We start from the raw sequence: 72,089 nt of genomic DNA on the forward strand, positions 1-72,089 counted from the left end.
TGGGATATTTATATAATCTCTAGAATAGCCATGATCATTATTACTGAGACCGATTCTTAAAATACAACATGGTTTTACAAAAGGTAGATCGTGCCAAACCAACCTAATCTCCTTTTTTGAAAAAGTAACAGATTTTTTAGATAAAGGAAATGCAGTGGATCTAATTTACCTAGATTTCAGTAAGGCATTTGATACCATGCCACATGGGGAATTATTAGTTAAATTGGAGAAGATGGGGATCAATATGAGCATCAAAAGGTGGATAAGGAATTGGTTAAAGGGGAGACTGCAACGGGTCCTACTGAAAGGCGAACTGTCAGGTTGGAGGGAGGTTACCAGTGGAATTCCTCAGGGATCGGTTTTGGGACCAATCTTATTTAATCTTTTTATTACTGACCTTGGCACAAAAAGTGGGAGTGTGCTAATAAAGTTTGCAGATGATACAAAGCTGGGAGTATTGCCAATTCGGAAAAGGATCGGGATATTATACAGGAGGATCTGGATGACCTTGTAAACTGGAGTAATAGTAATAGGATGAAATTTAATAGTGAGAAGTGTAAGGTTATGCATTTAGGGATTAATAACAAGAATTTTAGTTATAAATTGGGGATGCATCAATTAGAAGTAACGGAAGAGGAGAAGGACCTTGGAGTATTGGTTGATCATAGGATGACTATGAACTGCCAATGTGATATGGCTGTGAAAAAAGCTAATGTGGTTTTGGGATGCATCAGGAGAGGCATTTCCAGTTGGGATAAGGAGGTTTTAGTACCATTATACAAGGCACTGGTGAGACCTCACCTAGAATACTGTGTGCAGTTCTGGTCTCCCATGTTTAAAAAGGATGAATTCAAGCTAGAGCAGGTACAGAAAAGGGCTACTAGGATGATCCGAGGAATGGAAAACTTGTCTTATGAAAGGAGACTTAAGGAGCTTGGCTTGTTTAGCCTAACTAAAAGAAGGTTGAGGAGAGATATGATTGCTCTCTATAAATATATCAGAGGGATAAATACAGGAGAGGGAGAGGAATTATTTCAGCTCAGCACCAATGTGGACACAAGAACAAATGGGTATAAACTGGCCACCAGGAAGTTTAGACTTGAAATCAGATGAAGGTTTTTAACCATCAGAGGAGTGAAGTTTTGGAATAGCCTTCCAAGGGAAGCAGTGGGGGCAAAAGATCTATCTGGTTTTAAGATTCTACTTGATAAGTTTATGGAGGAGATGGTATGATGGATAATGGGATTTTGGTAAGTAATTGATCTTTAAATATTCAGGGTAAATAGGCCAAATCCCCTGACATGGGATATTAGATGGATGGGATTTGAGTTACCGAGGAAAGAATTTTCTGTAGTATCTGGCTGGTGAATCTTGCCCATATGCTCAGGGTTTAGCTGATTGCCATATTTGGGGTCGGGAAGGAATTTTCCTCCAGGGCAGATTGGAGAGGCCCTAGAGGTTTTTCGCCTTCCTCTGTAGCATGGGGCAAGGTTGACTTGAGGGAGGCTTCTCTGCTCCTTGAAGTCTTTAAACCATGATTTAAGGGCTTCAATAGCTCAGACATGGGTGAGGTTTTTCATAGGAGTGGGTGGGTGAGATTCTGTGGCCTGCGCTGTGCAGGAGGTCAGACTAGATGATCAGAATGGTCCCTTCTGACCTTAGTATCTATGAATCTATGAATCTTAACTACTTGTATTTACAGGAAAGCTCTCATAGATTTCAAAAGAAATCATGAAAGAGTTAAATACATATACTAGATGAAACATCCCAACTCCAACGAGAGACTGCGGAATTGGAATTAATTTGCAAACTGGATACAATTAACTTAGGCTTGAATAGAGACTGGGAATGGATGAGTCATTACACAAAGTAAAACTATTTCCCCATGTTATTTCTCCCCCCCACCCCACCCCCCACTGTTCCTTAGAGGTTCTTGTTAACTGCTGGAAATAGCCTACCTTGCTTGTCACCATGAAAGGTTTTCCTTCCCCTGCTGCTGGTGATGGCTCATCTTAAGTGATCACTTTCCTTACAGTGTGTATGATAAAACCCATTGTTTCATGTTCTCTGTGTGTGTATATCAATCTCCCCTCTGTATTTTCCACCAAATGCATCCGATGAAGTGAGCTGTAGCTCACGAAAGCTTATGCTCAAATAAATTTGTTAGTCTCTAAGGTGCCACAAGTACTCCTTTTCTTTTTGCAAATACAGACTAACACGGCTGCTACTCTGAAACCTGTCAAATATTGATACTCTTTCTCACCCTCAACACATACACCCTCATCAGCAATCCCTCAATTCGAGGATGATCTCTACCACAGATTTATATATGGGTCCTTCTGTGACGACTCAGGAGTCTGATCCTGGAACCACAGATCTGCCCACAGTCAGCACAGACATTTCCTGGCAGGTCATCTGCCTGCTGGGATAAAGTTCTTTTTTTCTCCTTCCTTTTTGTCTCTCTTTTCAGCTCTGAGGGCAAGGCGCTTCTCCTCTAATTGAGCCACTGCCTGATGGAGGATGTGGAGCCATTGAGGTTGGTGGTGGCTTGCTCCTCCCAGCTTGTGATGTCCACATCAGTTGTCTTGATATATGCTTTCAGTACGTCTTTGTAGCATTACATCCTAAAATGTATTCAAAGACCTATAATAAGGCCTGAAAGAATTCTATTTTTTTTGACAGATAATAGATGTTTATTTTAAGCATTTATTAAACTTTTTTATCAATTTAAGTTTGTACAATTGTGTGAAATTAAGGGTTTTAAGCATTTTTATTATTATTATATTATTATTATCAATTTAAATGTCCACAGTTGCAGGAAATTATGGAGAGGGGGTGGTGTCAAACAATATTAAATGACAGAAGTTGAGATTCCAAAATTGAAGGCTTTATAGCCATTAAAACACAAACTGTCAACATCACATGCCAAAATATATAAAGCAAATATCCTTAAATCAAACTTTAACATGTTCTCAAACACATTTTTCTTACCCTGCCTAGCTGCAAATTTCTATTATTGTCAATGGAACTATTTTTCTTTGGTTGGGATGTGTATGGTGAAATCAAAGTTTACCAACATTTACTGATAAAAATCAAATCCTTACAATCCTATATATGATTACATTTTAAGGATGTGGAACCTGATTCTGATCTCATTTACATTTTTTTTCTCAGTGATGTAACTCCAACTGACTTCACTGGAGTTCTTTCTGATTTACTTTCATGTAAATGAAAGCAGAATTATTTCCATGAGGAGCATGTGGTATCCAGGACTAACATAAGTGTAAACATACTTGTTTCTGAGTGAGAATGACTTCAACATTATGGAAGGGTCTCACTGTGAGCTGAATTATGACTCAGAGCAGGAATATTACTGAAACTGAGAGAATCATAATTCCTGAGTATGAAAGATGAAGGGAATCGATGATGTCAGAAACAGTTGGTCTCAGATTTATCTCATGTAATTCAGGCCGATGATAGTAAATTACTGTGTATTTTTCCAGCCAGTCTAGGGATAGTACTGTGTAGAGACAAAGCATGTGAAATCTATGTTCATTAGGAATGGAATTTTAGCATCATTAGCCATGGGCAAGTGTTCCACAATCTCCCAGCAAAGAAAGTAAAAACAAACAACCAAAAAAAAAATTCCTATCAATTGATGGTATTATATGAATTCAGATATAATGTCCACTCATGCACGTCATCTGTAAGCAATGGCTAGATAGAGAAAGGAGCACGTGCTTTTCAAAAGACTGCTGGAATATAAGCATATCTCATAGGCATATTTGGCTTTATTGGTTTAACATGCAGCTCTTTAAGAATGCAGATTATCCCCAGCAGACATTTTAATGGGGATACAAATTGCATGCAGGTTTCTCAGCATCAATAAAGTCAAGCCCAACAATGAAGTCTTTGCATGAAAATAGACAGTTAAAAGTACAGCAAAAGAAATACCTTTAAAGATCAATGAAACATCTTGTAACACTCAGGGGAAAAAGATGTAGTGTATTCTGGTGTTCCAATCCTGGAAGAACTATGCTCTAGTTATGAAGCAATTTAAAATGCCATAGTCAGCAGCACTCACTTGCATTGTGTGGTGTATCAAATCCTGAACACAAAGTGGACCAATCTATAGAAAATGTTGGAAAATAAATGAGACATTTCTATTTCAACCAGAATTGTATATAATCACATGACTCTCAACTGTTAAGACCTAACAGGGAAGGAACCCAAGGCTAGAGATTAAGCAGTTAAAATAGGAACTGGAGAATTTGTAGACTAATATGTATAACAAAGTGACGAGAGGCACTATGGTATAATCTTGGCCCCATTAAATTCAATACCAAAATACCCTAACTTCAGGATTTTAACCTATGTTACAAAGATATATTTCTTACAGAGAAATCTTCCCCTGTGATTTCGCAGTGGTGCAAACTGTATTACCAGCTGGAAGGAGCTTGATCAATTAGCAACATGCATCTATATATGTATCTTCCCCTTTGTAAAGTGCCTAGCAAACTGCCAGTAATAATATATATTAGCTATATTACCCTGGAACCTAGAAGCCCCATTTGAGATCAGGGTCTCATTCTGTTAGGTTATGTATATAGGAAGAAAGATTCTGCCCTGAAAAATTTACCATTTAAATACACAAGATAGACAAAGGGTGGGGAACTCAGGCACAGCAAAATTAAACAATTTGCTGAAGGTGACAGTGTCTGTGGCAGAACCATACATCAAACAATGATATCCTGAGTTCTAGTCCAATTCCTTAGCTGCACAACCATCCTCCCAACCAAAAAGTAATAAGAATAAGAATTTTGCAGATTAACACAGCTGAGATTCTAACTCGGATCCTGTGGTTTGCTTAGTAAGCTACAACGGTATCTATCCCTGGTTAAGTCAGTAGGCGTTATGAAGCATCTAGATGCCATTACAATGTCTCTGCTGGATTTTGCTGTTGGGATGTATTACAATATACTATGTTATCATTTGGAAAATCCTGAAAGATTACTGTCACTGAAGATTTTGGAACTGTGATGACTTAATTGTTCTCTCTGTAAAATCTATGATTCTATGAAAGGCAATTTTCACAGACAAAGAACTGTAAACAGTAAGCCTTCATGCTGTGAAGATCTGCATTCACTGGAAAAACTTGGCAAAGTTTCATATTCATGAAGATATCTATGGTGAAACTGTGACCCCATTAGAGTCAATGGCAAAACTCCCATTGCTTTAAGGAGGTTAGGATTTCACCCCAGGTTTAACAATGAAAGGAAAATGTGGTAGATTGGCAGAGAAGTATCTTTTCTGGTTGCAACTTCACTGTCAACATTTCATTACTGAACTCTTTGGGGCAGGGACCAAATTTTGTATTACATGTTTGCATAGTGTCTAGCATAACTGGGCCTCAATTCTGATTGTGCCACTATGCATTATTGCAACACAAATAATTATTATTGCTAGAGATGGGCATGACCCATGGAGTTCTAGGTCAAGGTCCAAGGTCTAGGTCTAGGTCAAGGTCCAAACTTACCCAAAGTTCATAGAGCTTGGTTCCAGTTTGGAATCAGGTTATTTTCCTAGTTTGTAAAGAAGGGCCGGTCTTACTACCTGGTCCAATGTCCAGCAAAATTAGTAGGAATCTTTCTATTTACTTCAACCAGCACTGGATGAGGCCCTTAGCTACTATTTGGGGAAAAAAATTCTCATGATAGTTTAACAGCTTTTCAATAGCAGTTTTGGTTTAGACTTTTCTTTAACTGAAATAGCCCAGAGTGCCCCACATTTACATTAATTTTAACCTGGACAGATGTTAGACATTTACACCAAAGTAATTTAATCTTACAAGCACTGTATGAAATTATATAAATCTCTCAGAATACAAAATCGCTTATAGTTTGTTTCTAACCAGTATGATTGCTTCCAGATGGTAACTCAGATCATGACAATAACATTGATAATACATGGAACATATCATAAAACTATAGTATGGCTTGGAAACTGGGCTAGTTAAATAGGCTTTGTATCAAGTCTTTCAAGAGTCAAGCGTTCTTAAATGAAGATAAAGTTATTCACGCCTCAGTAATGTAAGGAGTTATTTTCCCATGATGTTTTAAAAATGTCATGGACTATCCTGATGGGGGGTGATTTCAGGGAAAATCAAGCGAATATATTATTGAGCTCCTTTGTCTGTTTTTATTTAGTCATAGGTGCAACATCACCTTTCAATTATTCTTAAAGTGAATTAAAGATGGCAAATTGAGAGCCACAGCAATGGACATTCTTTGTTTCTAGAGAACATAGTATTGGCAATGTCAGCACAACTGTCCCCTATTCAACATCAGTCCTGAACTGGAAGAACCACCACAAGGTTTAGAAGAGTATCTAGGTTCTGCAGTCTGTTCTGTCCTTGGCTTCCCTATGAATGAGGGAGCCAACTGTGGTGGTGGGTTTTGTAATGTTGAAAAGTGTTCAGTAGCAATGAATTTGAGATCACCAGCTCTTTCACATTGGTCTCTGAGCTATCTTAAATGGGAACAACTTTCAGTAGCTCCTGGTTTGAGCTGGATTTAAAGGTGCAGCCTTACAGGGAAGGACACTTGTTTTTTGTGGTTTTGTCATTTCACATTCCAGCCAATATGAGACCAGCTGCTCCTTTGCAGCCCCGCAATACTTGCCTGGCTCAGTGATGAGCTGGTCTCCCAATTCAGATTAAAGCCACCTAATGGGGCTCTAAACTATGCTGACATAAGAATTGTCATAGTTGGTCAGACCAGTGTGCCATCTACCCCAGAATCCTAGTCACTCTCCTCCAATGGAGAGAATCGAATGGTTCAAAGGAAAGTGTATGAATCTTGCAATAGGCACATGTGGAGTAATCTACCCCCAGCATTAGGTATCATCCTGATCTCTCACATTTACGGGCTGGCTTAAAAACACAAGCCCCCTAAATTTTTATTGTAATTAATTATTATAAAATTGAGGAAAGTCTTGATATCCATGTAAATAGCAAATCCTTTTAAAAATCAGATTAAATTCTGAGTCTCAACAACTTCTAGTGGTGATGAGTGCCACCGGCTAATTACACATTGTGTGAAATAGTATTTCCTTTTAACAGTTTTGAATTTCCCACCCTTTAATTAGATTGACTATTCCCTTGTTCTTCTTGTGTCAGGATGAGACAGGGAGAACAGAAGGTCCTGATCTACCTTCTCTAGACCATTGTTTTATATACATCTGTCATGTCCCCTCTTATTCATCTCATTTCCAAGGGCGGCTATACCAATCTTTTCAATCTCTTTTCATATATGAGGGGGTGTTTTGTTTTGTTTTTAGGGGGGTTGCCAACAACCACTTGAAGACATTCTAGCAACCAATAATACTGTGATGCAGGAACACTCTGGCCACGCTCCCTTTTCCTGGAAACACCTCTTACACTATGGATCAGGAGTAGGGATGGTAATCATTAAGGTAGTTGTACATCACTACAGGATTTCCTGGAGGAAATCCTTTGGTTGCTGGATCTAGGGGCAGATTTTGGCTGGGAAATCACCAAAAGAGTATCCTAAAGAAATAAAAAGTCTGACCCCTGGTACACAGCTCTGTCAATGGCAGAATGATGTATCAGGTAAAGCTGGTGGCATTTACACTCTATGTAAAGCTCATCCTATTGCCTTAGCTTTGAGAAGGATTATATTTCAAAGCACTGGTGCCATAATCTCTTCCTGATTTTGCAATGGGGAACACACTTATAAAGCTTTTATTAATTTTTTAATATATTTCCTTTCCACATGTATAAAATATTTCTTTGGAAATTAGAATCATTTAAGAGCTAATTACAGAAAGTGAAGATTGCATATTTCTCAGCTCAGTGGCTTTCAGATGCTGAACAAAACACCAAAATAAGAGTTTCAATAAAACTCAGCAAGGCAAGAAATTGTAAATAACATCTGTGAAAAAGGCTTGAAATGTCAATATGTTTGGATGTGAGTTTTCCAATTCATCCCTTCGGTTATAAGTGAATTATAATGAGAATCAAGAGGATGCCAAGCCTTTGAGGAGCTTGTTGAAAAATTGATTTACCTTTCAGGATTATCCCACCTGTTGTATGAAAGGACAGACGTGGAACATAGAGGTGTAAAGTCACCTAAAATGCTTCTTAAATATTTTGAATCTTTGTATGTATGTGCAGTGGCAACCACTTTCCAAAACAAAGAAAGCCAATAAATTCCATGTCTAACAGCCAACTGGTGCCCATTAGGTACTGGCCCATGCTGGAAGTGATGCACAGCTGCACTGCCATGATATAAGAGACATTGTGCTTGTGGGAGCCAAAACAAACAGGACAGCATATTTGCCTCACTTCTCTTTAACCTTTTGGAGAAGTCCTGTGGCCTGTGTTCTACAAGAGGTCAAACTAGATGAACACAATGGTCCCTTCTAGCCTACAAATACATGAATCTACCACACTGCAGTATGTGCTCGGCTCCACACAACTGGCTAGCTTCACGTGCTGCTACAGTGGGGGGCACGTTAGGCCAATGATTTCTCTTTTCACCCCATCCATATCCTTTTTGGGGTGGCTAGCACCAAAGGCGACCTTGCCCAACCTTCTCCGTGTGCACATCATGTGTACCTTAGACTTTCCTTCTCCGTGCCTCAGCCACCTCATCTTTAAAATGGAAAAAATGATGCTTACATCCTTTGTACAATGCTTTGAGACCTGAAACGGATCTTACTTATACTTGTAATAATCAGGACTAAATGAATTGAAAGTTAATGGTTTTATACTAATGTTACAGAGAGGAGAAGCATGTCTTTATTTGTTGTTAGCAAAAAAGACCCTACCTTCTCTGCATCCCATATTGCTTGGATAATCTGTGCAATGTAATATAGGAATGAAATATATCTATTAACTGACCTGAAAAAATTAGCAAAATTGATCAGGTAGGAAATAGTCGACCTTTTAAGCAGTTGTTACGTTCTGCTGATCTTATATGGCCTGCATTAAGTCATGACTTTGCTGTAAAATTGTTTATGCCAGATACTTGAAAGCAAATCTTCTGCAGGGCATGCCAACAAATGACACCGAATATTATTCTGTATGATATAAAGATATTGCTGATAATCCTAGAGTTTTCAGGAATGGCACTGATTTTTCATCCCTTACTGTGAACTATCAAGTGCCTTATTCTGTCTCCACAGCCACAAATTAGTCCAATGAAAGTAACCCACACCTATCTGGATATGGGTGGGTATTGGAAAGTGAGATGAATAAAATATTTTTTCTCCCCTGTCTCTACTACTCACATTTCAAGGGGAACCTTTCGTTGATCCTCTGAGCAACTATCTGGGGCTTGCTCCTCTAATAGAAACATAGGAATTGTCACAGTGAATCACTCCAGAGATCCACCTAGTCCAGTGTCTTGTCTTTGATAGGGGCCAGTACCAGCTGATTCAGAGGAAGGCAGAAGAAACCCGGCTGTAGGCAGTTATGGAATAGCCTGACAGCAGGACATGAGTAATTCTCATTGACTTCACTGCAAGTTACCCATTTCCAAATGGGGAATGGGTCCCTAGAATCTCATGGAAGGGTCCTCAAAGGAGCTGTGAATTATAGCAGCAAAGTTATGTTGGCAGCATGTATGACAAGATTTCAGCTTTAACTTCATTGTACCAGGAGAGTCACCACCCAAGTCTCTTCATGATATCACAAAATATGACGTGCAGCACTGTAACTCTATTGTCCTCAATATACTCAATGGAGTTACTGTGTGGCGTGTCATCCTATATTTCTAGACATCTAGGAAGTTAGCAAGGTAGTGCTGACATGCTGAGATTTTCTGAAAAGAACATTGTATGTTTCTCCTGGCAGAATCGAATGCTATTTGCACAACATTTAATTAAAACCCAGGACTAGTTAACATAAAGGCCTAATGATGTAACAGCACTTAATTTGTTAGAAAATACATTTATAGTTTCCGCTTTGGTTAGACGTGTAGAAGAAGAAAAGGTCAACAGGAGGATTTTTTGAGCAATTTCTAAATTATTGCCATTTCAATATAAATAGCCGTTCGCCCTTCTAAAATGGAATGCATCAAAAACCACGGGCATGAGGGTATGTTGATTACTTTTGTGCAAGTTGGTAGCACATTAGTATTCTGAAGGGGGAGAAAAACCTAACTTGGGTTTGGGGAGCCAGGAGATTGATAGCCACCAGGAAAATGGTTTCTTTAATTCATTTTTTTCCAAAAATTATCCAGACCATTAAAACTGCTTTAATACTTGCTTGCAGTGAGAATCAATTCTGACTTATGAAATGCCGCTAAAACATAGCACACAAGTATGTAGGGGAAAATGCTTAAAAAGAAATCTAATTAAACTCATTTTAATACCTTTCATATTAACTAATAAGCATTTTTTCTGTCACCTGTGCTGAAAATATACATCTGGATATATATCTTCAGGTTCACATTTATTCATTCTTTTCCTGGTATAGCATTTTAATCTGCTATAACAGTGTCTAGCAAATGTGCAAGGGAAAAAAAGCATGTAAATACTGATGGACTAGCCTACAGAAGTGAGAATTTTATGACCAGTAACGACATTTGTAGTTACACAAGCTAAGATAAGGGTAAACAATATCTAGCTGCAGGGTACAAGCTGATCACTGTAGGGTACAAAGGATATTATTCAACTAGTTTGATGCACTGGGTCTGCACAGGGTGAGTGGGAGCAGTAATCTTTCTCCGAAGCATCATTTACTGGCCATTACCAGACACAGCAGCACCATACTTGAAACTGCCTAAGTCAGAGAGCCGAGAATTTCTTCCATGGAGGGGAATGCTTGATGGCTATGGACCAGGTCAGATAAGGAGTGTGACAGGGTCAGGAGGAGTTAGAGCTGAAGCAGTAATTACTCGGGTGATACTGGGGTAGAGGAAGAAATAAGGGAGACTTCCACCTGGCGTAAGTTACAGAGCTGCTGTAATTTGTGCCGGAGCCAATTCAGACTTTGTCTGCCCAATAGGGCCAGGAGAGATGGCAATGTTACTTTGGGGTATGTCTACACTGCAATCAGAACAGCACACAGAGGCATACTCGAGCAAGCTTTGATCGAGGCAGCTCACTAAACATAGCAGAATAGCGTTGGCAGCACAGGCAGCAGCATGGGCTAGCCACTCAAGTACACACCTAGAGTCTGAAACAGGAATGTAGTCAAGTAGTTAACCCATCCCACTATCTGTCCACCATGGCACCACAGCTATTTTTAGCATGCTAGCCTACCTCAGCTGGAAATTATGTCTCTTGTTCCAGTGTAGACATGGTCCTTTTCTCCCCTCCCTTCTGTGCATCGAGGTAACACTGGATGCAGCCCAGGATACAAACCAATATGTTGTGCATGATGTGCCAAAGGTCTAACATAGTTTAGTCATTTCTATGGGCCCGATAGCCCCCTCTGCAGAAAAATCCCATATACAGAGCTGGAAAATCTTTGTGTATCAATTCATGGATTTTCCTTTTAATCACTACTTTGGACAGGCAGAAGGTTTGGTGGGCCAAATACAGATTTCTCCTAATCCCTGCAGATCTTGGCACACTTCCTGATGATAGGGGACATCTGTACATAGGCCTAATTCCATAGCTTCTTGCTCCTCCTTCCCCCACCTGTGCTCCTGCTGCCTCAGTCCACTTTGGAGGAATTTCATTGAGAAGAGGAGCAACCAGCAGAAGATAAATATGAAAATACTGGCCCAGTCTTGCATTATCATTTATATAGAAGTCAAACTGTCTTAGGTGCTTTGCAGACAAATGAAAGATACACTTCCTGCCCTGGAGAGAGGGTGGTCCACTGGTGTGGGTGCTATGCTAGAAAGTGGGGGGCTAGGGTTCAATTCTTTCATTCACCCTGACTTAGTTCCTCAACAATAAAATAGATAACTCTCTCCTGCGTCAAACAGCTGTTGTGAGGCTAAATCAATTAAAGTCTGAAGTGCATAGACAGTATGGTAATGGAGGTGCGGGGGCCTCTATAACTACCTAAAAGTAAATAGCTAGCCTCATGATTCTCCTATGAATAAGCATTACTATACCAATTTCACAGATGGGTGAATCAAAGCACAGAGGTTAGTGTGACAAGGCCACATATAGTACCTAAGAGTTCTGAATCTCACTTCGTAAACCTAACTATTAAGCCACATTTGCTCCAATCATCTAATATAGAGTTCAATCCATTATACAGGTTGGATAACACTCAGGCCTTGACTCTCAACTGCTTTGCACCTTCTGTTGTCACTCTCACTTGTGCAGAGCAAGTGTAAAATACTTCAGAGTCAAACAGAAGCATTTTACAATCACATTGTTCAGGTACAAAAGACTCCACAGGCACCATGGCCTTGGAGATATAGACCCAATGGATTAATTACTGGTTTTGTTACATGGGTGAACTGGTGTTGATTAAAACAAGAACCAGTACGAACCTGAACTGGAAATTCAGCCTGAAACCAAACTTATCTGGAGGTTCCAAAAGTGTAAGTAACTTCATATGATTATCATTTTAGCATTTTCTTGCACCTCAAAATGCAAGACTTTTCCAAAAGTCATTTTCCTGATTCATGCTCTACTTAAAAATCGCTCATGTGTCCGAATTCTCCCATCTCCATCTGACAGTTACTTCTAAAGCATCACAATCTTCAGCAGTACTGTCAAGAAAAAGCATAAAACCCTGGAAAGACCAGTTAAAATGTCTATGATGCATAGAATCTTGCAAATTACAGAAGGAAAAACCTGTTTGATCCACTTCATCTTCCAGACTGTCCAAAACTGTTCCCTTTGGTATAGGTCAGGGATCAGCAACCTTTGGCGCCCAGCCCATCAGGGAAATCCGCTGGTGGGCTGAGACAGTTTGTTTACCTGCAGCATTCACAGGTTCGGCCGATCGCAGTTCCCACTGGCCGTGGTTTACCATTCCAGGTCAATGGGGGCTGTGGGAAGTAGTATGGGCTGAGGGATGTGCTGGCCGCCGCTTCTCGCAGCCCCCATTGGCCTGGAACGGTGAGCCGCGGCCAGTGGTAACTGTGATTGGCCAAACCTGCGGACGCTGCCGGTAAACAAACTGTCCCAGCCCACCAGCGGCTTTCCCTGATGGGCCACGTGCCAAAGGCTGCTGATCCCTGTATGGTATAGTTTCTACTTTTGTTCCCAGTCTTTTTTTATATGTCCCACAAAAGAAACTTCCAACACAACCCTTGGGAAACTGTTCTGAAACTTAAGGCATCAGATATTTTGTGAATTCATCAGATATTTTCTTAACAAGACTTTATGAATTAGTACAGAAAACAGGTATTCTACATAAGAAGAGGGAACATTGGGGTATCTCTGCTTTTGGTAGGAAGTTCATTCCTGGCACACAGATCTTATTCCAACTAAAACAAAAAATCTGTGCAGCACTCTCCTGGATTGAAGGCAGTCATTTGGAACTGTTACTGGCTCTGCGGGATTTAGCCAGGGGGAGCTCTGCACATTCTCTCTAATAAAGCAGAACCAAAACTTTTAAATGTATTAAGCTTCAATGATGCTAGACTGTGGATGACCTCTTTTTCAAAAATAACACTACAGTGGATTCGCCTATTTGCTAGTGTCTGAATGCTATAGTTGGCCTAGTTCAAAGACATTAGAGAAAATCTCTCATTCCCTTCCAGAGTCAACTTAGACATTTACTTTGCAACAGGTATTGTGCTACCGAACATTACCATTTTTGAAATACAGAGTACAGAGGACTAGCTGAACAATGTGAGTGAGGAGAAGTTTGCAACTGGGTAAAGTACAGTGATGCTAATCTTTTGTACTCCAATACAGTTTAGTCTCCAGGTCAGGGTAAAAAGCAAGAATATATATTCAAAAAAGTATATTCAATATTCTAATATTGAATATATATTCAAAAAAGCTTTGCCCTCATGAAAAAAAATCAGTGGTTCAGTGCTGTATCAATTCAAAATTCCTTTATTTCATACAATGACAAAATGTTGGCAGTTGGCTAGCTACCTGCCAGGTATAAATCAGAAGCTGTATGATTCAGCCTGAAGTCTTCACCAGGGCCAGAAGAGCACATCTTTATACATCAAAAAGAAAAGGAGTACTTGTGGCACCTTAGAGACTAACAAATTTATTTGAGCATAAGCTTTCCTGAGCTACAGCTCACTTCATCGGATGCATTTGATTGCATTGGATCAGCTGTAGCTCATGAAAGCTTATGCTCAAATAAATTTGTTAGTCTCTAAGGTGCCACAAGTACTCCTTTTCTTTTTGCGAATACAGACTAACACGGCTGCTACTCTGAAACCTGTCTTTATACATCTACTCCTTTAAAGAGACGGCACTTTCAAACAATTGCATTTACACCATTGAATATATTTTCATTATATGAATCCAGCTTTATTTGGTTTTCTTTTATTAATATGAAGAAATGAATAAAGGAATATATAGACATAGGAATATATAGACATTGATTTATACTCTAATAGGTGAGGTCAGTTGATCTCATGATCAAAGTACAATGGTGGGAGTCAGGATTTCTGGCTCTCTCAAAGACTTCCTGTGTGACATTGGGCAAGCCAAAATTTTCAAACATGGCTACTTATTTTGAGTGTCTCAATTCTGGAATATACAAAGTTGGATGTTTTTAAGACACCGAGACATGCAACAGTGACTAGTACCAAATGATGCATGGAGAAGTGGCTGCCACATGGAATCACAGAACCTGACCCAACAAGGTGCTGAGCATCTCTGCACTTTTTGGGCACCATGCCCTTAATGAGGAGAGGGCAATGATTCACCATGCTCTGTGTCTAAACAGGATTTTGAAAAAAAAAGTCTGTACGCACTCAGTAGGACCATATAGACAGTTGTGAAGCACTATGTCAGAGATTTACAGATGTTTTAACACTGCAAGCCCCATCCTTATAGGTGGCACCATTAACAAAATGCATAGCTAGGGATACCTAACATTTTCCATGTTAAACCCCATTTGGGCTGAAATGTTCTAAGTTTGCTCTTTAGCTCAATCTAATTATTATTATTTTAATTATAATTATTCACTATTTATTCTTACAGGAGAAACTTGAGCAGGAGTAAAGAAGTTATTTTAGCTCTGCATTTGGCATTGGTGCAAGCATTATTGCAATACTACATCCAGTTCTGGGGCCTACAATTCAAGAAGGATGTTAATAAATTGGAGAGGGTTCAAAGAAGAGCCACAAGAGTGACTGAAGGATTAGAAAACATGGCTGATAGTGATAGACTCAAGGAGCTCAATCTATTTAGTTTAAAGAGAAGATTAAGGGATGACTCATAGACTTTAGATCAGAAGGGGTCATCATATCATCTAGTCTGACCTCCAGCACATTATAGGCCACAGAACCTCACTCACCCATTCCTTTAATAGGCCCCAAACCTCTTGCTGAGTTACTGAAGTCCTCAAACCATGGTTTAAAGACTTCAAGTTACAGAGAATTCACCATTTACACTAGTCCTGGTCCAATCTCATTGTCACTACCCTGGGTTTTTACCCAGTGTCTTTGCCCTGAGCAGTCACGGTATTTCACCTGCACCCTGGTTCCTCATCAGATCTATCTTTCCATACATCCTCGCCTCCTTGTCTCCTTCCCCTTGGTCCACTGGTTTTCATCGCCAGTCCCCTTGCCCAGCCCGTCCTAATTTCCTCCACTGGCTTTTCATTGATCATAGATATCTCCCTCCCTCCTGACATTTTTTCCTCCCGGCTCCCAGTCCCAGTTTCCCTCTTCACCCCCTCCGCCACTTCTCCCATTCCCACTAGACTCCAGAGCCAAACAAGACTACCTGGCTTCTTGTCCCAATCTATTTCCTTCATACCCTCCATATGTCCAGTTCTACTCCTATCTGCATTTGAATCAGGCAGCTTCCTCCTCTAGGCTGCCTGGGCCCAGCAGGGAGGGTCACTGAGAACACAGGGGAGACAGGTTCTCTGCTCTCAGTTTAGGTATCTGAACTTGGCACAGCTTGCAGAAGCCCAGAGCTGCAACTGAAGGGAAAGTCCTGCTCAGCCCCAGGCTGGAGCATGCTCAGTGCAGACAGAATGTTTGGGAATTTAGCTGCTAAAATCTAAGTCTCTACTGAGCATATGTGAAATGTGATTTTTCAAAGTCTTATCACTTGGCCAGATGTGGGTGGATTTTCAGAGGGACAGCAAAAAATGCATCCCTGACACAAATGCCATTTTCAAATCCCTGCACCAAAGTTTGGGGTTGCTGGGATTTTTAAAGAAAATGTCACCGGATTTTTTTATCTTGGACAACACAAAGTGTTTTTCCCCAGTCTCGTTCTAGTTTCCATAAAAATTCAACTAAGGCAGATGCCTGGCATACAGAGAAGAGCCACAGGAATGATTAAAGGTTTAGAAAACATGATAGACTCAAAGGGTGTAATCTATTTTGCTTCATAAAGAGAAGGTTAAGAGGTGACTGATTACAGTCAATAAGTACCTATGTGGGGAACAAATATTTAATAATGGGCTCTATAACATGATCCAAAGATTGGAAGCAGAAGCTAGACAAATTCAAACTAAAAATAAAGCATACATTTTTAACAGGTTTCAGTGGAAAAAAATGCATCCGATGAAGTGATCTGTAGCTCATGAAAGCTTATGCTCAAATAAATTTGTTAGTCTCTAAGAAAAGGAATACTTGTGGCACCTTAGAGACTAACAAATTTATTTGAGCATAAGTGTTCGTGAGTTATAGCTCACTTCATCTAACACGGCTGCTACTCTGAAATTAGTCACTAAGGTGCCACAAGTACTCCTTTTCTTTTTGCACATTTTTAACAGTGAGAGTGATTAACCATTGGAGCAATTTACTAATTGTCATGGGGGATTCTCGATCACTGACAATTTTTAAATCAAGTTTGGATGTTTTTTCTAAAAGCTACACTCTAGGAATTATTTTGGGGAAGTTCTCTGGCCTGTTTACAGGAGGTCAGGCCAGATGATCACAATGGTTCCTTCTGGCCTTGAAATCTATTAATCTATGGAAAATATAAACTACTGAAAACAGGGTCTTGTAACTGGAATTGTTGGGAAAATTTAAAAATAATCAGTGCTACCAGTCCCACCTATATTATCTATTTATAAATTATATTTTAGATAGATAGATAGATAGATAAATAGATGAAAAGGCAATACATAGGCTTTCTACTGAATTTATCTGTACAAAATTCAGGATACAAAAGTTACAATGAATTTGAATACTGGCCTTTGCAATATATTGAATACATAGCATTCTTTTAACAATGTCTGCTTTTCTACTGTGCCCTGGAGATGACAAACATTGTCTACCACAAGGATGCAGTAACCCAAGAAGGAGGCACTACAAAGCATGAATTACTATTAATGAAATATTTTTTGCTCCAAAATGTATTTTTTAAAAAAATGCACTGGTTTTCTGCCCACATGACAGTTTCTAAATTAAATCTATCCTTGAAGGCAAATCTAACTCCTGCCACTCATTGACATTGTGTTCACTTAACAATGTTCATGTAACTGTTTTGCTGTTAAAATACATATATATTAGGTTCGTAGCAGTCCATTATAGCACAGAACCCATGCTGTCTCAGAGATACAAAAACACATTCAGTGATATATGTGCTGTGAACTTGACAAAAGTGACTTTCTTTGGGACACACACAAAAAGAGAAGAGGTACATCTCCGTGCCCCAATTTCCTCTTTGTTGAATATCTGGGTGTGTTTATTTCACTTGCATGTCACCAGGTAAACAGGGGATGTTTAAGTTAATTGCAGAAGATTTGAGTCATTAGGTCTCAGACTCTGGATAATACACAGCAGGGAACAATCCTGCACTGGCTCCATGAATGGACTGGATGCTTTAATAGGTCTTATGTGTCTCTAACATACTGTGAATGTGCTTAATGGAAGTTTGAGTTATGGAGACTCCTAGGAAGGATGTGAAAACAATCCCTGAAAAGATGGTCCATAGCCCAGGGATGGGGGCTATTGACTCAGCAGCCTGTTGTTCACTCCTGCTGAACAGGCTGGTTAAACTGCGGTGATTTTGAGAGGGGACTGCATGGAACACACACACAGGGACAAAAAAAATATCCAGTGACAGTAGTCACTGGGGAGGTTCTGATGAAAAAGGGTTGGGGAAGTGGCAATTTGCCCCATCCTGTGTCATGGGGACTGATTGCAATCCATTCCCTTTAAGGAGAAACAGGGAGGCCAAGGGGGAAGAAGCCTCAATGAGGAATAAGGAAAAGAGGGGCTGAGGTTAACCCAGAGCCCACAAGGGAAGATACGAGAAAAGACATTCTGTGCCAAAAAAAAAATAAAAATTCTGCACACAGTATTTTAAAATTCTGCAAGCTTTATTTGTCAATAAATAAATTCAGCAGCTCCAGCATAGCAGTAGGGAGTACAGGTCACTGGCTGTACGAAGGTGGGAGATCACCCTGAAGACTCCCCACCCTTCACCCCAGGACATGGATTCAGTGGTGAGGCTGCACCTGACCCTGACACAGCACAAAGCCTGGACTTTCCCCAGAAACACCCTGGAGCCCTGCCCCTCTGCGCCAGGAGCACCAGGTGTGGGGCAGGCAGGCTCAACCAGGCAGGATCCAAGGGTGGAGGGGCTCAGTGTGGGGGGATCCAGGTGTGGGGTGAAAGGATTTTGTGTGAGACAATCTAGGTGCAGGCAGTTCAGTGGGGGGATCTGGGTGTGGGGGGATCTGGATGTACAGAGGCTCGTTGGGAACGTTCCAGGTGCAGGGACAATGGGACTCAGCAGGGGCTTCCAGGTGAAAGTGGTTGGGGCTCAGCAGAGCAGTCTGGGTGTGGGGGGGTCTCAGCAGGGGGTTCTGGGTGCTGGGAGAGTGGGGCTTGATGGGGGTCAGTGGTGTGGGGGTCTGGGTGGGGGGCTCAGGGTGGTGCAGGGGACAGGGCTCAGGAGGATGGGGTTTGATTGCAGGGACCTCAGTGGGGGGGTGGTCTGGGTGCAGGCGTGGGGGTCCGGAGGCAGGGGGCCTGGGTGCAGGGAGCTCCAAATGCAGGGGTTGAGGTTCAGTGGGGTGGGGTTTGGGTATGGAGGGATGGGGGGGTTGTGTGTGTAAAAGGTGAGGCTTGGTCGGGGTATCTAGGTATGGGAGGTCCAGATGCACGGGGGTTGGGCGGATGGGGGAGCAGCTCCCCATACAGTGACCCCTTCCTCAGCAGTTAAGGAGCGATGGGGGCAAGAAGCAGGGGAGGATGCTGAACTTCCTGCAGCTTGGGGAAGTTTCTGGGGGTGGGTCTGACACAGCCACAGCCACTCCTTGCAGGGGAAGAGGAAGTTCTGGCCTCTCCTACTTCCAGCCCAGCCTGGGTAGGAGCCACTGGCTGGGGTGTCCCCAACCCTGAGGTGATTTACCTCTCCACCATTTCCTCCGGGTTCCTGGAACAATGTACCTGCACAGCCAGGGAGGGGTGTGTAACTGCTCTTACATCTTCCCTTTGCTTCCCTGTCAGAAAGTCATTTTCCTGTGGGGAAGCAAAGAAATCTGCATGTGTGCAGAATTTCACCAGGAGTAATCTGTTTGTTTAGATACATAGCGCCAGAACAAGACTTATTTGAATATGCCTGACTGAAGTATTGATACAAAAAAGTAGTCAGCGTAGAGAATACATGCATAACTCCAAAGGCACTGTCTCATCTACACTGATACTGCGTTGTAGCTGGTGTAAATGACTTAAATATTGGGAGGGATGGGAGGGAACTCTCTCCCTGTGGAGGTGCAATACACAATAAACAGGTAAGAACAGATAAGCTGGTGCTCTTTCATATCTAAAAGGGAAGCACAGAGGTCAAAGCACATTAATAAATTCATGGCTTATCAAGCCAAAAGGGACCACTGTGATCACCTAGTCTGACCTCCAGTATAACACAGGCCAGAGATCTTCCTAAAATTAATTCCTATTTGAACTGGAGCACTTTTTTAAAAAAAAATCCAATCTTAATTTGAAAAGTGCCAGGGATGGAGAATCCACCACGATCCTTGATAAATTCTTCCAGTGGTTAATGTTTTCAGTCTGAATTTGTCTAGCTTCAATTTCCAGCCATTGGATTCTATTATACCTTTGTCTGATGGACTGAAATTATAAAATGTATGTTCCACATCTAAATGCTGATATACTGTGATCAAGTCACCCCTTAACATGCTCTTTGTTAAACTAATTAGATTGAAGTCTTTCAGTCTCTCACTATAAAGCATGCTTTCCAATCCTTCAACCATTGTCTTGGTTCTTCTCCAAACCCTCTCCAATTTACCAACATCCTTCTTGACCTATAGACACCAGAAGTGGACACAGTATTCCAGCAGTGGTCACACCAGTGCCAAATACAAAGGTAATACAATCATTGTACTTCCACTCAATATTTCCATTCATGCATCCAAGAGTTGCATTACTTCTTTGGGCCATAGAATTGCACTGGGATCTCATGTTTTTACTATCTATCATCATCCCCAAGTCCTTTTCAGAGTCACTTCTTCCCAGTATAGCCTCCCATCCTATAAGTATAGCCAATTTTCTTTGTTCCTAAATGTATGACTGTACATTTGGCCTTCTTAAAATGAATATTGTTTACTTTCACTCAACTTACCAAATGATCCAGATCTCTTTGTATCAGGGACATGTCCTTTTCATTATTTATCACCCCCTCAATCTTTGTGTCATCTGCAAACTTTATCAGTAGGTATTTTACATTTTCTTCCAGGTCATTGATAAAATTGTTAGATTGTATACAGCCAACAACCAATCCCTATGAGACCCCACTAGTAATGTACGCAGTCAATGATTCTCCATTTAGAATTACAGTTGAGGCCTATCAGTTAGCCAGTTTTCAATCTATTTAATGTGACATGTTGAATTTGTATAGATTTAGTTTCTTAATCAAAACATCATTTGGTACCAAGTCAAATGCCTTGCAAAATTCAAAGTATATTACATCAACACTATTACCTTTATCAACCAAACTTGCAATCTCTTTAAAACGTTACCAAGTTAGTTTGACAAGATGAATTTCATAACCCACGTTGATTGACATTAATTATATTATTCTCCTTTAATCCTTTATTAATTGAGTACCATATCAGCCATTCTATTTTACCTGGGATCGATGTCAGACTGAGTGGAATTACTTGAGTTGTCTTGTTACCCTTTTAAAATATTGGCACATAAGCTTTCTTTCAATCCTTTGAAACTTTCCCATTCTTCCAAGACTTTTTCTTAATCAGCATTAATGATACAACAAGCTCCTTGGTCACCTCTTTTACAACTCTTGGATGCAAGTTCTCTGGACCTACTGATTTAAAAATGTCTATGTTGAGTAGCTGTTGTTTAACATCCTCCTGAGTTACTGCTGGAATGGAAATGTCATGATCATATGATATGAATACATCATGTGGTGTTTACCCAAATACAAAACAAATGTTTATTGAATATTTCTGCCCTTTCTTCATTATTATTGACATTTCTGTGCATTTTTGAATATTACCTGAAAACTGTGAGAGAGTAAAGTGGGTAAGAGGCAGTGAGAGAGCTGCCTGCAGGAAACCTTAAGTCTGGAGCAGGATTGCTAAATAAGTAAACCAGAGACACCTCGCACAGGAAGGATGCCTCAAGCAGCTAGTTCCTTATTAGCAATTGGGTGGTGGAGAGGGATGAAGATGGGGAGGGACTGACTCTGAGAAGCCTCAGGGGAGTCAGTTTGGGTAGGGCATCTGCAAGCTGGTAAAACAGGCTCTGTGAAGGAACTTTTCCTTTTCCCCAGGCTCCTAAGTAAGAGCCATACCCTGGAACAGATTCTGGGGGATTCTGTGAATGAATGGGGAAATTCCTCTTTTGTTTGTGCTTGCTTTTTTTGGAAGTTTGTAAATAAAGAAACCAGACCCCAAGAAGTGCTTTGATTGATGGAGAAAGACCACGTGGGGTTTGCTTACAGAGCCCTGAAGAAGCGGTACTGCAGAGGCACTCCTGGCCACCAGGTAGCTGCAGGTGGTGGCCACCCAGTGGCAAAAGCCTGGAAGAAAATTCTGACTATCAACAAAGAAAAGAAAAGAAAAGAAAAGAAAAGAAAAGAAAAGAAAAGAAAAGAAACTAGCAAAAAGTAGAATTACAGATCAGTAAACCCAATTTCAGAATGGGCTGAAACTATAGTAAAGAACAGAATTACCAGACACATACATGAACACGATTTGTTGGAGAAGACTCAACACAACTTTTGTAAAGGGAAATCATGTCTCACCAATCTATTAGAATTCCTTGAGGGCATCAACAAATATGTGGACAAGGATGATCAAATGGATCTACTGTACTTGGACTTTCCGAAAATTCCATTAGATGCCTATCTGCATCTTTAGGCACATAAATACCTTTACAACTCTGGCCCTTAGTCACTTTTGAAAATTGTACTCTTCATCTTTAAATGGTCTTTTCATTCATCCCTTAAAGACAAGCCCCACACCATTTTGCTTCCTCTCTTTACTGCCATTTAATTGCATTGACTTCTCTTTGGTTGAAGCACAATCTGATTGATACCATTTAGGGATTACATATGGAAGTTACTACTGTCACCTGATGCGACATCACTCTAATACCTTAGTGCCCAACACTTCAGGAATGAGGTATGGACAGACAGACTAGGCAACACCTGCAATGTGCTGAGGGCTTTCGAATTGCATTGACTTCATTGGGATTTAGAAAAAAACTCAGAATTTCAAAGGGGAGCTCAGCACCTTACAGGATCTGACTCTTTATGGAGAATTCAAAACTCAGAATTGGTTGGGTCACTTTAGTTATTAGGGAAGGAATGTCAGTACTGTGGTATCTTCTTAAAGTCTTCATTTTTTTTTTTACACCTGATTCACCATAAAGAATCCTGAGTCAGGGCGAATGGAGAAGGACCATCTGCAAAGGTGACAGGGGAGGATATATTTCAATTTCCCAGAGCCTGAAGTAAAATACAGCTCTGGGTAGGGGATTGAGCCACAGTTTCTTTTATTTTATAAAAGGACCCTTAGATTGAATCCAGCCCTTATTGCTGCCTTGGGCACTTGGTAGAAGGGTTACATGAATGCAATAATATGGGCCAAATTCTGCCTGGTGCTATAGAGAGGTGGCTGTTAGAAAATTCACAAGCAGCAAAGAGATCACAAATGAGCCTTGCCAATCTCTTTCCTGTTCCCTGAGAAAGGGACAAGGAGAGGGGAAAGTAGGGTTGCCAGATGTCCAGTTTTTGACTGGAGCACCACCACTGGGAGGCCATTAAAAGTCTGGTTGGCAGTGCAGTGGGGTTGGCAGGCTCCCTGTCCGTCTCCATGCAGCTCCAAGTAAGCGGTCGGCATGTCCTTCTGGTTCCTAGGCAAAGGGCAGCCAAGGGGGCTCCACGCACTGCCCCCACCACAAGCACCGGCTCCACAGCTCCCATTGGCCGGGTGCTCGCACACCGCATCCTGAACTCCAATCCCTCGCCCCAGCCCAGAGCTACCTCCCACACTCTGAACCCCTTGGCCCTAGCCCAGAACCCCCTCCTGCACCCTGGAGCCCATACCCCCAGAACCCCCTCCTATATTTCAAACCCCTTATCCCCAGCCCGGAGCCCCCTCCTACACCCAAACCCCTCATCCCTGTCCCCATCCTAGAACACTCCTCCCTTCCCAGCCAGAGCCCACAATCCCTTCCCCATCCTGGAACTCCCTCCCACACTCCAAACTCCTTGACCCCACCCCCCATTCTGGAGCCCCCTCCTGCACCCCAAAGCCCTCACCCCTTTGCGAACCCCAACGCCCTTCCCCAGCCTGGTGAAAATGAGCAAGTGAGCAAAGGTGGGGGATAGCAAGTGATGGAGGGAGGGAGTGATGGTTTGAGGTGGGGTGGGGCCTCAGAGAAGGGCAGGGCAGGGGCAGGGCCTTGGGAAAGGGTATTTGGATGTCTGCAATTAGAAAGTTGGCAAACCTAGGGGAAAGTCACGGTCCTGGCCTGGGAGTGCAGAGAGCCCTGGGCCAGGACTGTGAGGAGGAGTCATTGTCATCCCTAACTGAGGAGGAGGTCGCCAGCTGCTGAATGGCTCCATCGCTGGGCAGGAGCCATTCGGTAGCAGGGAGACCTCCCCCACGGCCAGGCTTTCATCCTCCTCTTCGCAGCCCTGGCCAGGGGTCTCTGCTCTGCCCCACCAGGACCTCAGCCCTCCCCACACCTTGCACCTGCAGGGATCTGGTGTCACCACTCCTGCAGCCAGGAAGGGAGCTCTCCTCTGCAACTCCGCTGTCATGGCCCCACTCACTCATTCACCATACAGAAATATGTGAGTTATCCCCAGGCAGGAACTGTTCAGCAGTGGGGTGGCCTCCCCTGCAGCCAGCTGTTCTTCCTTGGCCTTGGGTCTCTCTGCTGTGCCAGGCCAGGATGACCGCAGTCTCCCCCACACTTGTGCCCTGGCATTTGGTCCCTGGGCCTCACATGAAGCCCACTGCAGCCCTACTATAAGCACTGCCTGAACCCTATCCCCAACTGTAAAAATAAGTCAATAAAAAAACCAGAAAACAATCTTTAAAATAAATATCAATATTAACATTGCTGAAATTAGAAAAGAAATTAATTCTGTGAAGCCTAAGTATGAGTGTGCTGAGTTCCGTGGTCATTCCTCCCCCCATAGAGTTTGAAAATGTGTCCCTACATTTATGAAGGAGTTCAGTGCTTATGCAACTGCGAGGCTGATCACTGATGCACCAGGCTTAAGCTGGGCAAACAATTTGCATCTCCCATCCACCCCGTCTGCCAACGCACCTCAATCCAGATTTGCAAAACCCCTCCCAGCCCAAATCTGAGCCTTTTTTTGATAGGAGAGCTAATTTTGTGATGTATAGCAGCTGATGCTGTGATGTTATTCATTTTCACTTGGGATGCTGAGATCTGAAATCATTTCTCCAGAGATAAAATATGAATAAAATATCCCCAACCTCTTCCTTCCATCAACACAATTAATTAAAATAAATATAGAGAGATCTGCTGACATTTAGGTTGTGAATTCATAATTAATAGGACAGCTGCAGTCTAATAAATGACAATCATTTAAATCATTAAGAAAGGATAATGGTGGACTAATCAAACCCCCCTCCGCATCAAGGATTTACTCAAGTCTGTAGTGACAAGGCCTGCAGACTGTAACGTAAGGGTCCAATTCATCAACAGGATAAGAGGGAGATGGGATTTCCCCCTCTTCACATTGTAATGATGAATAAGGGGCATTTACATACATAAAAATGTGAAAGCACATCATAGTGCCCATCATTACCATACCCCCACATTTATAGAAAACCATTACCAAATTTTTATATTTATAGAAAACTGGCAAATCCTGTATGGAGCGGAGAGCATAATTTGAAATTTATGAAGCACCGATATTCCACAAATAGAAATTAGGTAATTTTTATCTATACAACTTTTTTGTTTCTCTGCATTTGAAATGATTTGGGATGAGGGTGTGAGAAGGAAATGGAGCAGCTGAACACAGCTAGGATATAAGAACAGAGAAAGAAAGAGAGAAAACCCATTTGCTTCAAGAGAAAGGAATTGGGAGCTAGGAGGCTGATGATGTTCCTTGAAGCAGGGAGCATATATGTGTAGAGATGGTGCAGCAAGTGAGGAAAGAAAGGCCTGACAATGGAGGAGGAGCTGGCAGCAGAGAAAGAAAGAGATTGAACCATTGCCTTGGTTTTCATAAGGTAAAAACAAATTGTAGAGGAAGAAATAAACAGAGTTATTTAGGGTCAAGGATCTAAATATTCCAAAGTTACTAGTGATTTTGGCTGCTTTAGTTTTTTAATGCCTAAGACAGCACACACCTAAAATGGGCCTGATTTTCAGAGGGTGGACACTCAATACTTTCTTAAAATCAGGCTCCTCTTGGGCAAAGCACTCAAGAACTAAAGCATCCCAAATAATTAATATTTTTTGAAAATATAGGCCAGGCTTTTGTATTCTTTTCTGACTCTTTTTAAACTTTAAACAAGTCACTTAATTCATCTATAAAATTGAGACAGTAATGCCTTACACCCTCCCTCAAAAGGGGCGTTGTGAGGGTTAATTTAATTAATGCTTGTAAAAGGCAGTGAGATCTTTGGATGAAAGATGCTACATAAGTGCAGAGTCAAATTACATTGGCACTAGTAGATAATGGGATGGAGAAGATGCCTAGGAAATAATGGAAATATCCAAGAGAATTTACCCTTTATTAAGATTCTCATTATACATTTACATAGAGTAGCATCTGCAATTTTAAACTAGGATAAAATTAAAGCATTCTATTAGTTATCATATCTCAGGCCATAAGCTACCTGCTTGAAGTCAAAGGAATATCTCCCTGTCTCACACACATACATACACAAACACAATGGAACACTTGCAAAATCAGGGGCACTATGAGGAGTTTAGATCTTCCTCTGACTTGAGGTATTGGTGTCTTTTGGAGACAGGATGCTGGACTAGATGGTCCATTGGTCTGTTTAACTGTAGCATTACCTATGTTCCTATGCTTCAAAGCCTAAATAAAGATAATTGCATTTTGCTGCTATGCAGACTAACTGTGACATTTGACTCAGACAATATTTTCCTGGTTGGGGTAAAGGAATTAAGAACATGAATGGTTGCATTTAATTACAACTGTCTGAACACTGAGTATTTTTCTCTGCTCTTTCAAACTTGGTACCAGTTCATCAACTAGTAACTCAATCCTGTTTCCATGGCAAAAATGGAAAGGTCAGTTGTAAGGTGGATTGGGTACGTGAGACTTCATTTAGGAACTCTGAAAACTGCTGCAGATGACACTAATGGAGATTTAAAATAGCTATGAAAATAGAAAACCAATGTAAAAAAAATTCATTCAGTTGACGAGCCACAATCCTTCATTTAACAAAATCAATGTTGAGTTCATTACCTTTTATAAAACCTTAGTTTCTCTTGCACTTCGAAAATTATGTGCAAAATGTACTCTCAATTAGCAACGTGGTATCCTTTGTGTTTTGTATATAATGGTTTTATTTTTCTTAAATTAAACCTTTGTACCTTTATTCTGCATGATAAATGCAAAATGAATGCTTTTCTTTCTCTGAAGGTAAATTCTGGGGGCATGCGAGCAATAGACATGCAGTGAAGAGGTGTCAGTTGTTAATGTGTTATCTGTGATAGTACTGCCAACCCAAATATGCATACAGGTGCACAAGTAACTCGGGATATAAACATCAAACTTGTCAGCATGCCCCAATTCCTAAAACTATAGTCCACATAACAATTAAACCATAGCTAACAATTATGTAGCATCTTTCATCTTTACATTCTAAAAATGCTTGGAAATAAGGACCTAATCTTGAAGTCCTTTCTCATTCCTGATTCAGGCAAGGCTCTCCGTGAGCTCAATAGGGGTTTCACCCAAATGAAGATTTCAGGACTGTGCCAGTTTTAAAGGGATGACTGGATGGATAGGTGGAATATTATCGTTTCCCAACCAAAGAAGGAAGAGAAGATAGAAGGAGGATGTGGCGGCTTATTCACACTTTCGGGTTGCCCGTGAATCTGCATTTTTGTGGATAATGAGGCATCATGATAGTGCATACCTCCTAAAACTGGAGTTGTGTTACAAACTAATTGAAACAATGGAGTATCCAATGGGGGGGAGGTGTGGGGGAGGGGAGAATAATACACCATCTCTGTAGATTACTGTAAAGAAGAGTGGGGAAGGAAGCACATTTCCTCTCCTCTCCCTGGCCTGGTAAAGCAGCACTCCCTTATTGCTCTCCCCCTCCAACTTGGCTGGTGCAGTGAGAGCTCCCCACTTCAATGTACTTAAACCATGTACATTGTCCTCCAGCAAGGCAGCTGTATGGGGGACTGTGCAGATGCAGTCAGACTTTTCTAAGACTGCAAGTGCTTTGAAGGGACTAATTGCAAAGACTGTAATCTCTTTGGGCAGGGACTGTTTTAACAGTTACAGTGCTTAACACAATGGAATGTGGGTCAATGACTAGGACTTCTAGGTGCTACCACAATACAACTAATGAAGAATAATCAGCCAGCTGCTGCCATGTTTGTGTTGATTGACTCACATTCTGCATCTCTTTCTATACCCAGCCTTGGGAAATGGATCTATCTGAGACTTACAATTTCTCACACAAAGATATTTCCATTTTCCTGGGCCCAGAGAAAGAGATATGTTCAGAGGTGAACACTTGCAAAGAAGACACATTTCCTACCAATAAATCTAAATTGGTTTGTATTTTGCTCCTGTGTTGTGGAAACCTCTCTAATGTTCTGAGTATTGATTCTAAGGCATACATCCTCCTCTACTGGCTTTCATGGCCCCAGTAGTGTTATGAGTCTGGTGCAGAGTCTGTCAGAGCTCTTTAAATATTTCATCAGGACTTAAAAAATGCAGAGTTCCTGGATGATCCAGATAGCTACTTACATAAAAGTCTGAATCACCAATTTAGCACTGTTCTAAACAAGCAGAAAACACTTACATGCCATTGAATAAACAAATATGAGGGAACTTATCTTTGCAAGCATTTTAGTGAGACCTTTCATGAAACAAGTCAAATACACATTAGCAGGTATGCTCTGAGTGCTTAAGCTCTCTATCAAAAACCAAAGTGTCTAATTAGCAGGAGGTTAAGAAGTGAAGTGGAGAGGATAAAACTAACACAGCGTGAGATCCTTCACAAAATACATTTGAAAATAAACAAGAGAAAATTCAAAGGGATATCTGTTCAGCCTATCTGTTTAAATAGTACTTTTAGTAATGCACTGAATTGTGTTTGCATCCTAAAAAGGCATTTATTGTAAGTTAATTGAATTTCATGCAACTGTCACAAGGGCACTTATTGAAAAGTAACAGGTAAATCTGTATAAAATATTGCATTTGTGTCTGTCTTCCCACAATTGCACTGTACGTGTACATTGCATTCTGTGGATGGGATACATAATGTCTGCTCATGGGTGCATGGTCAGGTCACCCTGTATATTGGCTAAACACAGCGACACAACACAAACTTAGTAAGGTGATGTGATCCAGTAGATAGAGCACCCGAATGGGGATTACAAGACCTAGGTTTAACTGCCCTAGAAGTACTCCTTTTCTTTTTGCCCTAGCATTGAATTTTTCTGTGACCTTAGGCAATTTGTCACCTCTTGGTGCCTCAGTTTCTCCACCTGTAAAATGGGGATAATTAAGAGCACTATTTAAATGTTTGATGTTACATTATAAGATACAACGTTGACATCCTTCTGGTAGCTGCATGCTATGGAAGAAAAGTCCTAATACTACTATATACTGTTTGGAATATGCACATGTGGGTGTTGACTGACTAAATAAAGATTCTGGTTTATAATCAGTGCATTCTTATAAAAATAAAAAATAATGTATAAGTGCCCCCAAACTCCGTCTCCTGGATTGTTCAAAGTAGAGTACATTTTTAAAAATACTATTAAAATGCCCTCATTAAAATTCAAACAAATTAAAACTAATTGGCGATGGAAGGTAAAAGGGTCCAGTAGAAAAGTGAGGAATGAAAGGAGGATGGCATAGAAGGAAATAATCAGAGGGCCAAGTGCAGTGGTACTAAAAATACCTTTAAGATACAGAAGTCTTGAAGTGTCTTTGTTTGGCAGGTGGGGAGAAATGACTTGAGATGATTGCCAAGGATTGAGAGAGAGACCTTTACACCTGAGGGTGCATCACAGCAGAGTCATGATGACTAACAATCTAAACCAAGATGGAGAGATCCCTGAAAGGTAGAGAGCAATCTTTCCTCTGACACTCTCAGGACAAGGCTCAATGAAATAGTCTCAAATATAGCTGCTTTTTAACTACTCATTCCAGAGATGGGATGAACACAATGCCCAGTTGTAGGTACTTTTGACCACTGGGGACGGTCTCTTCAGAGGGCCATAGGTCTACAGTATATAACCCATACTTTCAAAGCTATTACCAGTCAACACTGTGAATATCCATTTTGAATTATGGACAATAACATCTGAGATTCAATATTTTTGTCCTATATTTAGAATAGAAACTAAGTGGTTATCTCAGATATCACCATGTGTCTACTCAGGTTTAAGGCTGAATTTTTAAGGGTACCCACTGCACCTCCAGGATGACATTAGACTCCAAAAGTTTGGCCTTATTCCCAACATCTCCATTTCTTTTAGAGATGATGCTCCCACAGGTGGTGTAAAGAGATGATAAACCTGGCAGCAGAGTAGTTCAATGTCCACTCCACTATTAATTGATTTGTCTTCTACTAGGAGAGAATGTTAGGCCATTTAATTAGTATATAACAAGTTAGATGTATCGAGTCAGATGTCAATTAACATATTTAGAGAGCAGCCGCATATTATCTAAGCTAACTGATATCTGATTAAATTGCTGAGATTATTCATTAAGTAATAGCAAAACTCCCTATACTTTTATTGCTCTATAATTTGGAGTTAATTACATAACAGCTAGGTTTGCCACCTACTCCTACTGTGAACTCTCACTTACTGTTTCTCCTAGCAACCAATTTGTATTTAATAATGTAACAAACTTGACTCATTAGGCCTAAGTGAAAGGGCTATATTTGATACATGCAGTAGCAGGTAATAACAACAGTTTCTGATTAAATTAGTCAGCTTGGTACAAGAGAGACTTGAGTCATCGAGTCTCGCACATTAGAGAAAGAAAAGACATTATTTCATCATTTACCCTAAGGTAAATTTTGTAGGTTTGTAGGTTTTTTTGTCCAGACTAATTTTAAATGTCTCTAATGATGAGACTTCTACTGCTTTCCTTGGAAGGCTACTGCACAGATTAGTAGATCTCACTAATAGGAAGTTTATTCCTAGTTGCTCTTCCTTGAACTAACTTAAGGAATTCTCTATCCTTCTTATTAATAACCTTTAAGTATTGGAAGACAGCAATGTTCATCATTCTCTTTTATAACCAGGTTACCTTCTGCTTTCTCATCCTCCCACATGCATACATATTGTGTATCTTTTTAAGAAAGACAAAGTGATATGTCAGACATGTAGTATTTGAAGATCATGACGTTGCCACCATAACAGAATCTGAATTGGAACTAAACTCGATTCACTTGGCTTGGTATATCCCAACAGGACCATAATTTAAAGATATAAGCTCAGATGATGGGAAAAGTACTTATAATAAATAGGGCACTTTGGCAATGTTATTCCAAGTAAATTATATTAAAATAAAAGTAAAGGAAATGAAAATTAAACAAGGAAGACTGGGATACAGGACTAATTCTCCCACATGGCAGAAGTGCTGAAAGACTGCTCCACTCCCAGAATATCTCATTCTGACATGCATTTCTACTTTGAAAAAGCAACTGTGCAAAAACAACACCTTTTAACTTGGCTCCTTGTGTGCATTCCAAGATATGCTTGCTGACTTCAGTGACAAAAGCCTTAACTACTTTTTATTCCAGTTAGCCTCGAAGACTCGCCATAGCTAACAGCTAAGGGACAATGAATTAGAGTCTCTTATGGCTCACATATCATTAGCAGAATTGTTAATTAATTTCCCAATGCAGACTTAAATTTCTGCTCTTAGTTACAGCCTGTTTAGAGACACATATTAATTTGAATAACATTTGAGGATGACAGATCAAGGGCAGGGTTTGTCTGGAAGAGTCTCTATTATTACTGATCATGATGTGCAAGGCAGTAATAAAACAGCTCACATTGCAGATCACCAGTTCGGTGCGCAGGAATGAAATTAAAAACAAAACAAAACAATGACTTGTAACTAAGAGTATTAAAGCTGACAGACAATAAACCTGAAATACGTAAAGGTAGACCCATTTATAACGAAAAAAGAAAAGGAGTATTTGTGGCACCTTAGAGACTAACAAATTTATTTGAGCATAAGCTCAATGAAGTGAGCTGTAGCTCATGAAAGCTTATGCTCAAATAAATTTGTTAGTCTCTAAGGTGCCACAAATACTCATTTTCTTTTTGCGAATACAGACTAACACGGCTGCTACTCTGAAACCTGACATTTATAACGAGTCGCTTTTCAGAGTAGAATGGCACTTTAAAAAACAGGCTCTTTAACCTGATGAAGGACTTTCATGGTGGAAATAGCTGGGTGAGAAACCAGATTTAAGATTTAAGTGGCAATCATGAGATCAAAGCCAAAACTAATACAAAATTATTTTCTTTTATAACCACAGCCCGTACTAAATGAGTTTGTTGGGCTGTCTCAGGTGGTCATTTGTCCACATTACAGAACTAGCAGTCATGCCTAAAATAAACAAACAGTTTCCTTACAAACTGTGCAAGCTGGTTCATAATCACATACGTCACTATTCACATTGCAAATACGTAGAACAAGCTATTGGAACTGATTGACAATTTGCTCTAAAATGATAGTAAATTGGTGGCTAGTGACCCAGGCTTGGCATTTTATTGTTTCTGTTACATTGCTCTGAAACATGCTGAAATAGAAGAAAAAACTATGTAAAAAAGACAGACAATAAACCTGAAACACAGTGAACATGCATACTTATTCATTCTGATTTTTTTGCAGAAACTATTGAAAAATTCATCAAAAGGTTTAAGTTTTATATTTTGCATTCTGTTGTTGTCGTAGTTGTTGTTTCTGATGTTGTTGTTTTGTGGGTTTTGGTATTTTGGTTATTTTTTTCCCTCCAGGATAAAAACAACCCAAATATCTATTATAAAAGGTGGCTCTTTATAGCAAAAGCACAAAAAGCTTGCACTAGAAGCAGCAGCAACAGCTGTGAAGGAGAGTATGACAATCAGGAATATTAAGATGAAGCATCATTTGTTTTTATAAAGCGATGTTTATTTTGTGATAATGATACAATTAATAGCAAATATGCTAGTGGGTTCATAGCAGAAGTAATTAATGTAGCATTAATTTCAATGGTTTTTTTAAAAATGTAATAAATTTGAAAAGCTACAGAGTTTCTACATTGCTATGAAAAATAAACCAGTTCTGTTTGATAAATCAGCAGCAGCAGTCATATTTTGGTATAACACGAATGTTCCAGGTACTTCAGCTAAAGCCTGATTTTATTAATAATAACAATAATAATGGGACAAAGGGCTTTGTCCTCCTAAATGAATAGTTTAGGCACTTAGAATGTTGATCATAGGGAGAGAGTGGTAATTATTCAAGTTAAAAACAGCTGTGAACTGACATTATTAATGTTCATCTACCTTAATTTATGCTCATGGCAATATGGCTGTTTTGAGCAAAATTTAAATTAAAGAAAACTAGATTTAAATATGAAAATAAAGATCATTGCATAAAAAACGATACTGTAGTGAGCCATAGACAACAGGTCCTCATTGGAATAGTTGGCACTTTAAAAGTTTAACTCTACAGCTCTCAGGCAGCAAGAGAGAGTGTAACTTGTGGCCATCATTTAATTCTTCTTTTTAGTTTAACAATAATTAATACTTTGTCCTTCTATACCATATCCATCTGATGGTCTCAATGCTCTTTACAAATATTGATGATCATCACACATCTGTGAAGTACAGGAGGTATAATTAGTCTCCATGCTACTGATGAGAAAACTGAGGCACAAAATGGTAAATTACAAGTCAAGTACAGAATCTGAAAATGAATATACTGGTAAGTGGTTGCAAGAGGCAAAGTATTATAACTTGCATTGATTTGGCATTCAGTGGGTGTGCAAAACAAGTGTATCTCACATGAATTTTGTATTCTGTGGGAATCAAAATCAGACCGTAGCAGAAGCAAAGCAATTGTCAGTGAGTTACACTTGCATATACCAAAGCTGAACTTGATGACGGCAAATGGTGTAGCATAAATTAAAGTGTATAGCTGTTGGAGGATCCGTCTTTTATGTCTTGAGTTTTCTACTACAAGTCCCAAAGCTCCTTCTGGTGCCATCTTGTATGTTAGTTATATTCATACGAAATGAATAACATAACATATGAAATACCCTATAAAATATCAACTTGGTGCAGGGAAGCAGCAGACATAGATGATGATGCTTTTTTTCTCAGCAAGACATTTTTATCACGGAAAAGTTGTTTTTAAAAATTTCTTAAAGGTGATCTGAGCTTCTGATTCAGAAGTTTCAGTGGCACAGGAAGTAAGCCAGAGGAATTCTTTTCACATCTGACACAAATTAAATGTATGTTCTGGATTGTTTTGTGGGGAGGAGAGTGATCATTTATGAAATTTCATTGTAACATGCATGAATTCAAATGAAGAACCAGATCTCTAATTACATAACTGCTACCAAAAGCCAAGCTAGCTCAGAAATAATTCATATAGCCAGCATATAGTGATATGAATGGTTTGCTGGTTGCTCTATTTTGCACCTCTCACAATTTTGTAGACCTCTTATCTGAGCTTTTAGTGATATCAGCAAGAACCTGTGTGCTTGGCATACTGATCCTAAGTGCAACCTAGCCCCAGGAGTGGTTTTACCATGAAACAAAGCATGCAGTGGCATGGGGTCCCCAACAACAGGGGGCTCCCAAAATGCAGGACAAATATCTGACAACCTGCCCCTGAGTCCCCGCCGGTGGTGCAGCAGGGCTCAGGTAGGCAGGCTGCCTGCATGCCATGGCTGGTGGCCCCATGCCGCTCCAGAAAATGGCCAGCTGCTGGCACATATCTGTGCACCCCTGGTGTGTGGGGGAGGCAGCTCCAGGCACTGCTCCTGCCCCAGGCAGCGCATGGAGACCCACTGCCTGCCTCCCAACAAGGGGCGTGCAGAGACGAGCCAGCAGCAGAGCTAAGGCGGCTCCCTGCCTGCTCTGCCTCCCTCCCTCCATGCCACTTTCCTCCTGGAAGCAGCCGGCATGTACCTGCAGCCCCTGGAGATGGGGGAGGTGTCTCCATGCACTGCCCCCACCCTGAGCACTGATTCCACAGCTCCCATTGGGCGGAAACCTAGGAGCCGCTACCAGAGGAGTGTGTGTGCTGGTCACTTTGGGAGCTGCGCCATCTGAGGTAAGTGCTGCCCTGCTACGTCCTCCTGCATCCCGAGCCCCTGCCCCAGCCCAAAGCCTGCACCCCGCACCCAAACTTCCTCCCAGAGACTGCACCCCTCACCCCCTCCCACACCCGAACCCTCTGCCTCAACCAAGGTACCTAACTTTATTTTCATTTACTTCCCATTACTTATAATATAGGAGAAGGATGAAGAAAAATTGAATGAAAAACAGGGGGGAGATAAGAGAGAATGTTCTTTTTCTTGGCTGGGTCTCCAGAGGAGGGTGGGGCCTGAAAATGAAGCTGTACACAGGGCCCCACTAACTCTAAATCCGCCACTGCCTAGCCCCAAATTTTGGTAGTGGAATAGTTTGTAGTCTTTTGATTTTGGTTTTTATTGTTGTCAGCATGGGAGCAGGGAAAGTTGTTCAGTACAATTAAATGAGGAGAGAAAATCCCATTGAAAATATGATTGCATGATTATTAAATTATACATATTTTTATTGGTGGTGGATCCTTCATTTAATTTGATTGTATACTTTTCCACCTTTGTACCACTCTCATTCTATAATATGAGGCAATATAAAATCCATGTTGCAAATTAAATGGCATCGTAGTATTTCAAAATTAAATTACAGCCAGTCGGAGCCACGACCGGCCGAACCTGTGGACGCGGCATGTAAACAAACCAGCCTGGCCTGCCAGAGGGCTTACCCTGGTGGGCCACATGCCAAACATTGCCGATCCCTGGTGTATCATTTAATGTGGGTGGGTGGGGGCAGGAATGTAAGGTAGATCTGGGGAAATCCACCCCAGAAAATTATTTGAAAATACTTATCATTTGGTGCAATTTGGTCCATTACAAAGGCAATCCCATTGCTCTTCAGAAGTTTTTTATAAGCCCCAAGGATAGCTCATCTCTGGCAGGGATGATTTAGCAGTATGCAGAAAAGGGGTGCATTTAATTAAAGGCAAAGAAATCTCCCAAATCTCTCTTCTGTTTGATGACGGAATTTTAACAAGGGGCTTTCAGGGACCCAAAAGAGACCTGACCAGACTATTTCTTTATGTGCATTTCACATTATGCTGTGCTACAGCCATTTAGGATGACCAGATAGCAAGTGTAAAAAATTGGGACAGGTAGTGGGGGGTAGTAGGTGCCTATATAAGAAAAAGCCCCCAAAATTGGGACTGTCCCTATAAAATTTGGATATCTGGTCACCTTACGGCCAGTTTCTCTCCATGGAACAATGCTACTAGTATATAACATGACAGTGGGGTGCCCACAAATGTACTCAAAAGACTGTTCTTTGAGATCTGATACTCACTGATTTTAAGAGATAGAAGTGGATTCATTCAAGTTCCCTGCATACATTCCAAATCTGCATTTAATTCAATAGGTCATAACAATAATGGTTATTAGTTTGTTCATATATTCTGGGGAATACTAATAAGCAGAAAAATAGCCTGCTAGGAATTGTATGGAATGATCTGCATCATTTGTTATCTTAAATTGAAGGAGGAAAAAACTGTATATGTTCGAATAATGCAGGATAATAAAAAAATATACAGAAAGACTATGAAGGGAATTTTTCATGAGGGTTTTTCCAGTGTATAAATGAATCAATAAGCCACAATAGATCATGCATTAGTTTGCTAGTGGTGCAACTATTTAAGTATTTGTTTCTACTATATTATCCTGTACTGTGTAGTCTATTTACTGTAGTAAATACATGGTTGACTAGAGACAGATACTTAAATATCCCAACTCTTGAACTGAGGCCTGTGAGTTCCCAGAAAGGCATTGCATCCTGACCTCCACTCATCATCTGCTGAAACCTGGTGGGCTAACAGGTTAGTAGGATTATAGCCTCAGCCAAGGCACTGCCCAAAGGAGCCCTGATTGGAGGATTGTCCAGGTCCGATTGGTTCAGCCATGTTATTTAAACCAGAAGGAAGCACCAGAAGTCAACTGAGAAACTCTGTGATTTCCTTTTGTGGCTGTATTGGACCTTGCTTGTGCCTGCCTCCTGCACCCATCCCTGTTCCTGACTCCTGTTTGGTTCCTCCCTCATTCCTGCCTTCACTTCTAGTCTCATAGTGCCCCTGCTTCATGTTTGATCCTTGCCTCTCCTTCCTGGGTTATTTCTTGTGTGTGAAGAAATAATCAGCAGCTTCCCTGTTAATTATGCCTTCCTCATCTCAAAGTAGCCTCTGAAATCATCTTGCAAAAGAGGACCAATACTACACTGAGTGGAAAGCTTTTATGAAATGGCTAAAATTCAGAAATATTTGGCTCCTCAGTTGGGAATTACTTCTTTCAGCTAGAAAGTGTTTCTAGTTAATGGCCTAATAAATGGATCAAGGAGACTCAACAGTATGGAAACGACTTGATTCCCTGGTGATGATACTTTGATTCTATACCTGGGATTGAATCTATCAATGTTTCTTATCCATGATGTGTGTTTGATAATTTCACTATAACTTGATAATAATGGGAAGGAAGGATGTTCTTGTGGATGTTTATGCACTGTCCTGGCAGATAGGAGATTGATCCTAATGTCACCCTGAGAGGACAGCATGTGCTCTCTTTCATAACAGTGTTTCACAGGTCACATGCAGATTCTATAGAAGCCTTTCTAGCATCTACCAGGACATTGATTGGCCAGTCAATGCAATAACTCAGTCCCCAAGGCTAGTAAACATAGATGCATGGACCAGTGAAAAGTTGTCTCATTCCCCTCCAACACCAGCTCCACTGCCACCATGACCCATGATTGAGGCCAAAATCCAAATGGAACAGATCGTTTTGACACCCATCATCCTCCATCAAATGACTTTTCTCTTTCCCAGTGCTATTCCTTAATTGACAGCTAGCATTCTGCCATGAAACCTGACTCCTGTATTGCCATCTCATTCAGCGCTATCACCTCAGAACAGCACTGTCTGTAGAAAAGAAAGTGTGTTGTATTACCCTCCTCACCATGTCATCAAGAAAGCCTTGAGAGAGCTGATTGTCCTTTGCCATGGATGTTCTTTAGAGTCTTCTGAAAAAGCCTGGTGACTAGCATGTCCCAGGAGATAAGCCAGGGTTGTATTGCTCAAATGCACCACCTTACTCAGGTCATCTCTAAGTTCATCACATAGGTGAGTGATGTCCCCTGCTCTCCCTGGCAGTTGACCAGGATGAGGGTGGTCTAGCCTAGTGGCTGGAGTGGGCAGCAAGCCCAGGACTGGGATCAGAGCCATAGTCAGTTATCAGGAGCCAAAGCAACAGGTACAACCCAGAGGCAGAAAATGGGTACCAGAGACAAGGATCAAGGTGTAGTCTGTAGTTAGGAGCCAGAGTCAAGGGTTAAACCAGAGGTCAGGAACTGGAGCGAGCAGGCAGGCAAGGAGTGGTTTAAGGCAGGGGCAGGACAGAAGCAAGGCTGGGTGTAAGGCAGGAGCAGCAGAAACAAGGTAAGGCAGGAACAGACAGAGCAGTAGGCATGAGTGTTGAGAAGCCAGTGGGCTGCTGCTGCTGCTGACTTAAGAGCCAGCCTGCTGGCCTCTGTAGCCAATCAGGTTGTGTGGCTGATCAGGCAGCCTGCTGCAGGCCAGCTGTACTGATTAGGCTGTCTGGAGACTAGCACTGCTGCAGACCCTGACACTCCTTCCAGACCTTAGCAAAATGCTTTTTCTGCATCTCCCTCTACCAGACTCATTTTATCTCCTTCCGTCTCCCTCTCATCAAACTCTTTTGTGTTTTGGGGGAGTTTTCAGCCTTTGAGAGTAGTGTTTCCAGTAGTGTGGTACTCAGAGCAACTAATGAATATCTGGTGTGTTGGTGGCTTAAACTGCATCTCCTGGGCTACCCACATCCCACCATGATGACATCAGAAGTGTTTATTTGACCATTAGGGACCTCTGAGAACTATTGCAAATCTTCATTGAGCAGCCAGTGTCTGGAAGCTTGGCCAGGACCCAACTTTTGGGGAACCTGATCCAAAACCCAGTGAAGTCAATAGAAAGATTCCAACTGACTTCAGGAAGCTTTAGATCAGGCTCTGGCTACATTCAGCCAACAGAGCACTCAGGAGACTTGGGTGTGAATAAGGAATTGTTCTGAAAATCCACTGAGCCCCTAAATATGCCTGAAGCCCCCATTTAAATCAAGCAACAGGCCCACTTGGGTTTTTTTGAAAATGCTGTCTCCATCACCCTCTCTCTCTCTCTCTCACCCACACACACTTTTTGTGGGGGGAGAGGTAAGTGAAATAAGGGGTGTTTCTAATAAATTGTATTCATATCATCTTTAATAGTGGCAAATCTTCCACTTCTTCAAAGGGAGTATTTTCTCATCAGTTTAATTTTCACATACACCCACTCTAGACCTCTTCTTTTATGAAGATTAGTCCATTATTGTGCAAGAGTATTTGCTTGCCTTGGCTTTCTGCTTTAACAGCTACTTATTAGGCATTTCAAAGTTTGCCATGAGCTGCTGCCACTGCTGCGGGATTCTTTTTCTTTTCTTTTCTTTTTCTTTTCTTTTGCCAAGCCTCTAAGTTTCAAGCTTTGGCAGAAGTTCTTGCACAGTATATAACCTGAACTATTAATAGGTAAGAATATTCATAAACACTTAGCGTTTCCTCTTCCCCCTCCCTCCCACCCCCATGGCTTTGGCAACCAAGCCAAGAACCAAGGAAGGAGAACAGCTCAGGTGAAGCAAGGAGTACTATAATGTACTTTCTGATTTCCTAAAGAGCATGTTTATCTCTGCCTTCCTCCCACACACACTGTACACACACCACTGCCCTAGGGTCCATTTCATGTGCTAGAAGCAGAGTCAAACAAAAAAACAAGATTACCAGCAAATCATCTTTGCATTACTTAAAGCATCTAATAAAGGGAAGGTAAAGGACACATACTAATTTAAAGGCACAGCCTCCTGATTAACATACGTAAACAACAGACAAGTAATGAACAAGTCACTATCATTGTTGGCATAGCCACTACAAAAAACTAGTAATAGGTGGTAGACTGTCTCATAAGACATTTTTCATGTAATGGAAGTTAGGAACTTTTGCTATGGCTATTAGAGAGCTGTCTACAAAGTGCTTTCTAATCCCTTTCTCTGGATCATCTGGTACTAACTATTGCTGGAGATAAGATGCTGGAATAGATAGACTATTGGTTTGATCAGCATGGCGATTCCTGTGTTCCTCCCTGGAGAAGGTTGGAGCTTGGACCAGAATACATTTGGCTTATACGTTTTTGTTTTGTTTTTAATTTAATACAAGTATTTGGCAGTGAGTATCAAGAGCCAAGGACTCTGGGGCCCAAGAGCAATGAACTGTGTAAGATGGTATTATGTTCTTCTCTGTCTCAATTTGGAGACCAAGAGCCTCTGGCAGTGTAAACCGCAACATGTGTGTATCATATATAATGCTCTGTGTACTGTGCAGTAAGCTAAATCTAAATCCTGAAGTAAGACCTCGTAATTTCCTTGGCATTGCAGAGTGGCAGCCTAGCAACTCAGCACAGTTTCATTTAAATGTAGAAACAGATGTTTCCACTGAATTAACTATATACACACAGAAATGGACTGTCATTTTGTAGATGCGAACAAAATGTATTAATTTTCAAAGACTCCCACTAATGTCTAAGATGGTACTTACAGGAACTGGATATATTGGGTCCTCAGATGGTGGGGTCTTCTAGCGATATATACACATACATTGCCTGGGATTTAGTCTCTTTACTAAACAATTTCCATGTTGTAGACAGAGAGTTTTTCTTGGCTTCAGTACTGTGTAATGCTTGTAGGTGTTCATTTTCCTCTATCCACTCCTCTTCACTGTGCCTACAGAGAATTATAGCATATGTTTATTGGGTTGTATTGACCTTTTTCCATTTGTTAATTAGGTTTTATGATGTTTTCTGAGGTATTCAGAGCCTTTCGGGTCTGAGCACCTCAGCAATTACAATTCTTATCGTTATTACAAAATGGTCCACCCAGTGGGTCATTGAGTGATTCAGATGGTAGCACAATGTGTGATTCTGACTGACAGTGATGAAGAGATCACAGGTGGCCAAAGAAGGTTCTCACTGAAATCAGGGGAGTTACTCCTGCTTATTAAATCTGGCCTAGAGAGAGAGGTTTCACAAGTTACCAAGTCAACCTGAGGCCAGGATTGATTTCACAGTGATTCCAACATGAGTTAGGGCTTTAACCTGCTTAGGTGCTTTTGAAAATCCTACTAGGTACCTATTTGCATATTTAGGCACCTAAAAACCTTTGTCTATCTGGCCTCCAGCTGAAGAACCTATTCAGTACTTTTTGACCTGCTAAAATTTCTGCATTTTCAGACCTTATCCAGAGAAAAGAAATTATGGATCTTTTTCGCCAGGGATTAACAACTAAATCTTTTTTTTAATGTAAACCACAGCTGCTTACTGACAATTACACCTAGAAAATTTCTGTAATGACCACTAATTTGCTTAATGACAGGTTTCAGAGTAGCTGCTGTTTTAATCTGTATCCACAAAACAAACAGGCATACTAGTACTCCTGTTCTTTTCACTAATTTGCTGTTAACTCTCCTGCTTTTTTCCATGTTGGTTAATACTGAAAATGAGGAGAAATGTTTTGTAGCAGTTCAGTACCTGTCCAGGAAGCATAACTGTCATCTTTTTAAAAATTCTCCTATCATATTTCAACAGAAAACTTGTTTGTTTAGTGACATAAGGATAAAAATTATTCAATGCAAGCAAATGACTTGCTGCTTTACCTAAGAGTTTTGAGAGGCTCTTATCACAATAGTTAATAGCTGTATTAATTATTCATACCTTTGCTTCTTACAATGACAAAGTGAAGAGCCAGTTGCTATATACTACAATATTAATAATTTTCTTTTCTTATTATAACTACAACTGGAGATGTGTCTGAACCCAAACTCTGCATTTGAATATCCAAACCCTAGGGATATTCAAGATGCAAATCCAGATCCTTTTGAGCATTAGAAATCCAGATTTGGATCCAAGTTTTGAAGCTCATACTCATCCCTAATTACAATCTACATGGTTGGTTTCAGAGTAGCAGCCGTGTTAGTCTGTATTCGCAAAAAGAAAAGGAGTACTTGTGGCACCTTAGAGACTAACAAATTTATTAGAGCATAAGCTTTCGTGAGCTACAGCTCACTTCATCGGATGCATTTGGTGGAAAATACAGAGGGGAGATTTATATACACACACAGAGAACATGAAACACTGGGTTTTATCATACACACTGTAAGGAGAGTGATCACTTAAGATAAGCCATCACCAGCAGAGGGGGGGGGAAGGAGGAAAACCTTTCATGGTGACAAGCAAGGTAGGCTATTTCCAGCAGTTAACAAGAACATCTGAGGCACACCATCCTAGCCACTATGGATGTAGAAGACCTCTATACCACCATTCCACACAAAGATGGACTACAAGCCATCAGGAACAGTATCCCCGATAATGTCATGGCTAACCTGGTGGCCGAACTTTGTGACTTTGTCCTCACCCATAACTATTTCACATTTGGAGAAAATGTATACCTTCAAATCAGCGGCACTGCGATGGGTACCCGCATGGCCCCACAGTATGCCAACGTTTTTATGGCTGACTTAGAAAAACGCTTCCTCAGCTCTCGTCTCCTAATGCCCCTACTCTACTTGCGCTACATTGATGACATCTTCATCATCTGGACCCATGGAAAAGAAGCCCTTGAGGAATTCCACCATGATTTCAACAATTTCCATCCCACCATCAACCTCAGCCTGGACCAGTCCACACAAGAGATCCACTTCCTGGACACTACGGTGCTAATAAGCGATGGTCACATAAACACCACCTTATATCGGAAACCTACTGACCACTATTCCTGCCTACATGCCTCTAGCTTTCATCCAGATCATACCGCACGATGCATTGTCTACAGCCAAGCTCTACGATATAACCGCATTTGCTCCAACCCCTCAGACAGAGACAAACACCTACAAGATCTCTATCATGCATTTCTACAACTACAATACCCACCTGCTGAAGTGAAGAAACAGATTGACAGAGCCAGAAGAGTACCCAGAAGTCACCTACTACAGGACAGGCCCAACAAAGAAAATAAAAGAACGCCACCAGCCATCACCTTCAGCCCCCAACTAAAACCTCTCCAATGCATCATCAAGGATCTACAACCTATCCTGAAGGACGACCCATCACTCTCACAGATCTTGGGAGACAGGCCAGTCCTTGCTTACAGACAGCCCCCCAGAACCACTAACCCAGGAACCTATCCTTGCAACAAAGCCCGTTGCCAACTCTGTCCACATATCTATTCAGGGGACACCATCATAGGGCCTAATCACATCAGCCACACTATCAGAGGTTCGTTCACCTGCGCATATACCAATGTGATATATGCCATCATGTTCCAGCAATGCCCCTCTGCCATGTACATTGGTCAAACTGGACAGTCTCTACGTAAAAGAATAAATGGACACAAATCAGACGTTAAGAATTATAACATTCAAAAACCAGTTGGAGAACACTTCAATCTCTCCGGTCACTCGATTACAGACCTGAGGGTAGCTATCCTTCAACAAAAAAACTTCAAAAACAGACTCCAACGAGAGACTGCTGAATTGGAATTAATTTGCAAACTGGATACAATTCACTTAGGCTTGAATAGAGACAGGGAATGGATGAGTCATTACACAAAGTAAAACTATTTCCCCATGTTATTTCTCCCCCCCACCCCACTCCCTACTGTTCCTCAGATGTTCTTGTTAACTGCTATGAAAATAGCCTACCTTGCTTGTCACCATGAAAGGTTTTCCTCCTTTCCCACCCCCCCTCCTCCCGCTGCTGGTGATGGCTTATCTTAAGTGATCACTCTCCTTACAGTGTGTATGATAAAACCCAGTGTTTCATGTTCTCTGTGTGTGTATATCAATCTCCCCTCTGTATTTTCCACCAAATGCATCCGATGAAGTGAGCTGTAGCTCACGAAAGCTTATGCTCAAAAAAATTTATCAGTCTCTAAGGTGCCACAATCTACATGGTTGTGATTTTCCCCACCTCTTCATTTCCCCCTTGTTGGCAGAGCTAGTCTATTTGTGGAGATTCCCTAAATAAAGTGGTATAACTATTGATCACTGCTATAAGCTATTAATATGGAACACATTTGAGTGTGTCAACTGTCACACTATGGGTGTAGGTGTTTATATATCATTCATAAGTAAACAGACTATATTAACAATCAGTTATACCAAAAGAATGCTTTATCTAGATCCCTTTATATTTTGTCAGTTTCCTATCAACCTTTTTTTGTTACTATGGATTACAAAAAAAACTTTCAGAGTAGCAGCCGTGTTAGTCTGTATCTGCAAAAAGAACAGGAGTACTTGTGGCACTTTAGAGACTAACAAATTTATTTGAGCATAAGCTTTCATGAGCTACAGCTCACTTCATCAGATGAATTCAGTGGAAAATACACTGGAGAGATTTATATACATACCCATAGTTTCATCTTCTCTATGTATATAAATCTCCCCACTGTACTTTCCACTGAATGCATCTGATGAAGTGAGCTGTAGTTCATGAAAGCTTATGCTCAAATAAATTTGTTAGTCTCTAAGGTGCCACAAGTACTCCTTTTCTTTTTTAAAAAAACTTTGAAAATATTGTACCAAGGCCAAAACAATTTGCAATGTTGCAATGGAATATATTACATTATTACTAAAAATGTATTGATCTAGTTATCCATGACATTGATAACATATTGTAAGGTCTGAGGTCTTTTTCTGCAGCAAGCAGCAGCAACCAAGCGTTAAGAAGCAGAGAGTCATATCCTCACATTCCATATAAATTGCATCAAAACCATGTAATATCAGGCTGTTAAGAAGGAACTCCTGTCCTAATTCCACCATCACTAGATTAAAAAACAGATCTTAAGATGGTTAGAGAAAACTTTGTTTGATAGCATTCTGTCTGGCAAGGAATCGCTTATCAATAGTTGTGACTGTGAAATCTTATTTGTTGTTTTGCCTTTATGGTCCCTACTTCTCTATTTCAGAGTAGCAGCCGTGTTAGTCTGTATTCGCAAAAAGAAAAGGAGTACTTGTGGCAGCTTAGAGACTAACAAATTTATTAGAGCATAAGCTTTCGTGAGCTACAGCTCACTTCATCGGATGCATCTGATGAAGTGAGCTGTAGCTCACGAAAGCTTATGCTCTAATAAATTTGTTAGTCTCTAAAGTGCCACAAGTACTCCTTTTCTTTTTACTTCTCTATTGTTTATCTGCATGATTTCATGAGAAGATAAGATTGGCCATACTGGGTCAGACCAATGGTTCATCTAGCCCAATATCCTGTCTTCCAACAGTGGCCAATGCCAGGTGCTTCAGAGTAAATGAACAGATCAGTTAATCATAAAGTGATCCATCACCAGTCACCCATTCCCAGCTTCTGGCAAACACAGGCTAGGGACACTTCAGAGCATGGTTTTGCATCCCTGCCCATGATGGCTAAAAACCATTGATGAACCTATACTCCATGAACTTATCTAGTTCTTTCTTGAGCCCTGTTATAGTCTTGGCCTTTACAACATCCTCTGGCAAAGAGTTCTACAGATTGATTGTGTTTCTGTGTGATTCTTTGATTGTTTTTGTCTGTTACATAACTAATTTCGCAAGATTTAAATCAACTAAGTGGTGGGGTCGGATTTGTTAAATAATTGTTTCATAATGGGCTAGGATTGGTGAAAAATACTGTTTTGTAGTACTTTAGTTTAAAATGATTGGTTCAGATATAGCTAAGCAGGACTCAAGTTTAACTATATAAACTGGGGTCCAAAAGGAAGTTATTTGGAACCTAACTCCAGGACACAGCCCAAGGTCAGAGCTACCACACTGCAACAACCTGCCAATCAAATCATGCAGAAGCTGGAACCTTGGACAATCTAATTTTGACTGGACATCAAGAAAAGTTCATCTGTCTTATTGGGAGTGGTGAGCATTGTATGCTTAGTGTGTGTATTCTTTTTTGATAACTATTAATAAATAGAGGTTACGAATATTATTGTGTAAGGCTCTTTCACTGGAAAAGACCCCCAAACCCACAGAAGATTACACGCTGAGCCCTAGGAACTAGGTAAGTGTGGGTACTTAAATTAGCCAGGTTACGCCTTGCAGTCTAGGAACTGAGAAAGGATGGGGGTACCTAAATTAACTGGGTTACGCCTTGAGCCCACGGAAGGATCAAGGTGGGGTGCCATAGTGTGTGTGGATAACAATACAATGTGAGTGATCATACTATTTGCCAAAATTATTCTGCAAAGTTATCTGCTGGACTATGTGATGGACTGTTGCATTGTCAGGACACAAGGGAGCTTTAAACAGCTGTTAGACTTCTTTCGGGGAAGATTCCATTTTGAGAAAATAGCTGTTTACTTATAGTAAAATGCAGAAGGTCCACTATGCCACTTGGGAAACATTCTTTAGAAACCATCCAATTTGCTCTGATTAAGGCTGAATTTTTTGGGTTCCTCCTCCAGAGAAAAATGTGATCTTGGAACAAAATGGCAAATTTCAGGGAAAACCATTACATTTCATTAACACATATTTTAGTGGACAGGGTCAACCCAACAGGTTGCTTTAAAGTTTTCACTGAATATTCCAAGAAAGATGCAAAGAATTTCTACTCCTTTTTAACTATTCAGAGCTTTATATTGTTAATGGTACTGTCTTCTCTAGTAGATTGTTGGGTACAAGAGTCCCCCTTCTTCTAAATTTTTGTTTTTCCTCTCTCATTATTGAAAAGTCCTGTAGAATCTAATAAGGATAAAACCAATAAAGATCTATAGATACTAAAGAGGATTATATAGAAATTACTCTTCAACCTCTTCGAATTTACCAGTGAATGACGGACATTCTATAGGTTTTCTTAGTTTGTTTCCTTTTTAAAAAATCAGCCTCTAGAATATTATAGCAGGGATATAATTCTCTACTAAGTTCTATAAGATAGTTTGGAAAACCTATGGAAAGAATATAACTCTATAATATTGTAAGCGTCCCTCACTTCTGAATGGATTAGTCCTTCTCAGGCAGGTGAAATAAGGAACTTGTCCTGAGGACCAGACCATCAAGAATTACAGGGGGAGGAGCACAAGGCAATCACAAGAATTTAGGAGGAAGAGGTCCAACCTTAGTAATTTCTCAAGAATGAATTGTAATAAAGAAAAGGAAATGTTAGGATAAATTGCAGGAAGAATGTCCTGAGAGTGAAATCTACAAGACTATAGAACAGTCTTCTGGGAAAGAGGTGCAGGCTCCATCCTTGGACAGACTGCTGGAGAATATACTGGAGTTCTTTTAGTTTTGCCTCATAATTAAATCCCTTGTACATCTTAATCATTTTTGTTCTTCTGTAAACTCACTCTATCTTATCTATATGTCTTGTGCCAATGAGGTGCCCACAACCAAATATAATTGCCAAGGCATTGTCAATGCTTTTGCCATTTCTTTGCAACTAACTTAAAATTTTAAATTAGCTCAGATAAAGCTTTAGTATTAATATTCAACAGGGAATAATCTTGCTTTGAACAGGAGACTTAATCTTATTGTGAAAGGACAAGTTGATCTAATAGGTCTTTTCCAACTTCTATTAATCCAGTCTAAAGTCTTTGCAGTAGCTTCAGCAATAAATCACAGGAATATAGATGGTTTCACGTTAAGAATCTCATTATTTAGGAGAAATATGTATAGGGTTATTTTCTGTTAGCATATAGTTACAGCAGTTTGCATGTATTTCTTCAGGTTTACTGTTGGAACTGGATGAGAAAATATTTGAGCCTGATTTGTCTTGGTTTCTTAATACCTCACTTGAATACTAAGCTTTTTGTACCATCATATGTTCCTCAAGAATGTGTGCACTCTAATACAGAACTTCTGTTGATATTCTTGTGTAAAGGCATTTACTGAGTTCATAATTCCATTGTCTAAACTGTTCAATGTTTGTTAAGAAAACTAAATTCCCCTGGCTGAGCTGATAGATGCATGTCACACTGTAGGATTTATCCTGGTTTTTAGAGTCAATGTTTCTTGTAGTAAGAGAGAGACTGTCTCTCTAGAACCAGTTGATTTGCATGGTCTTAGATGGTCACTCTATCCAGCTCACCAATGTGTTGTTATGCAGATCTAATGGGAATTTCATTTATAAATGGAATTCAACCTCTTAGGTATGAAGGAACTGCTAGCGTACAGGCAACACTGTACTAATTGCCAGAGAGAGGGTTTTTTTATTATTTTTGTGGCAATATCACACTGAAAAGAGACAAGGATTATAATTCAGCAAAATTATTGGACTGCATCTGGAAGTAAAGATTTTTCTTATTTTAGTGTTCCAGGCTGAAGTCTGTTCCACTGCCTGACAGGAGCTATTTGCTCTTTACCTGCAGACCTTATTTTTGTTTGATTGCTCATACCTTGTTGATCTAGATATATGTATTGCATCAGTGAGAGAGATGAAATTCACTCCCACGTAGGGACCTGCACAAAGCCTATGCCCCATTAAAGTCCTATTTCAACTCTGTTTTGAGGAGGTGCCTATGAGTATAAACAGGGCAAAGCCAAGCAGATGGACACCTTCACTTGCTCCCAGCCATTCAGATAAACGAAACACAACCCCACCCCAAAAAAACAACCTTTTGCTTCTTTGGCTGCCACCTCTCTAATTCTTACAAGCAAAAATGTTCATTTCAAATGTGAGCCGTATCTAATATAACATCTCTAAGCCAAACATGGAATTTCTAATGCATTGAGCACAGTGGGATGGAATTAAATTGTTCCTTCATTCAGTTCAGGATTGTTCTCTGCAGTACAGTCTAATGGGCTTTGTGTCCTCTGTTTTTCAATTACCTATGTAATGGAGCTTCCATCACTTCCCTTTAGAAAGCAAAAGACCTTTTTCAAGAGTAGAGGGAAAGGTTCTTAATGAGATCAGAATGTCTTGTTAGCTAGAGAGCCCTGGCACCTGTATCATCTCCATTGTCTGGGGAGCCAACCAGTTCTTGGATGGCTCTGATAGAATCCTCCAGCATCTGACTCTGCTCTCATACCTCTGCTAAAATGGCTTTGTTTTCCACATTCACTACAACGCTGTCCAAATGCAGGACACTCTTCTTTCAGCTGCTTGGGCCCTCTGCCATAATAAATACAGCTTGCTAATGGTACAAGCCACTCTCACTCACTCCTGTCTCACTATTCAGCTTATTTTACTTCAGATATCTTGATACTTCTGGTCAGATTAAAACTCATAGGTCATGACTCTGTTGCTATGCTTATGGCTTTAACGTTCATTGGCCTGACTATCCATATCAGACTGTTCCACATAGCACATGCCAATGGCATTCACTGCAGTAGGGCCAATGTAATTCTGATTGTTCTACATCAGTGGACTGTTCTATGTCCTGGACTGTTCTTTACTGACTGCAGAGAGCTCACTGTGGCAAGAAATTTTAAGCTGGTGAGGAGGATGGAAGGGACATAGTACTACCACTTCTCAAAGGCCAGATCTCCTTCTGCTTATTCAACCTTTCTAGCAGAAGCACATATTGTGTGAGTACAAACACAACCCTTGTCACTCCTAATTTATAAAATTTTGATCATGAACTAAGTAGAGTCAAAGGAAGGGGCTGAAAAGATCATTATCCATTTTAGGAGTTTGGCAGCAGAAATAGTGAATTTCAAGCCAGCCCCTTCTGGCATGAAACCTATGGAACTTGAAGTCACTGTTGCTTAGGCTGAGCTCCTTTGCATAAAATGCTTTGGGAAATAAAAATCTACAATCTTATTTGCTTTGTATCACAAACTGCCAGATGCCACCCGAGGATGCTACATTTAGCTTCAACTATAAAACTTTTCTTCGTGAAGATGTGATTTCAAATGAGCCGTGAAGTATTACATACTCGAGAAGCAAAGGAACTTTGATTGGTTCTTTCTGTGACATAACAGCTGAAGTCACACAAGAAACAATAGAAGAATCTTTAATAGATTCAGTGGTGTGTTTATAACTTTGAAAACAACTGTCACTTTTTATTTTTGGATGTTATCCAGGGTGTGAAAGCTGAACTTTAAGAGTGCTGAAGAGTAAAATGTTGTCAGAGGCCTTGGCAAGATAGGCTTTGACAATAGCAAAAGCAAATTGTGATCAATTGATGCAACCCAATATGTAAAACGGAGAGTTGTTCAACTGGTAATTAGATGTTGAGATGCTACTTTAGTAAAAATAGTATCTCTTTCTTCAGATTTTTTTTTCAGAACACTGCAGTATGTTACAAAAAAAAGGAACAATAATTCCATGTAAGCTTTGAAATTTTCTGTTTCAGTGGGTTTCTTTTGTTTCTAATTTAAACTCTTTTTGTGGCACTTGCTACTGCGAAAAATGTTTTCCAGCTGTCCCCTGCTAGTGAATACAAACTTTCAGCTGGGATTAGTGCTGATATAATAATTCAGTATGTGTATGTTTGTTAGGAAAAGTAATCTGACACCAAGTTATCACCCACTGCTTAGAAAGAAGCTTATAAAACACTTGCTGGAGCTTTCAAGATACCCAGCTTCATGAGAGTGCTCATGCACAATTCACGTCATAGACTCTCCATGATGTCTTCTGTTGTAATGGATATATGAGTTGGTTTTCTGTCGGTTTTTGTTTTTACACACCAACTGTTTGAAAGGGTTTTATTCTGGTGAATTCTTATTCTAGTGATGGGGATGGTTTCTATTGCGTGTTTCTCTCAGTTGTCTTTGGGGGGCAATAGTATTTATCAGGCATAGAAAAAAGACTGGGGTGGAGGGTATAAAAATGTCTGGGGAGTAAATTCACAAAAACTACTAAATAGTCAGAGAAAATAGATATCCCGGATCCAGATTTCAAAATTCTGAGGGCAGACCCTCAGCTGATGTAAATGGCCATAGCTGCACTGGAGAGCTGTGGTAATTTACGGTAGCTGAGGATCTTCTCCCAGGAGCTTTTGAAGCTGAGGTTTTGGCAATAAAGACAGGCACCACTTGTAACGTTTAGAGCTCTGTCAGGACTGAAAATTTTGAAGGAGCTCAGATCAAACATTTTTCTTCAAGTTCATCTCCATTTAAAAAAATGTTGAGAAGAACCATTTGTTGTCAGCTGTAAGTGCTGTGCTCTAAAGGTACACTGGGCACTTATTCCAATCATTCTGCTTTCCGCTGAGCAGCAGAGAAGCAGAAAAGGATAATTTTTGAGAGCCATAGCCGGTGAGAGAAAAGTGGTTCTTGCAGACATTAAGGACCAATTCGCTGTTGACATAAATCCATTATTCCAGCACAGAATTGTAGCCCTTAGGGCCAGCTCAGCATTATTTTACTTAGCAATAATGCAAGGAACGTACAGGCCTGCATACAGGAAGCCTTTAGCTTAAGCAAGTTAGCAAAAGTGAAGCATAGGTGTGTCAAGATTCCTTCCCCACTCTGAACTCTAGGGTACACATGTGGGGACCTGCATGAAAAACCCCCTAAGCTTATTTTTACCAGCTTAGGTTAAAACTTCCCCAAGGTACAAACTATTTTACCTTTTGTCCCTGGACATTATTGCTGCCACCACCAAGCGTCTAACAAATATAACAGGGAAAGAGTCCACTTGGAAACGTCTTTCCCCCCAAAATCCTACACCCTCTTTCCTGGGGAAGGCTTGATAAAAATCCTCACCAATTTGCATAGGTGAACACAGACCCAAACCCTTGGATCTTAAGAACAATGAAAAAGCAATCAGGTTCTTAAAAGAAGAATTTTAATTAAAGAAAAAGTAAAAGAATCATCTCTGTAAAATCAGGATGGGAAATACCTTACAGGGCAATCAGATTCAAAACATAGAGAATCCCTCTAGGCTAAACCTTAAGTTACAAAAAGACACAAAAACAGGAATATACATTCCATTCAGCACAACTTATTTTATCAGCCATTTAAACAAAACAGAATCTAATGCATATCTAACTAGATTGCTTATTAACTCTTTACAGGAGTTCTGACCTGCATTCCTGCTCTAGTCCCAGCAAAAGCCACACACAGACAGAGAGAACCCTTTGTTCCCCCCTCCCCCTCCAGCTTTGAAAGTATCTTGTCTCCTCATTGGTCATTTTGGTCAGGTGCCAGTGAGGTTATCTTAGTTTCTTAACCCTGTACAAGTGAAAGGGTTTTTCCTCTGGCCAGGAGGGATTTAAAGGTGTTTACCCTTCCCTTTATATTTATGACAAAGTGTATGACCTTTAGCATAGATAAAGTGGCCCAACGGTCACCCTAGATTTTTGGGGAATTTAGAATTTTTGGGGAATTTTGCTTAAGAGAAAAGTTGGCATAAAATGAGACTAGGCAACCACAGGAATACTGAACTGATACGAACGTGGATATTTTAGGATAGGATCGTTGGTAGATGTCTAACCATAAACTTGCTTTAGCAATATGGTAATGATATATAGGAATTAATATGCTAGCCTATCCAGTAAAGGTAGCCCAATATTATGAAGGTGAGGAAGTTGGATATGGACAGAGGAGGCTGGGTGTTTGTATGAATTATCATGGTGATTCTCAGGCCTATATAAGCAAGAACCCAAATGAAGATGGTGGCTCACCCCTCCAGCCTTCAATATATTAGTGCTATAATATATCATCTATCTTCAAGCATTGGGGATCTGGACCCTCAGACCCATTTGGCATGCCAGAAACAGGGTAGGTCCTTTGTCTCTTCATATCTTAACCACTAGATCTCCAAGAAATGGGTGTGAGTATACAAGTCTATGAGCATATGCTTTGCGAGGAATAACCTTTAAGATTTCTCTAATATTCCATTATTGCTATTTGCTTATGTGGTTTGGAGCTTTCTTGTCTCTATTAATTGTATTAATAAAGGTGGTTAAGGCTGTGTTTCGCTCTCCATGTGAGTGCCTTTGCCATATATCCCAGGATCTCCTACAAGATGTTGAACTTGTCAATTTTGACTCTGTTGTAGCTGATTCTGAGGCAAGAACCTTAGTACACTCCTCTCATTAGTTGAGTACCAATTGGCGTTCATTATGCAGGCTACAGAATTCATTCTTGAGTGGGTTTGGAGTAAGCTAATTCTTACCATGTGACATTCATCCCAATGAAAAGGGCCTAAATGATGTTAACAAAACTGGAACATCACAGTGGTGAATCAGACCCAAGGAGTTCAGAAAAGCATTTTAATTCTAGGTGTTTACCTAAACCTCAGTGAACATTTGGCCTTTCGATGGTCATCAAATGTATAAGTGTTTATGTTATGTTTATATTAGCTTTAAAATTCCTCTTAGTAGCTGTTCTCTACTTGCTTTACCCATAAAGGGTTAAAAAAGTCCCCAGGTAAAGGAAAGGGAGTGGGCACCTGACCAAAAGAGCCAATGGGAAGGCTAGAGATTTTTAAAATTGGGAAAAAACTTCCCTTTGTCTGTATCTTGTGGTTCTCCAGGAAAAAGGGGAACAGGGAGCAGTTACACTGTGAGAAGCTTAAGCCAAATATGAAAAAACCATCAGATCATACCTAGAGATTGCTTACCTGAAACCCCAGATATGTAAGTAAATTAGGGAATGTCTAGAAAGATGCAATTAGGTTTATTTCTGTTTATATCTTATTGGCTTGTGGACTCCTCTGTACTAACTCAAATGGTTTTTGTTTTGCTTGTAACCTTTAAGCTGGACCTCAAGAAGATTATTCTTGATGTTCAAATTTTGTAAGTGGGTTTTTTAAATCTAGCAAAAGCCTAAGTTCCAGATGTATTTTCTTTCTTTTTATTTTTAATAAAATTTACCTTTTTTAAGAACAGATTTTGATTTTTGGTGTCCTAAAAGGTTTGTCCATCGGTTGTTAAATTAGCTGGTGGCAACAGTTGATTCCCTTCGTTTTTCTTTCTCAGCTCTTCCCCGGAACGGGGCAGGGGGGTGAAAAGGCTTGAGGGTACCCCACAGGAAGGAATTCCCAAGTGCGCCTTTCTGGTTTCAGAGGGTTTTTTTGCACTTGGGTGGTAGCAGCATCTACCCATCCAAGGTCAGAGAAAAACTATAACCTTCTGAGTTTAATACAAGCCTGGAGTGGCCACTATTAATTTTTAGAATCCTTGTGGGCCCCCACCTTCTGCACTCGAAATCCTACAGTGGGGAATCAGCCTTGACAGGTGTTTTGAAAATAAGTTACATTTCCAAACATGTTCTCTATGCAGACTGCTATTTGGAGTGGTCAGTGGGATGTACTGCAGGTTATGAAACTGATGGATAGCTCCCTCTTCCAAATCGCTCACTTTCCAAAATGGCCAAATCTGAGCAAATGACATGGTATTAAGGAGACTAAGGAAGTGTATTGTCTGGTGAAATTTGCTTGGAATATGTGGGCATTATTTCTTTCAAAAATGTGATTTGTTTTATTTGTCTTCACCAGTCTAGCTTTGATGGGCACAAATAGAAAATAACCTGAGTAGCATCACCAATCTCTATCCCATGCCTCTCATCCTGCCAAGGCCTAAGTATAGGACACTATTTTGGATCCAAAATGAAGGATACTAAAATCTTAGACAGGAAACTGAAAAGACTGAGGAAATAATGATTCCTGTAATCTCAGTTTCATGATCCTTTTTTTACTTTTGATTATATCTATCAGACATAGTGAAGAGGACACAGAATTTGTTTGGGATGTACGTAACTTTGCAACTAAAATGAGTGATATCCCTTAAATAAGGTATACTTGAAATGTGTGGTTTGTCCTATTCTATACCTTACACTTTTATTTTCTCAGAGACTGGTACAATCCAGATTGACACAGCACTTCAGACTCAGATTTTTTTCCCTCATACCGAGAGCAGAGTTAGCTAATCAGATCCATTTATTCTCAGTCTGAAGGAATTTTCTTACCAATGAAACCTGTCAGACACATTTATGTCTTTTAAAGTCACAGTAATTCTCCCTAAAGAAGGATGAACTTGCAATGGCACCAGTTTGTGTTTCACAGATCCCTTCTAAAGCAGGCCATGCACATCAAAAAGGCCTTTCTTGTTCTTAGAAGTAGTCTTGGTTTTGCTTTTCAGAAACCAACTGGGGAAAATCTGTTTTTTGTGCCAAATACTTAACTGTACTCAGTCAAATCTCCCTTCAAAATTAGAGAGTGTTACTTGAGTGACAGCTGAGAGAGCCTGTTCACCTCCTACTCTGGGAAAATCATGGAAGGGGCTAAAGAGCAGGAAATCTCCCTGAAGTTCTCCTCACAATGATTTCTCCCCAGTCATTCCATTGCATGATAGGGAAGTATTCCTCCTGCACTCCTATGGAACAATGTGATGCCCACCCACAAACCCTGTGGATCTCCCCATTTCCTTATGAATTTCAGTGAATCAGAGGGAATCCAGAGTCATCAGACTGAGCCCCCTATTGTTTATGCAATCTTACTGTACCCGAGCCGACACAAATAGAACAAACTCCCCATTTCTTGGCTGTATGTGTTTAGCCTACATCAATCATGTCATTTGAATTATGGCCACAGGCAAATGAGGTTTATAACCCTCAGAACAAGATTAGGGTCTTTCATTCTAGTTCAAAAGCACCTGCTATGTATAACAGGGGTGTGCTATTGATTTGGCTGCATAACAGTCAGGAAAGGGAGACAGGAAAGTCTCTAAACATGTAAAAATGTTGTCATACAATAATAGTGCAGATGACCAATCCCTCTGACATGAGAATGTCGGGGGGTTGGGAGGAGGGAAGGGAAGAACTCACACATGAATGCCTGGCATCTCCCCTCTACAACAGAACAAAAAGAAAAGGAAATGTCCCTAAGAACCTAGCAAAGTAAAAACAGTGTTGGTCAGTAAAACAAAAATCAAACCTAGCCTGCCTATGTGCATCTTCCCAATCTCTCTCATACAATATGATTAAAGGATTAAGTTACCATATGAAGTTCATAATAAAAGCAAATCCCTCATTCACACAGTGATGTAATGGCAGCTGGAAGGATTCTGGCCAGCAAATTGATGCATGGACTTAAAAGATGTGCATAGGGGCTTCTTTTTATCATCATGACCTTTAAGATGCTGTGATAGATATGGCAATTTCCTGCAGTATCCTTGAGAGACCTTACCAAGTTAAGTTTCAGTGAGTTTGGGGTCCATTGTATTAAATTAATGGTTTATGTATTATTGTGAGTTGGGATTGTATGTACTCTCTCTCTTGAGGTGGGAGATGGGATATGTACCCTGAGAAGTGTTATGAACTTCAAAGGACTCTACTGAACAACATGCAAGATAAGAATGAACCTCTGGGACAAAATAGCATTAAGTAGTTTGCCTAGGGAATCTCTAGGGCAGCAGTTCCCAAACTGTGGGTGGCAATCCCAAATGGGGGCCATGACATCAGGAGATGGGGTTGCGGAGATCCCTATTGTGCAGAGGACACCATTTTGCTCCACACAGCACAACAGCACATATATGGTGTGTGTGAGGTCATGGTGCATGCAAGGTCATGGTCCATGCTCTGCAAAATGGCATCCTCCACACAGTGTATGTATGGTGCATGCAAGGTCACATTGGATGGAAAATGCTATTTTGTAGAACAAAAGGTCATGCTGTGTGGAGGATGCCATTTTGCTCTACAAAATGTCATCCTCATGCAGTCTGGGGTCCTGGCAAGAAAGACTTCATTAAAATGGGGATGTGCCAGCAAAAAGTTTAGGAACCCCTGCGCTAGCGGGAGATGAATGCATATTCCCAACTTCCAGTTATGCAAAAACCCAGCCTTTTGAAGTTAGCAGGGCACCATTGTCTGCTGATTACCTGTTCCCAGAGGCTCATGATTAAAGTTCCAAGCAGCATAAAGGAAAGACAGAATTACTCTTTGATGTGCTTAGTTCTGAGTAAGGTTTGCAAACTTATAATCACAAAACAAATGCTTTGGTGGGATTTGAAGGACTAACTCTTGTTGAAGGACTGAAAGAGCCCTTGTTGGAGTCAGGATGTGATCTCTAGTAAGCTCATTTGCATGCATGTAGGTTCTTTTATACGTTTTCTCTGTAACTCTTTCATCTTAAGAAAAAATGCTTGCTTATAAGGAGCACTTTATGATAACTTGTCACTGCTGGCAGTTACAACTGTTCATAGCAGGGATTGGCAACCTTTGGCCCGTGGCCCTTCAGGGTAAGCCCCCTGGCAGGCCGGGACAGTTTGTTTACTTACCACATCCGCAGATTTGGCCGATCACAGCTCTCACTGGCCGCAGTTTGCCGTCCCAGGCCAATGGAGGCTGCAGGAAATGGCGCAGGCCAAGGGATGTGCTGGCCTCTCTTGACAACTGAAGAGATCTGAATAGTTCAGATAAGAGTCAGATACATGTCTGGACTTGTGTGTGCTTATCTGAGCCAAATTGTAACCCTCAATTTAAACAAAAGCAAAGTTTTGAAATGCTCTTTCCTGGGAAGATTTTCTACTTCTTCGTGGGAACATGCCTAGCACCATTAATGTTCAGCACTCCCGGGAAAGGAAGTTAACTTTGTTGGAGAGAGACAGAGAGAGAGAAAGAGAGAGAGAGTAATATCTACCCAATTCATTTCTAGGAAACTGGATATAACATTTACAATTTGCATCGTAATTACTTATGAAAAAGAAATCTAATTCATTTTGTAACCATAACTCATTTGTCAGATATAATTAAAATGACCCCAGGTAGCAGGTTAAAGTAGCACAGTCAATTTGAGCAGAATGAAGCCAAAATTTTTCCAAAGAGCATACTTAATAAATTCTCATTCACAAGAAAGCAGCAATCATGTTTTTGCTTGTCTCTCATAACTAGGCAAGTTACAATGATATCAAATGCTTCTTGACTGAGGAGCTGAGAATGACAGCAATGAAATGTGATAGGCTAAATTCATCCATGCTGTAACTTCATTGAAGCCACTGGAACTACACCAACTTGGAGTTGAAGCACATGCTGGTTTCTATGCATGCAAATTCTTGTGCCCATCTGTGAGGTTGGTATAGGTCCATTTAGAGAGTGTTACACTGTTGTAACTGAGTAAGCGCCACCCCTGGATGAGTTTTAAGGGGGTAGATTGCAGAGTACATCACATGCCATCTTTTGCCAATAGATCATCCCATCTGTAAATAATTTCCACTGACCGGAGCTTGATTCTCCTTCCATTCAAGACAATGGAATGAACTCCCATCCAGGAGTCACTATGGTCTGTTAAATACAATATTATGGAGATGTAATTCATGACTTTCCCATTAAGGCCAATTGAATTTTGCATTTAATATCAGATACAGGGTTACAAAAGTAGAGAATAAGTAGTGACGAGCCTGAGCTACATAGACTGGGATCTGAATGTTCCCGAAGTTTGAGGGTGCTCAGATCAAAGGTTTTGCAGCAGCCAGTTTGGATTTGATTTGTACTCAGAGATAAACTTTCACAAAATACAGGAATATTCAGATCTGAGGTATTTTATTCAAGCCTATATCTCAAGTCATACCTATATCATCTATAATCTAGTGAAGTGGTTTTCAAAGTTTTCTTCTGGTGAGCCAGTTGAAGAAATTGGTTGATGCCTGTGATGCAACGGAGGTGGGGATGAGAGGTTTGGGGTGTGGGAGGGGCTCAGGGCTGGGGCAGAGGGTTGCCGTGCAAGGGTATGGGCTGTGGGGTGGGGCCAGAAATGAGGGGTTAAGGGTGTGGGAGTGGGCTCTGGGCTAGAGCAGGGTTTGGGGTGCAGCAGGGGGTCAGGGCTCTGGGCTGAGGGTTCAGGCTCTGGGGTGGGGCCGGGGATGGGAGGTTTGGGGTGCAGGATGGGGCTCCGAGTTGGGGGGCGGGCTCAGGAATTGAGGCACAGGGTTGGGGCACGGGCTTACCTCGGGCTACCTCAGCAGCGCAGTAGGGGTGCTATGGCAGGCTTCCTGCCTGTCCTGGCACTGCAGACCGTGCTGTGCCTCAGAAGTGGCCAGCAGCAGGTCCGGCTCCAAGGTGGAGCTGTGCAAGCGGCTCTGCGCAGCTCTCGCCTGCAGGCACCACCCCTGCCCCCAGCCCGGCCAATGGGAGTGCAGAGTCGGTGCTCGGGGCAGGGGCAGTGCGTGGAGCCCTGTTTCTCCCCCCCCCCACCTAGGAGTTGGACCTGCTGCTGGCCACTTCCGGGGTGCAGCACGGTGTCAGAACAAGTAGGGACTAGCCTGCCTTAGCTGGGCAGCACTCCCAGTAGGACTTTTAACAGGCTGGTCGGTGGTGCTGACCAGAGCCGCTGCGACCCAGTGCCTTACCTTCCGCGACCCATACTGGGTCGCGACCTGCAGTTTGAAAACTAGTGATTGAGAGCAAGCTATAGCTATATCTCAACTGATATTGTTACTACAACTTTATTGACCACCAGGAAAAAAAGTGATCACGCAAAAATAAATACAATATAAAATAGAAAGGGCAACAGAGAGTAACATACAGGGAAAGAATTTCTGTGATACTGACAAGCCAATATAATAAGGCCCAGCTTGACAAAGCCTGGGCTGGGATGATTTAGTTGGTGTTGGTCCTGCTTTGAGCAGGGGGTTGGACTAGATGATCTCCTGAGGTCTCTTCCAACCCTAATATTCTATGATTCTATGAATAAGAGTCTGGGAACCATCCCTGGAGCAGTGTGTATGTTTAGACCCTCAAATAGCTGTTATATCATTTCTTATATCTTTGCTGAAAAATGATTTGCTATAATTTTAAGAGCCATGTGCAGAAGCAATCTGTTATCTTGAAAACCGCAGAACACGGAGGCTGAAAAATCTCCTCAGTTAGGTGAGGCTTCTGTGATGTTGGCAGACCATGTGCCAGCTCATGCCAAAAACCCCATGTCTCAACTAAACTCTAACAAAAACAAACAGGTCTGGTTCACCTGTATATTAGTATTGTTAAAATAGGTATCAGGATTATAAGAATGTGTTTAGACTTTATTGAATGCTTGTGTGTTACAACATGCATTGTCACTTATAACAGCTGTATCCCATACTGTAGTGTAAGGTAATATTTAAACATTTGTATTGTAAGCCTCTAACTGTAAATCACCAGACAGGAGAGAGACATTAACCAGTGTGAAATGCTGGTCTCCAAAATAAAGTATTATGTTCTGCCCAACTGGGAAGGCCCATCGACACCAGATGGACTAATGTGGAACATTAAAGAGAACAAAACAAAAAAAACCCATCCCCAACATGAAGCTGAATCATGCAAGTGAATTCCTCAAATCACTTGAGCACAGGTCACTTGCAAGTTTAAACTAGCGTAAATGGTAAATACTCTGTAACTTGAAGTCTTTAAACCATTACTTGAGGACTTCATTAACTCAGCCAGAGGTTAGGGGTCTATTTCAGGAGTGGATGGACGAGGTTCTTTGGCCTGCAATGTGCAGGAGGTCAGGCTAAATGATCACAATGAGCTGTCTTACCTTAAAGGAGAGGTCCCCAAAAAGTGAGGCACACCAACTAGGGGGGCATAGAGGAACATTTGGGTGGGCACAGCAGGTCCTGCCCCCATGGGGGTGGGGAGGAAGCGCCACCCAGCCCCACCCCGCCCCCAACCATGGCTCCAGCTCCCAGTCCCACACCTGGCCCCGTCCCCAGCCTTGGCATGGCTCCACACCCAGCCAGGGGCCCAGCTGCCGGTCCCCACCGTGGCTCCACTCCCACTCCCACCGCCACCCCCATCCTCGACACCTGGCCATGGATCTGTTCCGGGGCTGAGACTGGGGGTGGGGCCGAGAGCATAGCCACTCCCAGCCACAGGCTCGGCTGCCGGCCCACACCATAGCCCAGCTTTGGTTTTGCTCCCTCCCCTGTTCCCAGCTATGGCCCCTGGCCACAGCTCCATCCCTGGCCTCACTCCTGGCCCCAGACCCACCACCAGCTGCTGCCCCAGCCTTAACCCCCTTACCCCATCTGCATTCCCCCACCCCTCAGCTGCAGACCCAGCCCTGGCTCTGGGATGGGGCGGGGGGGAGGGATGACCCTCAAAAGTTTGGGGACCACTGCCTTAAAGACTATGAAACTTAAGATTGCAACTAATTTGTGTGTGTATGTTCACATGCTTCAACCTTGCCAATAACTCTTGCTCCCTATATAATAAGTTTTTGATAGTTTATTATAGTATTGGCGACAAGCATTGTTTTGGTATGAGACTTGGGGTAAGTGACTGGTCCTTTTGGGATTGGGAGTCACCTGAATACTGCTATGCTCTTTGGTTTAAGGACCATCTATTATAAAGGCAAGCTTGCCTAGATGGCAAGAGAGACCAGAGTACCCAAAGGGACTGTCTGTGACTCCATGTTGAGGCTGTTATAGTGCACGAGAGTTTACACTTTTATTTGGTTGGTGAAATCTAAGTATAGAACTCACAACCAAGTTGGGGTTTGTTCCCTGTTTCTTAACAGTCTTTCCTGAGGTTGGTACTCACGGTCTTCAGCCACTGCAGGATAGTGTGACAGCTACAAACCGAGTCAAGCAGAAAAGAACTATCCGTGTCCAGCATGTGTACAGTTAGCAGCTTATAATTAGGGCTTCTGATTTTAGTTTTTAACCAATAAAACATGCCTGATAAAATAAATAAATGAAATCAGTGTTTATCCAATAAGCACCAGAAAAAATCCAGAAATGGTTACTCATAACTAAGGCTTGTCTACACTGACACATAATCCAGGCTGTGGGGTTGTGATTTTTAAAGTGCACTAACATGTTGTGCATTAATTGGTTCATGCAGACCCTACTGGTGCTCACTATAGGTTCCCTAGTGTGCTTTAACATAGTGGTGTTTGAAACAATACTACATTAAAACACAGGAGGAAAAATTACAGAAAGGTTACCCGTTATACAAAGAGAAACTTAGAATAAAATCCCGCCTTTCCTATGTGGAACTAGACTATGAGGAATACAGTGCTAATGCCAATCTCAGACTTGGTGAATCCAAGAACCATCCCTCCTGCACAGCTCAGGGTAGCTCAAGGTGACCAGCATCAAAATAGGCTCTAGAAGGCATCTTTGTAAAGAGGTTCAGGAACCCCAGCTATCACATGTTGCACATCTCAACAAGGAGTGTGGCTCGGTGGAGCAGGACCTGACTGCACCCCACTGAGATCATGTTATGTCAGCCAGGGTATCAAAATCCCTAACCAGTGCCTCAGAGTGCCTGTTTGGAATTCTGGTCTGCAAGAAAGTAGGGAACAAAGGCCATCTACATCCTCTGCCTATGCATGAACATCACTGCAGGGGAGAAAAGGATTTTGTCCTTTACTCTGATGGTCATTTTCAATTGATCTTCCCAAATATTTTTCCAGTAGATGGGGGATTACAAGATGCAAAAATCCATGTGCATACAAAAAATCCCATGCAAATTGCACACTCACACATTTGCTCGTACAGTTGGATGCCCACTCCACCCCACATATTGTCGGGAGAGGTACATACAGAGGCTTGAACAAAATGCAGCCTTAAAACTAAAAAGGACTCAAACTGTGGCTCTAGTGGCCACTCTGCCATCCTAAGCGAAACTTCAGTCTTCTGCCTTCAGTCTTCTAAAAGTTCACAGCAAACCCCCGTGCCTCCCACACTGCTGCCACCTCACCCCAAAACCTCATGGAAGCCAAGTTAGAGGCTGAGAAGGCAGGTCATAGGCTGAGGCTGCAGGGGCTGCTGGGCCCCAGTGACAGACTCCATGGGATGGAAACAGTCCAACACCCAGGCAGGCTTAGCCAGTTCAGGTCAGCATGAAAGTTCCCCAGCCTTTGCCCTAGCCTCTGCAAGCACCTGAGAGCCACTTCCTGAGGCCCCCTTTACAATGGCCTGTTCTGGGCATGTCAGCATCAGCGGCTTGGGGCTCAAAAGGTGAATGAGCTCCAGCTCAGTGTCCAGGGATAGCAGCAGCTTGTTCCCAAGGAGCCACTTGGTTCAATCACAGTGGGACCCAGGCACTGGCAGAGGGCAGTTCCCAGCCTACAGGGACTCAGTTAATGGGCAGTGCAGACCCCCTGCCCCACATAAGGCCACCAGAGCTGTGTGGTGGGGTTCTTCCCACTGGACAGAGGTAGGGTTCTCTACACCTCAGTCCCCTTGCCCCTGGCCCAACCTTGCACCTCAGCCTTCATACTGCCAGTCCCCTACCCACTCCCCATGCACTGCACCCCGAGCCCACTCCCCCCTTCACTCTGCACTCCCTGTCTGGACCCTGAACCTCTCTAATATGTCCCCCTCACCTTTCCAGATAAGCTCCTCGCTGTTTGACTCATAGCCCATGGAGTGGCAGTGCCTCCAGTGGTCAGACACGACGTTGAGGTGATAGCTGCAGTGCAAGTCCAGGACAGCAGGTGCAGGCAGGGCACTGACAGGGAGTTGGGTGGATCTCTATGCTTGTGGCTGAAACCCCAGCTGCACTCAGTGCCAACAGGGATAGCCCCAAACCTCTCAGCACCTGGGCCACTGTCATCGTGATCTTACCTGCCCTGGGGGTGAGGAGCAGCTGCAGAGAGCACTTCCCCAGCAGCCTCTCTTGGGGCTGCTTCTTGCTCCGCAGAGCCTCAGCTGGCAGCTTCCCCTTCCCCAAGCAGCCCTGCCAGCCGCCAGTTTCCCCCCTAGGTACCTGCCTATAGTGGACTCTGGGTGGATCCTCTGATTTCTTTCTAAGCCATGTTTATTTGAATGACTATACAACTGGCCATTTCAAATATATGACACTTGTCACTACTCTACAGAGACATTAGGGAACTATTAGGGAGGCCGTCACAGTGGGTTTTTCTAAGAACATTATACTTTGCTGCATTCTGAAAGGGGACATATTTATTCTAATCTATTTAAAAAATAGGCCCATGGGGCAAAAAAGTTTATTACATCAAGGGTCCAAAGAGTTTAGGTTCTTACACCATGCTTATAACCATGGTATCTGTCTCCTCACAAAAAGCATTTCAACCTCTTCCCATTCTTGACTCCTCAGGCACCAATTCCCACATCCTATTGGCAGCCAGGCAGTAGCAGTTTGACTAGAATGGCTCACAGCAAGATGGACAATCAGACCAACATCCATAAACCATTTCTCATGTTTCTCCTTGCAACATACAGAGTTGAGCTAATTCTTCCCAGAGATAACAGCCCCTCTAAACTCAGCAATAGCCTGAAATGCAACAAATGGGTGTGATTTAATAGGTAGCTTGTACTTTTTACTGACAACGTTTACAATGTGGGCTGATGAATGGACCACGCTGTTATCAATTAGAGCAGCTGATAGCACCAGAATTTGTTAGAGTGTTTACAAGTGGCTTGAGGAAACACTACCACAAGCAAGTTTATCCGAATATATCAGAAAAACTGCTAAAGATAATATATTACTTGTTTAGCACTTTTCTTCTTGAATTAGGGGACCAAGTGTGCTTGCAGTAGTACCTGTGCATCCCTCACTGATGGCGATGGGTTTTGCATGGGTGCAAAATGCAGTGATATTGGGAGCTGTTTATCTACATCAGATGCAAGTCCACACCAAAACCCCAGAACCAAATGTCTCCAAACTTTGGGGTTTACAGGATTCAAGCCCAGACCTACACCTCGTTTTTGTGGCCAGCCTGCATTTCTCAAGTATCCTGAACCAAAGTTCCAGATTTAATCCTACCACCCTTGAACTCTGCATGCAGTGTTGTCATAGTTGTGTTGATCCAGAAGTTGGTCCAATAAAGAGGTATTACCTCACCCTCCTTGTCTCTTTTATATCCTTGAATGTTAGCCGGTTTGGAATCTGGATCCAGATCTGAATTTTATAAGTTGTTGATCTTCAATCTCTATATAGGAATTACCTCACCCATCAATTAAATGCATTCAGCTCTGTGGTGGAACATGGCAGCATTTTAACTAGTCATAACACCAGCTGATTAGAAAGGAAATGATAAATATTACCTCTAGTGGAAACCAGAGTGGGGAAACTATCGTGAGGGTAAATGGAAGTTTTCAAATTAAAATTTGACCTGGACACTGCCAAGATACCGACTGGTAAAATGCCAGTCGATCTTTAATGAATGTAAGAAATCAATTCATTTTATCCACAAGATGGCATTTCTAACACCACAATGGCTCCCTAACTCCATGTTGGAACAATGGGTCACTAATGACTAAGAGAGCAGTGTCATATACTGCATATCCACGGAAATCTCCTATCCAAGAACCAAACAGGCCAAAAATGTTAATAGACTCACAGTTGAAGGCAGCCTGGCTGTAGCAGTTACTGGAGTAAACCCTTGACTGTGACATCTGATATAAAAACTGAAAATAAGAGCCTGAACAAGCAATTCATTTCCTTCATGATTGTTTCCAGGGATAGATCATTTCTCACAACTATCTGGGGACCCTTCATACCTCACTCAGATCCTTAAAAGTCCCCCCCCCCTTTTTTTTTCTCCCTTTCATGCCACTCTCAAGGGTGCTAAGTTATGATGGCAACTTACTTTACTGCTCTGGCAGAGGAGGACTGTTCACAGCTCCTTCCAAAGTCCATCAAGACAACTCTGTATATTGGCCGAGGAAGGTTGCTGGACAGTGATATAGGACATTTTTCAGCCACTGTAGTTGGATTGAGATACCTGCTCTACCTTCCAGCCCCTTATAGCCCTGGGACGTGTCAAAACCATTGGCACATACTATTGTTTTTTTCTTTCCACTCTGCGCCCTCTGTGAAACTAATGTTTTGACACAATATGCAACAGTGATAATTCAAACCACCCATGAGAACACAAGCTTAATGCTTCAACTCACCACACTAGTTGTCCCCCGCACCCTACTAAATAAGCACCACCATATTCAGACTGCACTTGTTGCCAGCCCACAGAAACAGGAGCAAACAAAAACACACCAAAGGGCCACTTTTACTGGTAAATGAGACAAATCTGTGCCCTGGGATAAACTACTGGGATGTCTCATACACATTCCAAAACTGATAAGGACCATCTGGTTGGTTTCATCTAGGGCCAGCCCCTGAAATGAGGAAAGTTGTTATACTAAAAGAGGATTTTCCTACTGTGGCATTACTGTGGAATGTTTAGTGCTTACAGATGCGGAAGATATGGAATTTCTGAATTCCAGGGATAATCCCGAGAGTGTCTCACTTTACTTGTGCAGTTTTTCTGGGGGGTGGTGGGTGTTCATAAAGTGAGGGCAATTGATTTCTCCCTGCCATCATGAAAAATGTGGGAAAGAGCTGCCCCACTCCATATGGTGATGCATCAAACCAAATGCAATGATAGCAATGCATTAAAGTGCGTAAGAACTTCGACTGATGTCAGTTTCTTTCCTACCTTAAATGCACATGCACATTCTTTAGTCAATTCCCTTTTTTTAAAAAAAACTGCGTGTAATACTTCATGCAAATGTGCTACTACTGTTGCCAGATAAAGCAGCTATTTACTGTAGTTTAGTTAAGCAGCCCTAAAAATGAATGTTAGTGAGATTTAGGGCTTGTCTACACTTACCAGGGGATCAACAAGCAGCAACTGATGCATCAGCAGTCAGTTTAGCAGATCTAGTGAAGACCCGCTAAATCGACCACAGATCGCTCTCCCGTCAACTCCTGTACTCCACTGGATCAAGAAAAGTAGGGGGTGTCGACATTGCGTAGAGTGGACCACGCAGTAAGTAGATCTAAGCAATGTCAATTTGAGTTACTCTATTAACGTAATGCATTGAGCAAATCCAATTTACTGATACACTGTCCCTCAATAAGAGTAGTAAATAAATCTTCAATACAAGGTACTGGATACCGGTCTACACATAAACCTGGATTCAACATCACTTTGAAATCTCCACAAATTCGGATGGAGGTATCCTCCTTGATCACTGGTATGATGATCGCAGCACATTCAGTGCATGAAATTAGTGACAAGACTCCAGTGTTCACTAAGAGGTCCACATCAGCTTCCATTAGAGGCTTCAGACCATAAGGCACAACTCTGGGCTTGCAATATTTTGGCTGACTATTACTGACTCGTTGCTCATCTGTTCAAGTTTTTTCCAAAACTTTGCAGTGTCTATCCAGTATTTATTGAAGGTTTTGAGGTGCTTTCATGGATTGCTTTGATCTTGGCCCAATTCACCTTGAGCTTCTCAAACCACATTCTGCCAAATAATGGTGTGTCCTTTCCTTCAATCCCATACAAAGGTAAAGCCACCAGATTGTCCATCTAGTTGAATTTTCACCTGGAGTATCCCCTTTTGGGACTAACTTTTCTCCAGTATTAGTCTTCAAAATCATGGTCAAGGTCAGTGTCACTAGACCTCTTCTCTTTTTCCACATTATACATTTCCAACTTCCATCCTTTTAGGTTTAGTCTTTATAGGTGTCTTCTTGGATGGGTGGGTTCTCTGTGTTGCTGGTCGCTGAACTATGTGACCAGTCATAGCAATGTGTCCTTTCTTCTGGCACTTCCTGCAAATGACCTGGCAATCCTTCTCAGCGTGCACAGTTTGTTTACAACTGCCCCGCGGAAAATCCCTTATGTTCCCGTAGTCCTCCGTCTCACCATTTCAGGAGATTTATTTCTTGGTTCAAACTAAGCTTCAGAGAATCCTTCTGTGAGGTTTCCATGGCACTAGCTACCTCAACAGCCTACTTGAATATAATTGCTGATACAGTCAATAACTTGGTCATTGCATAATTGGTCACACAAGTAATCATTTAATGTTTGTCTGAACAGAGCAGCCACAAACCATACTACTGACTCTCCACTTCCCTAAACAAATCTTGTTCTGCCATCATGGATGGGGTAAGAGAGAAATGTTGCTGCAGTGCTATAGTAATTATGGGATACATGGTATTTCTGAGCAGAGTTGGAGACAATAGGTCATGCAGCAGTCTGTATGTCTTCAGACTCTTCACTGTCAGCAAGGTTGAAACTTGTTCATCTGAAATAGAATTGCAGGATACAAACTGCTCAAAAAGTTCAAGGAACATCACCCATAATTTGCACTTTTCATATAGTTAACCAACATTGCCTGCAAAAGTTGCTATTTCACTTCTCTCTTGTTGAACTCCATCTCTTGGACTTGTTCTCTTCTCCACTAAACCTTTTTTCTTTTCTTTTCTATCTGGGTTTGCAGCTTTTCTCTGCAGGTTGAATTTTTTTTAAAAAAACTACAGTGTCTGTACTTGATGTCTCTCTGCTGGTTGGGTACTTACACTGAAGATTGTAAACTCCCTCCTTTGATCCCTCCTGTACTTGGGCTCCCCCTACGCTTGTAGACTGTCAGTGCAGGCTACAGGCAGACTGTTCCTGGAGTGCATGAGGCCAAGAAGGCTGCTTCCCCTTCACTCCTCTTTCTTCAGCAGCTCCGGAAGGGCAAGTGTAACAGCCGTTTCCTCAATACTTCTCCTTCTGTTTTACTTTTATTTGCCTATGCCCCACTGGCTCAAACTACCCCTGAAGCAAAGGCAGCAGCCTACCATCTTGTGTTGCTAAGTGAATTGTTTTTTAATTATTATTTGCTTACTTGGTCCAGCAGTGGGACCACTGGACCCAGGTGTGAATGAAGATCCTCAACACCTATGTTATATTTGGATCCAGCAGTGACGGAGATACCTGCCTTTAAATCAGCTCCCCCTAGGTCTATATGCTGTGGTGACTTTATTATTCTGGCAACACCATGAACAAATGGAAGTGAGGCTCTCCATTGAGTAGAGTGCCCAAACATTTAACGGGGAAGGATGTCACAAATTGAAAAGGTAGCATTATACCTAATACATTCCACAGAGCCTAAAGAGATGAAACTCCTCAGTGGGGAGGACATGCAGTAGAATCTGGATGAATACAAATCCCAGATCATGAGAAAATAAGTGTACCAGCAGAATGACATTAGCAATCTCTTGATCTACAAAAGAGAATGGGTGCATAGGGTTGAATGAGATCAAAGATGCAACTAAATCTACTAAAGCAGTAATAATGGGTGACTTTAACCACCCAGATATAAACTCGTCAATGTCACAATGGGAGAAGATTGAAAAAAAGCAATTTCTTGACACTTTAACTGATGCTGGAAGCAGCTCATTCTAGAACACACAAGAGGAGTGGCTATTGTTTTTTTTTAAATTAGTCCAAAGCAACACAAAGCTCAAGAAGCAACAATAGTTGGTTCACTAAAGTAATCATGACCACAGTAAAATTAAGTTCAACTTCTTTGGGAGAGCTATTGGGGGCAAAACTGATGGAGACCCTAATCTTTGGAAAAGGGGAATTTCAAATAATGAGGATGCTGGAGAAAAAGTAAGCAATGAGGACATTACAGGCTACTTTAAGATAGGGTGGAAGAGTCACAGAAGGTATGTACACCTGAATATGAGCAGCTTTGCAAGAAACAGTAAATGGAAAGGGCACAAGACGTTATTCAAGCCTAACAGATATCCTCCTGAAAATGGAAACCCAACCGTAGTGAAGCTAATTGAAAGGAATGTAAATTGTGGTAGGTACATTGTAAAATGGAAATCAGGCCTGTCTACTACTTATTGTCAACTGCATTTTCAATTTCTTTTTGGTAAGGTATCCAGAGCCTTTGGAACATGGGCATCCATATTTTACTATCTATTACAAATCATTTCCTAGACTGCTCATCTCTCTAAGAACCACATCCTAGGCCCACTGAAATCAATGGAACCATGATTTGGTCTTTAGCATCTTTGAGTATGTCTACCATGCAATTAAAAACCCACAGCTGGCCAGTGCCACCTGATTTGGGCTCAGGGGGCTCAGGCTGTGGGGCTGTTTAGTTATCATGTAGGCTTCCGGGATCAGGGTCTAAGACCCTGCAAGGTGGGAGAGTCCCAGAGCTCGGGCTGCACCACAAGCCAGAACATCTACACAGCAATTAAACAGCCCCTTAGCCCAAGTCAGCTGGCTCAGGCCAGCCACAAGTGTATCCTTACCTTTTGGGAAGTAGAAATTTTTTCAGCGTTTCAGAGTGCATGAGGCAGCACTAATCCACTCTTCTTTATTTCAAGTGTACTGTAGGAAAAATACGTATAATCAAGGACCTGATCCTGCTGCCCATATTCATGGGAGCAGTCCCCTTAGAAATCCTTGACCATTCTTCTGGGAGCAAAGGCTACAGGATCAGGCCCTGATTTTTTTTAAGTGATACTTAATTGCCAAGTAGACATACGTTTTCAATAATCATAATCATATGTTGACCTACACCCTCTGCTATCTCACTGGGTCAAATATATCCCTGATATAACTACACAGGCTTCAGGCAAAGGCAAACTGTACAAGAGACAAATTGGACATATTAGCATCAATGTGATTACATGGAGCATAAGTCAGTGCAGAATTTGGCTTCCTAAATTTAAATTGTGTTATTTTGTTTATCGTAACACCGTCTGGAAATGTAAAACCTTCAGTCAGCAGGTGGCATTTTAACGTGCCTATGTTGTATAGATATTTGCTGCACAGATCATAAACTATAAAATGTTTTGTTGCAGGATCTGATGCTACATGTTGCATTTCACTAACTACTTCATATCAGAATCCTTCCAGAAGGAAAAATTCGGCAGGTAAACACATTAAAGCAGGTTTCAGAGTAGCAGCCGTGTTAGTCTGTATCTGCAAAAAGAACAGGAGTACTTGTGGCATTTTAGAGACTAACAAATTTATCTGAGCATAAGCTTTCATAAGCTACAGCTCACTTTCAGGCAGTTTTTCTAATTTCATACATACCCAACATATACACACATACACAAACACACATATAAACATACATACATATTGTATAAACCAAGCCCACATTGTGTGTATACACCCTTGGGTGTGAGGGGGTGTATGTATATGTAGGTATTTTTGCTTACTGCTCATACTAAGTCAACAGAGGAGTGTAAATGAAATCTGTTTCCTTATCACAACTCCTCCCTGCTCTCCCCCCCCCCCCCCGCTGCCCTACCATCAGCTAAGCCCACACATTGTGCCTGTTAAGTATTATACTAATAATGACTGTTTCACTGTTACCTTATGCACCCCCGTTTCTTTTCTTGGGAATGATCTTGTTGTCTCATCATAAACTTAGGTTGCAAGTTCTTTGGGGGTATAGGCTCCTATTTTTATTGATGTACAGTGCTGAGCACAATGGGATAGGCCCATAAATAAATGGCTTGATTTTCAAAATTGCTCAGCACTGGTTTCAGTACAAATTTGGCAGGGTTTAGCACTTCTGAAAATCAGTCCACTTATTTAGGATCCTAAATGTAGATTTAGAATCCTAGCTTTAGGTCCCCCCCAAAAAATCTTGACCACTAATTCTGTTATGCATTATAAAGCACTAAGGAGAGATTCAGAGATACTTAGGCACTTAAATCCCAGAATCAGGCCCCAGTGGGATACACACACCCCCCCTACTTAGTGGCTGCCGAACACTGTAAACCCCTAAACTCACTCAGCACCTAAGTTTTTGCAGTAAAAGTTCCCTAGGTGCCCATGTTTCTGTCTTTGCACATAATGTCCTACTGCTCCTCTCTACGCCCCAAGGCAATGCAAGAATCAAGGGAAGATAGGCATTTATGCCATTTTTGCAAGCAGCTGGGGGTGGGAGGAGATGGAACGCCTAACTCCAAGACAGAGTTTGCAGCTGAGACTCCCAAGCAGAAGGAGGGGACTCCCTGCAACCCAGATTTAGGTGCCAAACTCCATGAGAGGGGCAGGATTTAAGACATATCCCTCTCCTCAGCATCTCTCATCAGCTAGTTTAGGTGGGGAACTGCCTAGCATGCTGGCTTTTGTGAATCCCATTCTGAGATGCCTAGCTCCTTCCATTCATTGTATAGGAAGCCTGAATGCATAACTCAGGCTTTGTAGATCCCTGAGATTTTCTAGGCGGACTGATGCTCAGCATCACCATGCCTAAATTCTTTGTGAATCTAGTCCGACGTTTACAATTATAGTGAAAGCTCTCAGGCCTGGACTAC

The 72,089-nt window shown here is 41.4% G+C and overlaps 2 long non-coding RNA genes across 2 annotated transcripts; one reads left to right on the forward strand and one right to left on the reverse strand.

The window, feature by feature from the left end:
- Positions 1-24,562: 24,562 nt before the first annotated feature.
- On the reverse strand, positions 24,563-45,109 carry LOC122460533. The gene is made up of 3 exons (XR_006281900.1): positions 45,034-45,109; positions 32,613-32,619; positions 24,563-24,575 (listed from the first exon to the last, which is right to left on the reverse strand). It is a non-coding gene; the product is annotated as an uncharacterized LOC122460533 (long non-coding RNA).
- LOC122460532 lies at positions 44,014-58,735 on the forward strand. The gene is made up of 4 exons (XR_006281899.1): positions 44,014-44,026; positions 46,071-46,074; positions 46,263-46,266; positions 58,658-58,735. It is a non-coding gene; the product is annotated as an uncharacterized LOC122460532 (long non-coding RNA).
- Positions 58,736-72,089: the final 13,354 nt, after the last annotated feature.

The sequence above is a fragment of the Dermochelys coriacea genome, chromosome 6 (genome assembly GCF_009764565.3).
Source record: "Dermochelys coriacea isolate rDerCor1 chromosome 6, rDerCor1.pri.v4, whole genome shotgun sequence".
Taxonomy (NCBI): Eukaryota; Metazoa; Chordata; order Testudines; family Dermochelyidae; genus Dermochelys; species Dermochelys coriacea.